This window comes from Canis lupus, chromosome 25 (genome assembly GCF_003254725.2).
Source record: "Canis lupus dingo isolate Sandy chromosome 25, ASM325472v2, whole genome shotgun sequence".
Classification (NCBI taxonomy): Eukaryota; Metazoa; Chordata; class Mammalia; order Carnivora; family Canidae; genus Canis; species Canis lupus.
In genome coordinates this window covers 16,382,595-16,454,683 of record NC_064267.1, presented here as the reverse complement: position 1 = coordinate 16,454,683, position 72,089 = coordinate 16,382,595, and the positions used below count along the sequence as shown (strand labels likewise).

The 72,089-nt window shown below is 42.5% G+C and overlaps 1 long non-coding RNA gene across 1 annotated transcript; it reads left to right on the top strand.

Annotated features, from left to right (window-relative positions):
• The first annotated feature begins 36,451 nt into the window (after positions 1-36,451).
• Positions 36,452-54,127, top strand: LOC118355687 (uncharacterized). The gene is made up of 3 exons (XR_004818666.2): positions 36,452-36,567; positions 44,004-44,208; positions 53,507-54,127. It is a non-coding gene; the product is annotated as an uncharacterized LOC118355687 (long non-coding RNA).
• The last annotated feature ends 17,962 nt before the right edge of the window (positions 54,128-72,089 follow it).

Here is a 72,089-nt window from a genome sequence, read left to right as displayed (position 1 = left end):
AAATCCCATAGTCGGTAGTTGCTGTGTTAAGTGGGTTTGCCCTAGGGAAATCATTTTTCTTCTTTTTAATTTTTTGGCTTTTACAACTCTCAAAATGAATGAAAAAATTCCCTAATGTTCTAGACAAAGCAAAAAATTGTAATTATTTTTTAAATCACTACTTAAATCTCCAGAGCATTTTAAGTATGTTAATGGCCAGTTAAATAGTTGCTATTACTTCTTATTCCTATTTGATAAAAATGTAGATAAATAACCTAAGTTTAAATAACAGCAATCCCTGAAAATATGAATATCTATCAATCATCTTTATTCACCAATAAAGGATATACATATTACACAGGTTTAAGGGAAGAATGAAATAAGTGCTATCTTAGTTGATTAGCTACAAAATCCATAAAAGTCTAGGGCAAATCAGAATCAAATTTTAAGGAATTTATTTCATTTTTCCAATTACATAAAAATTCAAAGCAGACCTATCTAGTTTGTGGATTCAATTTTCATACAGTTGCAATGCAGTTAGTATTTTGAGTGAAGGCTAAGGAAATCTTGAAGCAATCTGATGAGATTTCCTGAGTAGGATACACCCCAGGCTGCCCACCTCAAGGCACTTTTGGCATTTCCATTAAGGACACAGACTGTCTGGAACAAATGACTTTACCACGAGTATTTGTCTCTGAGCTGTGTGGCAGCGCTGGTGACTTGGCAAGTGCTGGGTCCCTTGCAGGTGCCTGTGGGTTTCAGTAAGAGCTAGATTAAAGTATGTCAATGTGGATGTGGGTGTGATGAGGCAGGAACATGTACTCTGTGTCTTCAAAGTACACACACACACACACACACCTCCATATGTGACATGCGCACGTACACATACCCATACAGCCACACATATACACACATGCAGACATACAGACACACACATACACGCATGCCCCCTCCACATGCATGCATACCCACCTGTCTTGATTCTCATATTATCTGCCAGCCTGCAACACAGTCATTTCTTTTGGTTACGCCATTTGAAGACGTCCTAGAGAATCCCCATCCTTGTTGGTGATAATAGCTTCCGTACCACTCTGGCCTAGAGCAGGGTTTTAGCCCCATGGATAGTCCTTTGATTTTTGATGGACAGAGAAACTCCTGGTGGTGCCAATATGAAGAGGTTTGCTACCATAGGAAGAAGGAGGGCAGAGCCCCACATACGTATCTGTCTCTGATTAAGCACATGACCTCACGGAGTTATGTCAGAGTTCTTAGCCTGCCTTTGCCCTAGTCTCCTTTTCTTTTTCATTAGCTTGTTAAGCCTTGAACATATATTAGCTGTACTTACAAGTTTATTGTTTCTCTCTTCCTATAGTCCTACCTTCTCTTTTCTGTGTTTGGCTCATGATATTTCAATGTCACTTACCTTTTATTAGAGAACGGCTCATAAGTGGGAGCCTTCTTCCTGTTTTTTTCTTTTCTTTCTCAGCTTACAGTGAGCACCTCAGCGGTCCTTCCCAGCCCAGGTGGTCTGTTGGTAGAAGGAGGAACAGGCACCAACTTGGCCTGCCTCAATTGTAGTTGGCCCCTAGGGAGTCTGGGGTTACCTCTATCTGTGAGTCCAGATTCTCTGTATTCCATTGTTCCTGAGATGACATCAGAGTCCGAGGGCACCTGCTCCTCAGAGCCCCAAGAGAAGGGAGACAGGGTTTAGAGAATACAAGAGCCTGAGGGGGAGGTGGGAGGGGGAGAGGGAAAGAGAGAAATGGGGGGAGCAGGAGGAGGATGAGGAAGGGTATATGCAGAGGGAAGAGGGACAAGGGGAGCGTGGATAAGGGTCAGCATCCACTGGCACATCCCTGCCCTTGGGTGTGAGGCTAACACTTATTCTCACTAGACATTAATTTCTTGCGTGATTCAGCCCCAGCATATTTGGGGGATTGGCTTCCCCACAAAGCCTTACTAACTTGTTGCTGCTATGCAGACCATCTGTCTTCTTGTGGCCGAACCTGTTGAAGCTTTAGGTCCAGGCTCTCGGAACACAGGAAAGTTAGGAAATCAATAGGAGCACCATGTTCCGCATTCAGGACCCAGCATGGGTGTTGGGCGTCTGGGTTGGGGTGAGAGGGTCTACTCCGCTCCATCCTCATTTGCCTCATTGCCGGAGTGTTGTCTCACTCAACAACCACCTTTCTGCATGGTGTGGACAAAGCAAAGGGCTAAGTGGAAAAAGCAAGTGGGTCTGCTCTCAAGACTCCTGATACACACAGGGTGTGACTGAGGGGAAGGTTAATGGGAAGTCTGCACTGGGCTGTGGGGAGGCCTCAGGGCAGGGCTACCGGAGAGGAGAGGTGGGGGCTGAGAAATTCCAGCCCTTCAACACATGAGTTTCTGGAAAGTGCCCATTGGAAGGGAGCAGGATTCCTGGTACAGCCACCTTCTGGGCTTATGAGCAGCCTCTGGTTGCAGAGTTGGGACCGGTTTACATCGGAGAAAATTAGAGACCAGATATTTAGCTGTGACTTCTTCGAGAATGTGCTGGTGGCATGGCTGGGACCCAGCGCTGGAACGCTGGGACCCACCCTGTGGTGTCACATCTCAGATCTTACAAGGTGGAAGGCGGGACTTGGGCGAAGGGAAAAACCAGATGTTGGTGGCGGTTCTTACTCTTTTTCATGCCTTAAGTCCTGTTCTTGAGCTCTGCAGGGTGGTCTGTGTGGATGCAGGAACTCAAGGGCCGCCGTCCCTTCTGCATGGGGAGCACTGAACGTTCAGTGCTGACCTGAAGTGCTTCTGGTGGCTGTTAGGGCCCCGTCGTCAAACTCAGGGGCCCTCACCTCGCCGCTCCTAACCGGCCCTTCTGCTCTCGGGACCCAAAGCACTCCGGTCCTACCTCCTGCACCGTATTTTCCTTCTGCAGTTCTCAATTTGTCCAGGTCCCCCTGGCACATGTCCTACGAAACCAGAATGAGGCAAAATCCCCTCTGCTACTGGTGGCGGACTCCGAGGCCTGTCGTCCCGGGCGTTCTAGTGTTTCCTCAACATTGCTGGCGATGTTAAATGCTGCAATCCAGGGCATGTTTCTGGGGGGCCCCAGAAGTGGAAGGGGTTTGCTCACATGCTTCCTATAGCTCGAGAGGAGCACTGGTGCGAGCCGAAGGGACCGGGACAGCTGCCTGCATTTTCCTGTGTGCACCGGTTTCCATGAAACCCAAACAGCCTTAACAAAGAAGGGGGAGGCACGATATAATAAGCATCTCCCTGACGCGCTGTGCCTTTCACGAGATCTAGGACACCTCGCCAGGTGCTCATTTACAGGGCTGCTTGAGACTAATTGCTGAGGCTTTGAGCCAATACATGGGATTATGAACTTTCAGAAATGCGCGTGGCGTGGGGGTGGCTGGCTATAACCCTCCAGGAAGGGCAGGGAACACCACGTAGGACCTGAACAGACATGGTGGAGTCCTCATCATTTGCATTGCTGTATGGTGGTGTTCAGAGGGGCTTGGAATTGCAATCACAGATGCCAGCTGTGTATTTCTGTGGGAAACAGAGAACAGGCGAAAAGACTGCCAGCTGCCACAGGCAAAGAGGCCGTCATGAACTTAGCTCGAGTGCTGATCATATGTTAGGTGGGTGGTCACATGGGGGCTTGGTGTCAAGAAGGACCCTGAAGCTCATGGTGGGACTGGCCAGAAACTCAAGGGACTTTCTAGAAATCAGAATGTTAAGAAACATCAAAAGCCAAACTTGGGGTTTTCACATGGAGTTGTATGGACAATTCTGGGATCCCAGATTAGTAAGGTCTAATATTTAGCAAATGGCAGTTTTTCAATGAGAGAAAGAAGTCAGGAACTCTTTTCTTATTGTTAAGATTTTATTTATTTATTTATTTATTTGGGGGAGAGAGAGAGAGAGAGAGAGAGAGAGAGAGCATGAATGGGGGTGGGGGCAGAGGGAGAGGGAGAAGAAGGATCCCCGCTGAACTGGGAGCCCGATGTGCAGCTCAGTCCCAGGGCCCTGAGATCATGACCTGAGCCAGAGGCAGATGCTTAACCAACTGAACCACCCAGGGCCCCCAAGAAGTCAGGAATTCTTTGATAGTCCTTTTGGATAGGATGTATTCTGTTCTTCCTGCTAGCAGATTCTTCCCAAGTAGAGAAGGAGACAGATTTAGAGGTGATGTGGATTATAGATAGATTGGTGATGTGGATTATGGATAAATATGCAAAGTCTGCCCCAGTAGGCTGTAAAGTGAAGGATGGAAAGAGATAGCAAATGCATCATTATCACAGTTTTTGGCAGGCAAGAGATGGGGAAGGAATGCCAATCTGAGTTCTATGATTGTGCAAGTTTTTCGAGAAGCCTGCGTCACAGGAGGAAGGAAGAGGTTCCAAGAAGCAATGGGTGGAAACAGGTGTTTGAACATCAGGTGGAACTTGGGTCGACACAGGACTTTCCATGTCCATGGCCATTTGTCTAGGGCAGGGCAGGGTGTGTCCCAAAGGAATTCTGGAGTTATTTTTAGCTACAATGATATTTAGATGCTGTTTGATACACTTATTGCAAGTGTACCTGTAACATTAATACAGGGGAGGCACTCAGATAAACATGTTTTTAAGATAGAACGACAATGTAAAAAGTGTGATCTGAGCAGGTACATCTTCTAAACATACACTGGAACTGGACCCTCCTGTCAGTCCCAATCAACAGCCATACCAGCTACCTCCTCCCGTTGTGGGAGTGAGTAGGCATTCCTGTCTTGCTCCAGCCCTTCTTTGACTTTCACCATGCCATGGTTCTCCCCCACATCTTTATCCAAATCACACAGCTGATGGGCATGGTGAAACCAGAATCTGCACTTTGATGGGCATTGGGCCCAAAGCTTATGGAGGTGGCCGGCAAGGCCAATGGATGGCCAAGGACAAGAAGAAGGAAAATCAAAAATTGTATTTGTGATCAGTAATTATATTTAGTGTAAACATGCAGGAATGATATAATGATGAGGTTATAGGGTTTTATATCAAGAATGCTGAGTAAAAGCAGAAAGAAAAAAGAAAGTGTATTTACTTTTTTTTTTTTTTGTTTTTTTGAAAGTGTATTTACTTTTTGAGTAAAAGCTAAGAAGCACTGTTTGAAGCTTTAAATAGATGGGCACCTGCACATTTCAATGATTGTTCACTCTGACACTTTGGAATGACAAAGCTGTCCTTCTGCTTCTAATCCTTAAGGAACCTTAAGAAAATTTTCAGAAATTCAATCAGTTCATTATTTCTTTTTGGAAAATGTTCTTTTTGTCCTTGATATTCTTAAGTTTCCTGCTGATGTGATACGGTGTAATCCACCCCCATTATTCCGAGACATGCACATAGAATCTCATGTTGGGGACAAGCACCACGACATTCTGGAAAAATCCCCGAGGTGATTCTGATACAGTTCAACTGAGAACACTTTAGGTTACTTTTTTTTTTTTTTTTTTTTAATCTCTAGCCACAGAATTAAGTCAGGCTTCGTGGTGTTAGGGTGCTATGGAGGGTGCTCTGGATCAGTAGTTCTCAAAGTGTGGTCCCTGGAAAGTTGTGAGGAGTGCAAGCTCTTGGGTCCAGACACTCCAAGTCAAAAACCTGGGGGCTGGAACCTACCCATCTGGCTTAACAATCTCTCCAGGTGATTCCAATGTACACCGACATTTGAGATCTACTCTTCTAGATCATTGTTTCTCAAAATTCTATGTGCATAAGCATTGCTTGTGAATCTTGTTGAGCTGCAGTTTTTATTCAGTAGGTCTGGGGTAGAGCTTAGGTGTCTGCTTTTCTAATGAGATCCAGGTGCTGCTGATGCTATGGCTCCATGGACCACCTTAGAATAGCCAGGATCTGAGATCTTGTGGTCACTTTAAATATCTTGTATTTAAATGGATAAAGTGACATTCTAAGTTAAGTGTCATTCTCCTGTCTTGATAGTGAATGAAGATTTAAAATAAATTGTCTTCCGGAGTAAACCTAATAACATTGTGAGTTTCTGAATGTAAAAGCCTTAGGATGTAACTTTGGTTGTGGTCTGATTTCTCTGACATATAGTAGGCATTTAATAAACACTACAGAAAAAATGAATGGGGACCTCACCAAGGTTCTCCAAGGGGGACCTATGCCTGAGCAGTCAGGCAGCATCATTCTGTCAAATCTTATTTAGCTACAAGAAGGTATTGGGGCAGGGAAGAGGCATGCACACCCAGATGACCCCAGGGCCCTGAGGAAAGAGCTAGAAGTTCTCAGCACTGGATCCCTCTGAGGATGCTTTTGCTGCTGTCAACACTTGACTCACTGTTTCCTCTGGCTCAAATTCACCCTTTTAATCAAATCTCATTGATTAGATGCTTCTGTGCACTCAGCACTAGGCATTTTTGCCAAGTCTCATTTTTTCCTCCATCACTTTCTTTAACTGCAACTGAGGCAGAAATGCATTTTTTGCTGCTGGGCAGGAAACCTGTGGGCAGGCGCTGGCAGCCTTGGTAAGAAGAGCAGTAAGGACACACCCTCCACGTCCCTCCCACCGATAGCTTCTTTCCCCGTCTTCTCTACCTCCACCTCTTTGCATTTCTAGTGCTTAATATGATATGCTGGACATATTGATCATTTCCTCTGCAAAAAGTCTGCCAACCAACCCATTTGTTCACTTGTTCACTCTTTCCCATTCTTGTTGGTTAGCAGTAGATTCCTCTCCTTGTCCATGAAAGGCTTACAACCTATTGGTTCTTTCTAGTGGCCTCTCTTCTGGTTGGGAAGATCTAGGCTTTGGTCCTGGACCTTTTGTAAATCTTGGGAAAGAAAGGGTGTGGATGAATCAACTAAATGGGAGGTTTACAAGTGCCCTTATTTCCCACCGTGAGGATACTCAGGGGCTTGCAAAAATCAGGTGTGATTTGAGCTAAATCCAGGAACTTGGGGGATTGCCTGGGTCACTCAGGGAGTTAGTTCCTCTCCTGGTTAGTTCCAGCCTTTGCTGAAGTGATTGATGTTGGGAGGTGCTGCTGACATCTCTGCGCCACACCCCCCATGCCCTCTGCCTCCGTACGAATTCAGTTTGTGCAATAGCTCCATAACATGGGATTACAAGCCTCTAGAACTTTTGTCCTATCAGTTTATTTTCCTATACCTGTAGCCTGGTACTGTAAGCATCGGCACTAAGGTACTAAGACTTTCTAAAAAATGAAAGGAGAACACGTAAAAGTTTCATCCTTCTATTTTTTAGGGCAACAGATGTTTGATTCCACAAGATGGCCAGTAGACTCATAGGAGGAAATCAAGAAAATAGATTTTGTTCCCTCCCCCTCCCAGAAACAAAAGTGAAGTTGGCACTACATTCTTTGAGAAGCTAAGCGCACCAGAATCAGGTCTTTTAAAGTTAACCCTCAGTGTTCTGCTGTGAGTGCATTACAGCCTGGTGTTAAATTGCATGACTACTCCCATTGTGTAACATTAGTAATACGCCGCGCGGTTACAGAATGCAGCAGGCAGGATTTGTCAGCCCATTCAACTCACGGAAAATCTGACCTCTGTAAAGACAATGGCTCAGGGCCCCTCTGACAGCCCCTCACCTGTTCCACATATTTTCTATAATGCGTCTATAAAGCCTCCACATCAATGCTCCAGTGAGGAAGAGAATTTAATTTCACAAGTAGAAAAATATTCGGAGGAATGTCCAGCAGTCAAATTAATCTCCTTTCAGATTTGCGGAATTGTTTTTGAAAATGTGATATGTGGACTTCCATTACTTTGTAAATACATGCTATTAAATTTATGGCTTGATTCAGGCATGTAATGTGGTTAAATTATGGTTACTTTGTGGATCATAACTTTCCCGCATGGGTTCTAAATCTTTATCTTGCATGAATGTATGTTTTTCCTCCTTTTGTCCTGAATCATTCTCATTTTTACAGAGTGAGAAGTGCTGGAGCATCTCTGTGGCCACGTTGGGCCCTCCCACCTGGCTTCAGAGCTCTTTGCAGAGAAACAAATTGATCCTCTGGCTTCAACATCCCCCGCAGTGCAGACTGACCGAGGCAGAGTACAGCCTCATGAAGGAGGCAGCATCTCAGTTTGCTTGCCGCACAGAGTCAAGGACAGTCAGTCCTGGGACAAAGGCACGGTGACTTTTGCATGGCTCCTGCTGTGGGGGCCGCCCTGCTGCCCAGTCTCAGAGAGCCTTTGGTAAGGCCTCTGTTGGAAATGCAAGGAGCTCACCCCAAGACCTTTTGGAGTGCAGGCAGAGCTTGGCCCCTTCTACTGGGCTGGCTCAACAGCTGCCCCCCTCCATCGGAGACCCTTCTCCAAGGCCTGTTCACACCCTACCCACTAGATCTGAATTTAAAGATAGAAGAAAAAAAAAGGTAGGAAAAATTTACCTGTTCTCCACCCCGTGCCCCGCCGCGCCCCACCACAAAGACTCTAAAATCGATGTGAGATTAACCTCTCATTCCTCCTTCCCAGACTCCCATCATTCTTGGACCTCAGCACAAGCAGAGGAGGTGTCAGTGACTTCATAAGTCAAAGATAGGACTTCCAGAAAGGAAACTGACCATGCTCTCTGTAGGGCTTCTCCATCCTAACTAAGTTCAGATAATAATAACTCATGACTTGCCATATTTTAATTTGCTTCCTTAGCCTGCCCAAGTCTTGACTTAAGGTGAACTCCCAAACCGGCCAGTGCCAAATGTGAAGAAGCCTCTGTCACGTGGCCCTGTGTCCACTCAGAGGACCTTTGAGGGTCTTTGACCACTCCCCACTATGTCCAGACCCTTTCGCGGACGCCTGTTATTAATCCACCTCTTATTTTAAACATAGGCTGGATCTTGTCTTGAGCAGTTGCTTTAATATCCATCGTCTCCTTTGCTGTCTGATGCAGCAGAACTTTGCAAGTCTAAGCCGTATCCTGTATTCCCCTTTGCAGAGACTTTGGACAGTGTCACATGGAAGTAGTGGTTTCCATTTTTCTTCTGAGGATGCTTGAATTTAAGTGGTAAGCCAATCTTTTTTTTTTTTTTTAAAGAAATGCCTTAAAGGGTATGATATTTCTGCATCTGTTCACACAAGATGACAATCTTTTGGTAATTTTTTGGGTTAGTCTATACCTAAGTCAGAGTGGCTGAGAAACAGATTTATAACAACCAAGAAGATCTAGTGCTCTATTCTTGCAACGGTGATTTCCTCTGCCCAGTTCACAAACAATTTTCGTGGAGTCATTCCCTGGAAATAACAGACTGGAAATTCATCTGCTGCATCTGGCCACCGCTCCTCTTGCTCTGCACTCCCCAGTCTGTGGCCGCCAGGGGTTATTCTCGGGGAGAGAATCACACTGCTCCAAACCTGGTGACAAGGCCTTAGGAGGAGAAGCCAACAGGCTGCCTCTCTCTCTCTCTCTCTCTCTCTCTCTCTCTCTCTCTCTCTCTCTCGAGGAAGCAGGGTCCTGTGAATGCGGAAATGCCATGTTATCAAGTGAATGGGTCAGGGAAGCAACTCTTCAAGAGTGCAGCCTCAGTGGGAGATTGTTCTTGAATCTGGGTAGAAGCAGTGTGCTGATCTTGGGTCTTTACTGTGTTTTCTCAGAGTTCCCAATGGCTGTCAGCCTCTCTTCAGCCCCACTCTGGGGTTATTCTTGGAGATCTGTCCCCCAGCCCCTGTGTCTCATGAATAGATTACAGAACGACTGGAAAAGAATCCTCTATAATCCAGAGAGTGTATCTTCCTCCAAACACAAGGTTGGCATTTCTTAAACCCAGCCTTGACTGCACAAGGAAAGTGGCCCATGTCAGCTGCCCAGGTGGCCTTGGCTGGGCCTCAGGCGCTGGTGTGACCTCTGTACCTGCCCCCACTCCCCGTTCGGTTGTACATTTCAGAGGCCCTCACGGTCGCACATGTGGTCACTTGACAGCTGCAGGGCTCAGAGGCCAGATGCCGGAATGTGTTTTTCCAACAGCAGCAGCAGCAGTGGCGGTGTGGGGGCCTGTGGAACTCACTCCCTGACTGGCTCCTTCTCCAGCTTCTTTGCCGTTCTTCTGCAAAACTCTCACTTAAGAGGACAGACTGACAATCTGTTGGCTGCTTTGCTGGATACCATTGTGTTTTGACTTGCTTTTGATGGCACAGACTTTATTGGCTCTGGGTGTCAAGTTTCTGTGCAAACCTCTGGTATGGGTGTGCCAAGTCAGTGGAGTCAATGTCCATAAGAAGACCTTGCCATATCTCTAAATCCTCTAGGCTTTTCAGTGGTGTGGGCAAGCTAGTCAGAAATCATTTGGACCTGGCAGGACATGATGAGTCAAATTCTCCTCCTGGGCAAGGAGAGCTGGGCCAATCTAAAAGCAAAGAGGGAATTCTTGTGTATATTTAGATGTTCATCTGCAGGGAGTGAGACAGGGAAGGGGATAAGTTTATCTCCTCACATTATGTGCACAAACAGTGCATGTGTTTCCCGGGTTCCAGAGCACTGAAAATGGGGAGGGAAAGGGACAGAAATTCCATTCACAATGTCAGCAATCAGGGGGCATTGATTGCCAGGCAGAGAGATTCCCTTCGAGCAGTGCATCTCTTGGATGGTTTGCAGTCTGTGATTATGGGTTCCATGAAGCTGATGGGAAGGTAGGAGGGGAGAGAAGAATGTCTTTCTGGCATCATAGAGCACCATAATACCACAGGATTCAGCCCCTGCTTCCTGTAAGCTAGCTTTGTGGCAAGTTATTGAATGACTGTGCATGAAGCTAGACTCTTCTGTCTTCTGTGTTCCACGGGGCTTTGTTTCAAGTTATCCCTTGTAGACAAGGAGAAGAAACTGAGCCCAAGAAGTTCCATTTGCTGGGAAGACTATTTAGGTGCTCCTTGGGTATGACCAGATTTCTTTTTATGCCTCCTGCCCTGTGTCCTGCCACCTCCCCCTTACCACCTCTGTTCTGGCCATTGAGGTTGTCTATGTGCTCCATGCTCCTCTTTCCCTGGGGGCCTTCTCACAGGCTGTCCCTCTGCCATGAGCATGGGTTTTCTCTTCTTTTTACCTGACTATACCTGACTTATCTCACGGATCTCCATCTCCACATCACCCTCCCCAGGGTGCCTTCCCAGATGCCCAGGTTTGGGGAAAGTGGCTCCGCTAAGGTTCCCATGGCAACCTGTGCTTCCGCTGAGTAGAGTCTGCCTCTGGTTACATCTCTGACATCTCTTCAGCTTGATAAACTTTGCTCAGGAAGGGACTTTTAGATAGTGATGGGTAAATGATAGGTTTCTAAACAAATATTTGTTGGATGATTGATTGAATGTGGGTCGAGGTTCTGCTGACCCTTCCTCTCCATACTCACATCATGCCCAAAAATGTCTAGAAGGAGAGGGTTCTTGTGGCTAGAATTAAATTAACAATTACTACATTTTCTGAGCATAAAATACAAGCTTTTATATACGTTATATGTAAATGCAATGGCGTTGTAAAGGAGGGATCCATATTTCTGTTTTTCACCCCATGTCATGCTGGTGACAACACTTCTCTCCTAGCAAAACAGAGAAGTGCAGAGGCTTGGTGGCACTGTCATTTGGTGTTCTTTGGCCCTAACCTAGTTTGTTAGCTCTGCCAGTAATTTAGTGTATCAGAGAGAATAAACTAGATTATGCTGTAATAACAACAAGCCAAGAAACCCCCACAACTCAGTGACAAAACAAAAAAATCTTTCTCATCCACACCATGTTTCATGTAGGTGAGTTATTCTACTTATTATAGCTCCACAGGGGCCCATACTGGAGCAGCCACCACTTCAAATGTGAATGTCTCCTTGCTAGAAGCCAAAGGAGCGACTGAGCACCTTGCACAGGAAATTCAATGCTTCGATCACTTTTTTATCACAGCTCTTTGGCTCTTTCTAGTCTCTTGGTTGTACCTCAAAACAAAGGGCTGGACAGGCTAGTCCTCTCCACCTAGAATTAGTATTACATGGGACGCCTGGGTGGCTCACCAGTTGAGCCTCTGCCTTTGGCTCAGGGCCTGATCCTGGGACCTGGGATCGAGTCCCATGTCGGGCTCCCTGCATGGAGCCTGCTTCTCCCTCTGTGTCTCTGCCTCTCTCTCTGTGTCTCTCATGGATAAATAAATAAATTAAAAAAAAAAGAATTAGTATCACACTTGGCATTATCCACTTATGCATGTTGCTGTGAAAGCTGATTCTGAGCGTGTGACTCTATTTCTCTGACCCTAATCATCCTTGGGATCCCATCAGGTGTAACAGTTTCTTAGCTTGGATCAGTGATCAGTATGACTCTTAAAGGCATCTCAGCCAGATGAAAGTTATGGATCTGTATTAGAAGGAAAAAAATCTCCTCTCTACCATCCTGTCAATTCATTTCCATCCCTTTAGGCCACTCAAGTGAACTTATAACAGCAAATCTCCTGGCTATAAGAATGAGCGGCCTCTACAAGAATAATGGGAAAGTCTGGCTGACCTGCAGCTCTGCTTGTTTAGCTCCAGCCTGGGACTGGTATGTTAGTGCCAGGACGGATGGCTTATGTTGTCATCATCCGTATTATTTAGAAAAATTTGAAAGCTATCGCGAGATGAAGGGATTCTTGAAATTCCTGTACTTTAGTACCAGCGAGCCCAACGTTGGAAGCTCTTCTGCCCTCCCATGGAACATATCTTTTAGGAGTGGGGTTGGGGGAGGATAGGGGAACTTGATTTATTTCTTGGCACATCCTATCTGTTTTTATTCAGATATTTTGAATGTTGAAAATTTTTATATTGGTTTACTTAGTAAGTCGGTCAGACTGTTGACAATAAATGCCTGCCATGTGCCGGGAGGTAGGGATGCAGAAACCAATGAGCCGTGGTTTCTGCCCCCAAGGATTTCATACTCTAGCGAAGACTTAGAAAACAAACAGATAAGAAGGGAAGGATTGAGAGACTGCTATTATTTTCTTTCCTGAGCAAGCAGTATATACTTAGGTTACATGCAAAGTAAAAAAAAAATTCTTGGACTCGTCTACTAACCCTTATCCGTTCGGCCTTAAATATCTGAGAGTACTCTTATGAATTCATCTGTAAGATCAAAATATTTAGTTCAGTGGATGGTGTGCTCTTGGAAGGATCTTGGTATCCTGATGCCTCCTAGAGTAATTGGAACACAGTCGGTGCTCAATAGATAGATTAAATTAATAAGTTCAGAAATCGAGCATTATAGTTGGAACCAAAACTACATGGTACGTATTAGCTGAATATCCCTGCAAGGAATATAAAGATGAGAAATATCAGTCTCCATGTTCTCTGGGGAATAGTTTCATTACATATGTACTATTGGTGGGTGTATTTTAGATACACCTGTATAAATAAATATATGGACTATGTGTTTGTGAATGTGTATGTGGTTGTGTGTGTGCACTTGCATATACACCTAGGCCACAGAAATGAAACTCCATTTTGATACCATTCACTTAATGAGAAACGTCTAGCATGATGGCCTCCCTAAGGATTCCAGAGTCCTCACAGGAGGAAACAGGCACATGTGGAACCACACCAAATTGCTGGTTTGCTTTGGTATCTGGTGTCTCCTGAGCCTCACGGGCAGGTGGCATGGCACGGATGCCCCACAGCTCTGTGGACCAATCATAGAGAGGGTAGCTCTAAGTTTAGCTTGAAAAAACAAATGAATAATCTGGAGTTACATCTAAAAGTTGTACTTAAAATTCAATCTAACAGCAATTTAAATTTTTCTACTCATGAGGCATGCAAAACCTACCTGGATATTAGGCCTTATTAAAGAAATATCTTCTGAGTAAGTCTGGCATGTCTGGTTATCCTGAAGGACTTCTACCCCCAGCCAAGCCAAGTGAAAGGGAAGAAGGCCAGCCTTCCCTTCTCGTTTTCAGGGTTACTTGGGGAGCACAAGAAAGTGGGAAGTGCCATGCCCTGAGGAAGGCTGGGTTGTCACGTTTTCCAGATTTTCCTTAGAAGGCAGATACATGTGGTCCTGAACGTCAGTTACTGACAGGAGACAAATACATCCTGAAGCCGAAGCCAACGTGAAGTCATCGTTATTTTGGCCAGGGCCAAACTGATAAGGAGGGCTCTTTTCTCAGAAGAATGCCTTACTGTTTGGAAGTTCACAATCCACTCTATGGGATTAAACAGAAGAATAATAAATTATCCTTCCTTTATCCTTTGAGTATCTGCTGAAAAGATCAGCACTGAGTGGATATTGGATCCTCTTTACTTAGTTTAGACAGGTGAGGAAAAGCAACCCTGTGTCAGGGGAAATGTCACCCAAGACAAGAGCTTAGAGATGATTTCTTTCTGCTCAGGGCAGGGCTTAATGGAAGAAAAAAATCCCTGCCTCTCCTCTCTCTCGCCAGGAACCCAGGGCGTGTTTCTGCATTCCCTGACCCTCTCTGCTCTGTTTCTCACAGAGGCATATGGAGAATGTCTGGGGAGACACGGGCAAAACAAAGGTTCAGGAAAACATATGTCCTAGACTCCCCCCAAACGGCAGCCAATAAATCCCCAGCGTACGTGAGCTTGTGGCCTGGGCTCCCTCCGTTTCCCATGACTGATCCCACTGGTGAAACTGAGGCAGTAAAAGCTCGCTGCGCGACCTGCGACCCAGACAGGGGCCTTGCCTCTGGAGCGCCGGTCTGCCCAGGAATGTGAAGAACTGCCTCTGCGTGAGCCACTGTCCACCCTACAGCACCGCCCGGGCCGAGGTAGCATTCACGCGGAGTGATGGGTGTCCAGGTGCTCTCGAGAAGGTGTGGGCCTTGCACGGGGGCACCTATTTCTATTGCCGCCTCGGCCTCCGCGGCGTGGGTCCCCATCTGCCACCCTCACGGCCCTTCAACCCTACCCTGTCCCAAGGAGGGCCAGACAGGCTCATGTATTGGAGTTTGGGAGAACATATTAAAAATACATGAAGTTTTGATCACAAAAGCAAGCATTTCTACAGAAAATACAGAGCGGAGCTGGACAAAGCAGCATTTTAGGGCTTGGCAAGTCTGAAAAGCCAGACTGTGGCAGAATGGCCCCGTGCACTTTTGATTGAATTCCCTCTTCCCGGCCTTTGTCTTCCCTTTAAAATTTCGTGGGTGATTTCATAACCTTTGAAGGTAAAGACTTCTCGTGACAATATCTTGAATGAGACCCCAGGTGTGTCCTGAGATTGTTAGTGTGAAAATGCTACAATAGATTGTTCTATCCGCCCTTTCAGAGAGTAGCTCATAATCTCTTGAAATGGCCCACGCAGGTAATCGGCCGGTGCGGCTCACATTTTCCTCAAAGGAGGAGCACAGCGCATTGTAGTGAAGGAGAAAAGAGCTCGGCCCGCAGACCCTATTGATAAGGCTCGGTGGATCTTTCATCTGTGGCAGGCTGGTAAAATTCAAAGCTTTTGAACACTTTCCACTTCAAAACATGCAGACAGACTGAAATACATATGGGAAAGCCTAAATTATACTTTAGATGGTACATATCAGTGGTACTAACCTTTTGGTGTGCGTTGACAAAAAATAGAAGAACTTGGGAAATAAGGGAGATTCTATGGGAAATATGGGAGTTTCTGAGGTCTTGTGTCTATAGGGGTCCTGGCTTCGTAGGGCTCAAGGGGAGCCTAGGAATCTGCATGTGATGCCGAGTGTACAGCCAGGATTACACTTTGGGGATTGATGGTTCATATCTTGAGGGTGAAAAAGGGACAGATTATTAAAGTAGGAGACAAATTTACATGGAATAAATGCTCAGTGGAATCGCTGTTCATTTGGCACACTTGTTTCTAATTGTGCAGTGGCAGTTTCCAAGGGTATTGGGGGTGACCGGTGAATGTTATTTGATGGGCTTCTCCTTTGGCTCTGTCAGTGCTGTGTCGCTGACTGTCACAACTGATACGATCCCTGCATGGTTCACACGGCCTCAGAGCATCTGAAGCGAGTCTGTTGCTTGGTTATCACAAACAGCATTAAGTCCCAGTTTTATACCACGGTGAGGAGCATTGACTTTTCAGAGTAGGTGACGTGAAGCCATCAAAGGCTTGCCACGCAGGAGGAGACCTGCTTGCATTTGTCCTTTAGATGGACCACTCAGGATGTAGTGTGGGGGGTGGCATTTTGGAGAGTGAAGGCCAGAGCCAAGAAGACTGGTAGCAAGCTTCTGTCGGACTCTACGAGAGCGAGAGGAGTCTGTCACAGAGCAGTGATAGTGACAACGAGGTGGAGGGTGAGGAGGAAAAGTTCAGGAATGCCTGCCTGGATGTGGGAGTGGGAAGGAGGAGAGGACTGCTGAATGGTGAGCTAGAGAGCACTGTAGTGGGTGAGGTGACCGAGTGGTTTGTTCTGGATAGGGCGCCTTCACTGTTTGTGGGGCATCATGACGAAGCTACTCCACCTTGCCTCTGACCCGCAAAAGGTTTGATTTCACCTTAACCTCCTTATCAGAGCCTTCTTTTCTCAGGCAGGTCACGATGTCACTCCTTTGCTGTGGCCACCCCAGTTCACGTGGCACATGAGGCTAGAGCGTGTTTTCCTTCCCCTTTCTGGGGTGGCTGTGGTACATGGTGATCACCAGTGAGCCTTCCTAGTACAGCAAAGACCCTTCCCTCACTGTCAAGGAAAGGGGTTCCCACCTTTCCAGTCTTTAGGGGACAAGATAATTTTTGGTTACCCAGAAGACGCTTTTTCCAAATGTACTCGTTCTTGGGTCCCTTGAGGGGTCAATCTTCTTGGCTTAGGGTAGTTTCTTATTCTGGTCACTGTGGAGAACAGGCATGAAGAGCCTGTGTAGAGCTGTACACAAATTGCCAGCCCAAAAGACATTCCTCTGTCATTGTAGTCATGGTTCTGGCACTTTGAACATCATTTGACAAAACTTGTCAAGATTTACAGTAACAAAACCTAAAGGCGAAGACGCTACTGATTCTGAGGAAATATCAAGTTATGTGTTATCATTAGTTTGTTTGCTTACCAGGGAGAAATCTGATGGGCACATTTCATTTCGATTCAATATGATAATGTCATGCAGAGCATGTGTGCTGTGAATTTTGGCAACTTTGCATGGAGAGCTTCCAACAGACAGTTTTCAGCAGCTTCCCCTTGGGCTTCGGAATCTTTTATCTTCTTTGATAGACTCGGGGGAGGGGTCCCCTTTGGTGACCTTTGCATATTGATGTATCTCCATGGAAGGTGTGAGTGGGCTTCCTATTTTAATTACTGGTGTTCTTGCGTGTGGGTCTGTGTGGGTTGTAGTTTCAGCTAACAAAAAAGATAAGACAAATCAAGAGATGTTTTTCTGTTCTTGAAACTCAAGGGCACTTTAACTGGAGGTCGTTATTTTTATTGATTGAAAATATAAATTTATGGATAGCATTTGGAGTTGGTTTTCCCTAAGAGGACAAGAGAAGCTTTATTGCTGAGACTTAACAACGCATGACTCATTGAGGATTCTGTTTTCTTGGGCTCTTCATGCCCCAGGTTTTGGGGTTTTTAAGGCAGGTACAGACCCCAATCATGCTCACTCTTGGCAAGACCAGTCTCAGAGTTCATCCTCCCATCCATCTCCACCTGTGCCATGGAGCCATCTTATAGGACTTGGCTCAGTTATTACCTCTCCCCTGAAACCTTCTCCAATAACTCTAGCTAGAAAGGATTCCTCCCTCCACCTGAGGCAGTTCTTTCACAGTCTTTTTGCTCCTTCCTCTTCCTCTCCCTCTTTTTCCTCCTCCTTTCTTTTTTCTGGCAAATTTTACTCTAATTTTGTCACAGTTAATTTTTAATCTTCTGGTCCTGGTGTAAGCCCCTTGAAATCAGGAACCATTTACTCTACATATTCCCTAAATGTTCAGCTTAATGACTGAAGGGAATGATGAATAAGAATTGTTGAGTGACTCATCAATGCATTCTCCATTCATTTGTTAACTCAGCAGTTCTTTGGAGAGAGGGTGAAGGATTGGAGGACCTGTTTGCTTAATAAGCCAGAAGGGCTCCTTGGAAGCTCCTATGATGCCATTGTTCATAAAACCACTCCCACTGCCCTACCTAGACCCCTTGCTTAATTTTGGCCACACTTTGATCCCATACTTCTGGTTCCATCTCATTTGGTCTTTCTCCATATTTCCGGGGCATCGGTTCTGGATAATTCTGACATTTCCCAGCCTTGAATGACCAGAATAAGCATGATTCATACTGGGAACATGGAACCTTTACCATGATAGGTTTGAGTTTTGCCACTAAGTACGGTACATAAGAATTATAGTTTTGTGTGGTGAGAATTACTGATAAAACACTATACATTACATAAAGTCATCAATACTTAAAAGCCAGTATTGGAAACCATTTTTTGATGACACACCAAAGTCTGGGTTTGATACTATGAACACGGCAAAATGATGTAACATAGGGGTGTAGGATTGTCAAATCAGTTACCTGAATAACAACATCTTGAATATTTTTTCCATCAATGTTTTTTCTTTAATTCCATCTTCCTTCCTTCCTCTCTTTTTTCTTCTCTCTTTTACTTAAATAAAGATTTCTTTTTGGAGGAGACTTCATATCATACTGCAAGAGGAAAAGTAGTATCACTTTACCATAATTAATTAAAACATAAACATGTGACTCCCAGAAGGATAGGCATTTGCCACGGAACATACCAAGTTACCCCCTCCAGTGCCCCTGCTCTGCTGTGAACCACGGTGGTGTGCAAACAACACATTGAGAAATGCTCACTTGCACGGGGGAATGCCCAGGATCCCTGGGTACAGAGAGGCCTTTCTACCCACAAAGCTGTGTTGTTTGGGAAACGTTAGTTAGTCTCTTTGAATTTCCATTTCCTCATCAAAGAAAAGGGAATAATAAAGACTCCCTTTCAGAGTTGATGTATCATAACAACATAACGTATGCAAAGTAATATTTAGTCCAATGCCTGGCAACAAAGGTAGAGGAGGATGAATAATTTGAAGACTTCTTTATTTTTTCCAGTGAGCGAATGTGATGACAATTTTTGTCAGAGAAGGCATACATCAAGTACTGAAAGTGTTGTCATAGATCTGGAATTACTCTGCATTATACTTGAGTCATTTCACATTTGAAGGTGTTTAGTGGGAAGCAGCTAAGGATGTGAATGTGTTCCTCCCATGGCCCAGATCATAGTATCAGGACCCCGAGAATAAGCTCTTCTAACCAATCATAGTCTTGATTCCTTAGGGTCCCTTCATTCCTCACCATTCTGCTTATCCTACCACTTGGGGGTGCTCCATCTACCCTGTCTCCAATAGTGTCCCTCTCTCTGGGTTCCTCTTGAGCATCAGGGATTGCTGCTGTTTCCTGGGTCAGGTGAGGAGAGGGAGTGTGGGACAATGGCTAGGAGGAAGGGGCAGGATGTGCTGGTGCCTGGCCAGGTAACAGAACACTTGCTGGGTCTCTCTGGCACTGGGCTGGTGGTGCCGCCTATGACCCTGGGCACCTCTGTGCTCTTGTGGTTTGGCATCTGGGGAGACAGCTCTTCAGCCAGCCCCTGCCTCCCACTCCATTCCTGTTGTAAGCCATTCCTCTGCCCCATGGTAACCTTCAGGAGCTGGGAAGCAGCCCACTCAGCAGGACTCCCTGCTCTACGCCCACCCTGTTGCCTTTCTGTTGGTTGTGGTATTATCACCAGAGCAACCAAGGGAAAGAGGGCAGCTCACATTTATCAAGTGTTAGGGAACATCACGTACCAGGAACGGGAGTGCTGATGTCTCACATTCACTGGGGGGCAGTTAAGTCCACAGGAGCCAGACTGCTTTCTAATGGGTGGTTAGAAACATTAACACAGAAACTTCAGAAAGCAAATCATTTCCCAAAGTCCGTCCATTTTACTGATAAGTAAATGAAGTCACAAAAAATGGAGAAACTTCTGCAAGGCCAGTTACTAAGCAGAGTTACCAGCAGTTCCTGATTCAAGTACCAAGAGCAAATTGTAAATCAGTTCAGTGGAACTCACAGCTCATTCATCTTGTACCTTTTTATTGTTTATAACTTTTGTAATTATTTTATAACTGTTATGATGAGGGTCAGACGCCCAGACCAGGCTACAAAAGTGCTATCACTCATATTGTAACTTACATTGCAATGGAAAGTAAACAAGATACAATATTTGCAGGCTTTGTAATCAAATTATTTTAAAAAAATCATAAATGAAAAGGGTTTAAGGTTTTAAAATTGATATCTAGTGCTTCTAGAAGTTCATACTTCTGGCTGACTATGGAGCAAGGTGGAATCCACTATTTCGATTCTTCAGAGGATTGCTGTTTTCTGGGCAAAGTCATTTTTTTTCTCTTCTTCCTTTTTCCCCCACCCTCTGCCCCTGCCATCTTCCTCATACTATCTTACATACTTGGGGTACAAGCACAGAAGGACATAGGTCCTGACCCAATAGTAAAAACCGAATGCGACAAAAATTCAATGTGGTGAGCTTACATTCTAATTATACCCGGGATCTATCCACACTCTTCAGCGTCTCCCACTGGACTCAGCTCAGTGCTCTTCCCATTGGCCTCCCCAGATCCACCCTGGCACTTTCCACTATGTTCTCAGCTATCTTTGTCTCTTCAAAATATCATGCCACCCACCTCAAACTCCAAACTCCCACTGGCCCGTGAAGCTCTGCAGAGAGTTGTCTTTCTAATATTTCCCTTCACCAGCCATCCCACACTTGCTGGTTTCTGCTGTACGATGTGTTTTCAGTTCCCCTGACCCCCTGAATGACCATGCTTCCTTCCCTCAGTTACTCTTACTCATCCTTTTGAATGCAACCTTAGGGAAGCCCAATCTGCTAGGGGCCCCTGTTACAGACTCTCTTAATGGACACTGTAATTTTTCTTCAGAGCACTTTTTACAGTTGTGATTTTCTATCTGTGGGATTACTTGAGTAATATCTATCTTCATCTCAACCTTGCTCCTATACACACACGAAGTGGGTTCTCAGTTCCCTGTGGGCAGGGAACAATGTTGTGGGCCCTCTGGTGTAGAGTTCCAGGAGGAAGTCCAGTGAAACCCCTGAGCACGGGGACTAAAATTTTGTACCCACGGCACACAGTGCAAGTCCTGGCCTACAAACATGTGCTCAGGAGATGCATGTTGAATTTGTTTTAATTTAGTAACCACCAGAAAGAAAAATGCAGTCTTGTTATACATCTTTGGGGGTCAGTGGATAAGAGCCCTTGGTTCAAGGCTTCCATCTGTCAGTTTGTTCAGTTGAATTAATGTTGCATAGGCATTTTTCCAGAAAGTACAGGTAAGCTGTACTCTGGTGCAGCAGGATATCTGAGTCCAGTCAAGTCAGAAAAGTTGACTTGAACATTTGTTTTCCTTTGCATCAGAAATGTATTGCCCTCTTGGCATGGATGTAAGCTCTTAACTCCTCAGCCCATTCTTCTTTAAAGGATTCATCACCTGTTCTCTCTCTTAGAGACTCATCTCTTCACCAGCTGAGGTTAGTTGCCATTAGGACATTTCCACAATCACTTCAGCTCTTCCATTCCTTGATGCTCCTGAGGAAAGAAAGCATTGGTCATTTGGTTTGAAACAGACTAGTAAGAATATATTAGCTTAGAGAAGTTTTAAGAAGTTGTACCAATTTCCCTGCAGTAAAAGTTCTGGTCTAAACTTGTCCTATAGTGTTACATGTTATTTTCCAATGCCGCTGTGGTTTAGTCGAGGAGTCCTCTTGGAATCAGGAAGAAAGGTCTGGAGCTCTTGTCCTGACTCTGCCCCTCATTAGTCATGGGACTGTCTGCTCTTTGGCTTCCTTACTTGTGAAAACAGGGTTTGTAGGCCTATTTCTCAGGGTCATAATGGAGATTACGTTAGATAGCACATGAGTAAGTGCCTGACATAGAACTAGGCAGACATAGAATTTCATAAATGTGAATTTACTACTAGTTGTCAGTTTTCTTCACTAGCAGAGAAGTTTGGGAAGAATGCAAAAGTTATACTACAGACAGAATTCCAGAAAGAATTTGGGTTAAGTTGGCTGACAAAAGTGTTGATTACAAAGGTGGTAGCTACTACACTAATCTACCTACCTACTGTCCATCATCTCTCTATCCATCCATTCATCCATCCATCCTTTCATCCATCCACCATCTATCTATCATCATCATCATCTATCTTTAGTTATCTACCTACCTATGTGTCTATCCACACACATGTACATACACATAAACATGAATATAAATACAAATAATTAAACTTGGGGTAGCAACTTTTGTCCCAGTTAAAAGGGACTGTTTTAAATTTAAAGAGTTTTCATTCAAGTAATTAAAAACATATGACTGCCAAGGACCCTTGACCTCCAGATCTGTCTTTCTAATTGCTTCCTGCACATCTGCTTCCTGCACATCTGCATGTGATGTCACAAAATCCACTTACAAGCTTTACCTTCATATCTGCTTCACTTCTTGATATTTTCCATCTTGGTTAATAGGATCATTATCTGTCTGGGAAGTCACCTAAGCCAGAAACCAAAGACATCTGTATTTAGTTTTCTTCTTTCTTAGATCCAGTTCCCTCTATGGGTACTCTGCTGTCTAAACATGCCTTGGTTTTGTCCCCTGGTTGGCATCCCCTCTTCCAAGGCCGCATCTGTAGAAGTGAAAGTGAAGATTATCATTCCTTAGAAGAGAAAATGGATTCTGTATTTCTTAAAACAAATTTTTATAACCAATCTCAAGGTAAATTTGGCAATTAAATAGTTGGAGGGGAGCTCTGAAAACAGGTGCTAAATTTTCCTAAGGAAAAGGTAAATCCTGTCCACCTCTCTTTCATGTCTCCCTGTGCTCAGAACTTGGGCCTCACTTGCCCCTTCAAAGCTGTGAAAACTGTAACTTAAAATCAATGATCTAATTGCTCTTACACATTTTGAGTTCTCTTCAAGAAAATAAATATTTATATTTATTAATAACTATATTTATTTCCAATTCCCAGTTTATTATAAATGCTATTTACTTTTATTTTTTATTTATTTAATACTATTTATTTTTAAAAATAGATCCATGGTCTCTATTTTTGGTCTTCCCTTCTTGTTTTCTTCACATAGTCCTTAAAATCTAATGATGTTAATTGAATTTATTTTTCATTGATTGAAATGTAATATTCCTACTGAATTGCTATTTTCTTCTCTTAAGTTTGGCTTAAGTGCTCCATGCATTTAAATAAACCTTTCCTGGATTAAAGAGGTTCTTAATGTTTGTGCTGTGTCCTCAGTATCTTCAGTCCCCTAACTATTCATAATATCCAATGAACTATTGAATGATAAGGAATCTGTCTGGTCTTCATCCCAGATTCCTGGGACAGAGCCTTGAAACCTCTGGAATTTGTTAATAGGAGCAACTTTGTTATTCATAGTGGATCCCTCAGGTACATGTGAGTGTATGCTAATAAGATGACTTGTGATAGATCCCTAAATAGTTTTAGAATGAAGGCTGGCCATGTCATAAAGACCAAACTTGTGATTAGAGGGTTGAAGTTTTGAGCCAGGTGACACCAGCCTGACCTCTTGACCTCCGGGGAGGGGATGGGGGCTATAGACTGAGTTCATGTGGTCAATGATTCAGTCAATTATGCTGATATAATGAAATCCTCCAAAAAACTTTGAACTCCGGAAGCTTGTGTGAGCTTCCTGGTTGGTGATATACATTGATGTACCAGGAGGATAAAACATCCTGAGGACATATTTGGGACCCTCTCAAATCTTGCTCTGTGTGTGTCTCTTCATTTGGCTAGTCTTGATCTGGAACTTTCATAATACTGTGATTTAAGTATGGAGCTTTCCTGAGGTGGTCTTGGGAACTCTTAAATTCTCAGTTAGTTGGTCAGAAGTGTGAGTGACCCAGTACTCCCAAGCTTTTGGCTTGTGTCTGAAGTGAGACTGTCTTGTGGAGGACTGAGCCCTAAATCCCTGAAGTTCGACCTACCTTTGGGTAGTAGTATCAGAAATGCACTGCAACTATTGCTTGCCTTCTGTGTTATCAGAGTTCTCCAGAGAAACAGAACTAAAAGGAAGGTATAAATATATAAAAGAGATTTATTATTCAAATTGGCCCACATGGTTATGGAGGCCAAGAAGCCTTCTGAGAGCTGAAGAACCAGGAAAGCCACTGTGTTATTTAGAGTTTGAAGGTCTGGGAATGGCAGGAGATGATAGAGGGCAGTGCTGCTGGTGGTGAAGGACCTGGTACCTGAAAGCCCAAGAACTAGGAGTGCCAAAGTCTAAAGGCAGGAGAAGATAGATGGCTCAGCTCAAGCAGAGAGCAACTTCACCCTCCCTCCACCTTTTTGCTCCAGCCTGTCTTTCCGTGGGTTGGATGAGGTCCACACAATTGGTGAAAATGCTTTTCTTTCCCCGTCTGTACTGATTCAAAGCAAATGCTAATCTCTCCCAGATACCCCCTCACAAACACACCCAGGAATAATGTTTTACCAGCTATGGGGCGTCCTTTAGCCCAGTCAGTCTGACACAGAAAATTAACCATCAGACCTTCTACCCTGCTTTCAATCTATTATATTGCCCCCTTCCAGCAGAATCTTCTGCTTTAGTGGGGCTGACCAGCTCTTTACTCATCTCAAGTACTGTGCTTCTTTCAGCCTCTGATGGAGATGCCTTTTCCCTCCGTGACACCATTGCTACACCCATTGAGGTTGGCTCCTGCCCCACATCTTCCTTAGGACATTGCCTCTTACACTGCATTCTTTCTTCTCTGAACTACAACACAGGAAATTAATGTTTATTTTGAGAATATATTGTTTTCCTAACAGCATAGGAGGAGACACACTGAAGCTCTTACACTAGGCTTCCTATTAAGAAAAAAATGTTGTTCTCTGCTCAGCATAGTGATAAAAACTTACAACTTAACATATATTGAATAATTGAATAGTGACAGATTAAATGACACTTATACTTACATTGATAGAGACTGCAGACTGCACTGACACATTGTAAAGCTTTAGGTTTGGAAGGGACTTTGAAGGTCATCTGGTGAGATGGCTTTGTTTTGCTACTAAGCCACTCCATAAATATTGGTGGAATGAATAAAGATAAGGAAAGATGAATCCCTGAGAATTGGCTTGCCTAAGTCCCAAAGCTATTAATATTTATTAAACAAATGAATCTAGACCAATCCAATGTAACAGTAGGATGGCTCTTTCCCCTTTCCTTCTGACCCCCTTTAGCTACCATATTATCCTCCCTCATTTGGTTATTGGATGTGAATCTCTTTTATGGTGCTAATAAGGCTCAAATGATCATAAACATCTTAGAGAGTCAATAGTTTTTTACTGATTCTTTTTGAAATATAAAGGCTTTACCTCAGATCAACATTTAGGTGCTTAATGAACATTTCTTCTTAAAAGGCTTACCTTAGATAGAATGAAATAAATTCAAATCTCTAAGCCTAGTATCTAGGACGAAAGGGAAGTAAAACAGGCATTGTGCCCCAAATTTGGGTCTAGTTACCACATATATGTAAATCCTAATTATTTCTTTTAGAATGCCTGCTAACTCACTTCCAAATAATAGCAGAAAGGCACTTGTTTTCTAAATAGTGATATTTTATTGCCTAGAAAGATGTTTTGGGTATTTCAAGATATAATATTTATAGCAATTTTGCTAGTTTTCCAGATGAACAATGCTGCTGGTGATGAACTGCTAATCCACCAAGGGAAGACTGTGAAGGACCTTCTCCTCCCTTTAGGACTTTAAGCAAAACTATTTACTTGGTATCTTTTAACTACAATCCACCAGGGTTGGCTTGGAAGAACTCCAAAAATCATTTCCCAATTGATGTTTGTAGAGCATATAAGAAGCAAGGGGAAAAGAAAATAGTATGCAACAGGGTTTTGTCTTTGTTTGCTTAAGAATAAAGTAGAAATCTGGGGATTGCCTCCAAGTACCCATAGCCATGGGAATCTTGTCTAGAATGTAACGTCTAGAGCCTTTGCTTCTCTGCATGCAATTGTCCCATCATTCCAGAGGAAAATGATCTCAAGCCTCCATAGCATCAGCAAGTGTGCCTGAATGCTTTTTGACAGGGTGGAGGTCACAGTAAGATCTTGAATCAGATTTTTCCTGAGGAAGGACAGAATTGGCTGTGTTAAGGTTGATGAGGATTCTTAGGAGAAGGGAGAACATGGTCTCCCATGCTCGGACTCCTGTAATAAAACCACTGCAGGAGCAGCACTGGACTGAAATGGGTGGCTCTAGCTGGTTCTTGACCCCGCACACATCCTTTTTCTTCATTTATAAGATGGCAACTGCGATCCTTATCCACTCAGGCTTTTGGTAGGTAGTGAATGAGACGAAGTCTGTAAAGACTGAGAGTGGTGCCAGCACTTAGAAAGTGCTCAGTAAGTTTTGTGAGTTAACTCATGCCAAACAGTAACAGTTGCTAACTATACCATATATCCTGTATGAGGCAGGATGCACTGTACATCAGTGCTCTCATAGGAGTAGAACAATTGAACAATTGAAATTCTCAGGCCCAGATCTTTACTTGAATACCCAGCTATTTGTTTTACTCAAAAGGTATCATAATTCCCTTTAGTGCATTCCTTACCTTAGGTGCTTATTTACTTCCTAGAGAAGCCTTATGGATTTGTTTAAAGATGATTCCTGAATATTTGGGTTCTTTGAAAGAATGCTTTCTGTTGTGTTTTAGAGGAAAATAAAATTGTGTAACTCAAAGCACTTGTTAGATTTTAGTGAATATTAATGGGTTAAAAAGACAAATGGGTTATAATGGGTTATAAAGATCAAAGACATTCAGTTTATAGTTCAGTTAGTGATCAGCACATCTAATGGTGACATTCTGCAGTTAACTGACAATAGCAATTCTAGAAATTGAAGGCAAAAGGAGCTACCTGGAATCTAGGAATGGCAAACAAAGCTGGCTTCCTCAACTACCTCTCTTTTGGTTATGAGGGCATGGACCTCCCTTTTGTCCCCTGTTGTTAGGATGGCAGATCAGCATCATCTTTAGCTATATCATTGTGACACATGAATCTGTGAAATTTTACATGTTCTATTCAAAAGCCAACAGATTCTGGTAAATAGTGTGATAGCTTCATCTGGGGTGCATGATATCCCTTTGCATCATCTATGGTGACAGGATTCATTTCAAAAAATGCCAAGACTTCAGATTGGGTGTTTCCAATGCAAACATTCAGCAGCACCTGCAAGCTAAGTGCCAATGGTGTGCACGCTACAGATATATTCAATACAGAGTATTTGCTGAACAATGGCTGTGTGGTTGCATTTTGTCCTTGTAACCCTTCAAGGTAGGTCCTATTATGATCTCCAAGGTAGGTCCTATTATGATCTCCATTTAATATATAAGGGACTGAGGTTCAGAGTGATTCGGTCACTCTTTTAAGATCTTACACCATTTTGAGGCAAAGCCACATCATATCCTGAATAACTAAGTTGGAGTCTCAAGAATCATGTGTGTCTCACTTGTAAATGCAGGTAAGTCAATTCAAGTAAAAGTGCATCTGGCCAAGAGTCCTGCCACATCTGGGCTTTATTTTGCTTCCTTAATGAGGAGTCCAGAGATAAGTATTTTCTGGGGTTTATTCAGCTGTCTGACGATGTCTGGGCTCTGAGCTGGTGTTTCTGTGATTCTTGTGGCAGCTTTAAGCATCATTTCCTCCTATGATAATGTGGAGAAGCAGGAAGGAAGGCTGGCAAAGACCATGTTCTTCATGTATATCTTTTTTAACCTGAAAGAAATGCCTTCTCTGGAAGCTTTCCTGGGAAGACTTTGCCTAATCTGGGCTAGTCACATGCCTGGGCTCAGCTGTGGTGGCATTGGGGAAGCAAATGTCAGGGTGGGTGGTGGGTTCAGTTATGGGAGGGGGTTCTGCTGTCAGAGGAAGTGTGGGAGAATTACCCCCTTCTGCCCTGCCCCTGCCCAAGAACTGTGAGGTCTGTTTCCAGTAAGATGTCCAAATCCTCTGCTTTGATAATTGCTACAGCTCAAAGACTGCAGATCTAGTACAAGCTGTAAACAGACTGGCCTTTTGTGCCCTTTTGGTGACTATATTTGATAATTAAAACTATCGCTTTTTAAGTGAGGTAATTATTGGTGAGTGAACTGTTGGAATATTGAACCAAGTGATGAAAAAATTCGAAATAATCTTCTAACTAGTAGGGACATGCAAGTTAAGAATAGCTTGTAGTAACCATGGCTAGGATTGACTAAACACTGTCCTAAGAGCTTTGCCTAGAGTACTCAGAGCAGTCTTCACAATAATGGAGACAATCCCTCCTCTTTTGTAGCTGACTTTTCCACAGGGTAGGGTTTCCACAGGTGAAGTAATTTGCCCATGATCACCCAGCTCATCCACAGCAGAGGTGATGCAGGAGCACAGCACTTCACTACTGCACTTTTGAACTGCCTCTGCATTAGTGGCACCTTAGGTTAGTGGCACCCTGATTGCTCTGAAGAGAGAGACCCTTTATCTGGGTACTATAAACCAATTACTGTACCTCATGTCCCTTCAGTATTCCTAGGGGGACTTCTGTCCTTCTTGGCTCTTGCCTAACCATGGCTCTTGGGTCCGGTGGTGGTCACTTTCTCTTGAGCTCTCTGTTGTTCCCATTGGTCACTACCCAGCTTCACCACCCCCATAGTGAGGTCCCACAGTGCTGGTGTGGGCAGCAACATGCTCTGAAGGTCTAGATGCTGGAGGGGCATCTAAAGTTCATTTTTCTTCCTGACTGCATCTCTACTGTGGCTCCAACATTTTTACCATTTACTTGTGATTCCTATCTTTCTTTACACTTAAACTTTATTTTACACTTGTTAATAAGATAAAATGTCCATAACAGTTTGGAATTAGTTTTGTCTTTGATAGTCTCAGATTCTTAGGCATTTTCTTCCCCAATGAACCTTTAAAATTGGAAATATAGCTGCAGAGGATTTATTCTTCTATTGTCCAAAGCCATTCTCCAGGATGATGGGCAGTTCTTGTTTTTCTATTAGGGCCCACACCTCATGTAGGAAGGGAACAGCCCAAAAACTCAGCCATAAAGTGATCATGTATCCTTGAAACTTACCCCCACTCTGTACTGCCTGGGACACTTTCTTTACTGGCATGCAGACCTAATATTTATTTCTTGTCTCATTATTCAATATTCTGTGTGAAGTAGAAGTCCCAGCTTGAGCTAAAGCCAAAGTTACAGACCTATCTGGGCATCTGATGATGAACTGTTTAATGCAAGCTCAGAAGCAATGTGGATTTAATTTAGGAAAAGATAACTGATAGAACATGAAATGGTAAGACCAGAATAAAGTGTTTTGTTGTGAGACCAACCCTGGCCCTGTACTTGCCTTGTGCTGGAGTCCAGGGTTTTGGGCAGAAGCTGAAGGAATAAGACTCTGGACATCTTGGGGGTGTAAGAAACCCTTGGGGGTGATCAAATGGGACCCAAGGTTACCATTTCTGCATGGAGAACAGCATGGCTTGGGTCATGCAATGCACAGAGCAGGCACTCAGTGATTGTTGAGTTAAAGAAGGAAGAAGTGAATGTTTGGAGACAATAGAGAACTGAAGATCACCTCAAGAGTATGCAGCTTGGAAAGCCCCAGAGAACAGTGTCTGAGCTGCAGGCTTCTGAGCTGCCATGCTGAATCCTAGATCCAGACCATGAAGGCCCCCAAGAAGCTCCGAGGGGCAGTGTTCATATCAAGCAAAGTCTGAGGAGGAATGATGTGGAGAATACCAGATAGAGAAAACTAATTTCATGGAAACCTCCAGGACTCCTGGAAAGAACATAGGCTTTGAGAGGCTCCAGATAGGGGTGTGGGGAGTGAGGGGTTGTGAATAGCCCAAAAGTATCTCTAAGGGGTGACTAGATGGAAATCTACCTTGCTCTCTGCTTTCAAAGATCTCAAAGGGATACCTTATGCTGATTGCACATGGTGCCCTGTGGCCTAGTAGTGGCTTCTGTAGGAGCAGTAATTATTACCCTGTTTGTACCTAAGGCTGAGAAGGGGGTCCCTGAGAAGACAGACTTTCCTGATCCAGGTACTAAGGAAGATTCAACTTCCTCACCCTTGTTTACTTCCTCACTGAATCTTTCATATGGAAACTTTTCAATAATTATTTACTGATTAATTCATCACCACTGTTGACTTTGGTCTTAACAAACTGATATATACATGATTGTATTTCTATCTCTATATACAGTTGACTGTAAACTATGTATGTATATATATATATACACACACACATAAACATATATATATATATAGTTGACTGTATCTATGTATGTGTGCATCTATGTATCTATTATCTATCTATCTATCTATCTATCTATCTATCTATCTATCTATCTATCATCTATGTATTATCTAATTGGTGTATAGTTGACTCACACATGTCCTCAAAGACACAGAGGTCTGAGACTAAGAGGCAGGGGCTAGATGGCTTGAGTTGAATCACATCTCTGTCTTTTGGGGACAACATTATTGAACCTTTCTGTGCCTTAGCTTCTTGCCTTGCAGGGTTCTCATGAGGGAACCTATGCGCTATTCTCCATAAAGCTCCTAGAGCATTGCTTGGTGCATGAAAAGAGGTCAGCTGTGGCTATGCTTGTATTAAATGGCTTCTGGTAGCCAAACCTGCCTGTCCTTTCTGCTCCTCCCACTGCCACTGCACAAGGCCTGTTTGGAGATTTCAGATAATATTTACTTTCAGACATGGAAAAAGGAAATGTGTGTGTAAGGCAGGGACTATTCGAAGGAGTGTAGTGGAGCATGCAGTGTTGACCTTGCTCAATACAGACTTACAGACATTCATTGCATTTTAGAAGTGTGTTTGGTTCTAGGGATGCAAAGGTGAGTATTTCATGGTCCCTGGGCTGATGCATTCCTGGCTGAATCCCCCTCAATTGTATTTCCCTCAATTTCTCCCCTATAGATTCACATAAATTTTCAGATGATCTTTAAAATAGAAATACTTCTGAATAATTTGTTGGCATTAGATGAATTAGCTCAACCCATTTCTTTCCTTATAACACAGTGTCATGAAGGAATGAGGGAATTTTGGCCAGGAAGAGAGTGTAAGAACTAATTTTGAAAGGGGGGTACATCTGAAGATCTGAATAGAAATAAATGACCCTAGAATAGAGAAGTTCAGAAAAAGGTACAGAGAATCGGCAAAATCAAAATTCATCTATTTTCCAAAGTTTTCAAGGGCTCAATCTTGAACAGTGCATAGGATAAGGATACTGTTTCCTATTTGGTTTCACTTTCTAGTCCCGACTCATGCCCTCATCCTCATCTTGAGACCTAGAACTTTTAATACAATTCACCTACTTTTTGTTAAATGAGCTTTTGCTGTGTAGCTAAGAAAATAATCTCAGTGATTTACTCCATCCTCCTGAGATAGCTCTAGGCTTCACATGTGTCCCCCACTTGGCTCCTGCTCTTCACTTCTCCCATCTATAATGTCCTTTGTCAAAACCAAGGAGCCTGTTGGCTGGAGTTCTGGTAACCCATGACATATTCTTGTTGACATCATCCTCTCTTAGAAGAGAGGAACAGAGTCTGTGGGTATCTTTTTCATCTCTTCACCTTTTTACAGATATTTTCACTCCCACATAGGTGGTATGAACAGGCCTGGGTCTTCCTCTCATTTTGGAAGGGCTCCTTACCCACCCTGAGAAGTCCTAGGCTTGGGTATCTTAAGCCAGTTCTGCTATAGGTAGGTCTTGGAGACCTACCTATTTGCTCCTTCGTTCTGAAGAGGAATGAGCACTGAGATGCACAGAATTGTGACTGCCCCCCCCCACCCAATTCATGGGTTGAAGTCCTTATCTCTGGTACCTCAGGACATGACCTTATTTGGAGATGGGGCTTTTAACAGTTATTTAACATAAAATGAGGTCTTTAAGGTGGGCGTTAATCCAATATGACTGCTGTCCCTGTAAGAAGAGGAAATTTGTATATATACTCAAAGGGAAGACAAAGTTTGGACAAAGGAAGAAGATGACCATCCACAAGCCAAGGGGAGAGGCTTCAGGAGGAAGCAACCCTGCTGACACCTTGACCTTGAACTTCCAGCCTCCAGTTCTATGAAATGGTAAGTTTCTGTTGTTTAAGCCTTGCAGTGTGTGTGCTTTGTTTTGCAGCCCGAGGAAACTAATACAACTGAGCAAACTAATACACCATCCCTGCTCACTCTACAGAAAACCAGGATCAGTGCAGCCTCTAAAGGGGTGGTCAGAAAAGAAAGAGGCTCCTGTCTAGCCTTGGGCCTCAGGTCTCATTCATTCGAGAGAATCCTTGTGGCCCACATATTGTCTGATTCATGTCAGTAGACCCAGAAGAATGGCTTATAAATAACAAATAGGGTGTCTTTGTCCTGCCACCTTTCTTTGCCTTCTGCCCCAGCAGGAAGAACCTAAGATCACTCAGGTGAGTGACTCATCAGTGACTGGGATTCTGGCCAAATACCTTTCTAACTCATCACACAGCTAACCCTACCTGTCGTTTAGAACTTTGCATTCATAGGAAAATATATTCTACATTCCCAACAACAATTTATAAGTGCATTTTGGATTGCAACTTGTTTAAATTGAGGACTGCCAATATTCATAGATTTCTTTTTGAACTTTTGAACTTTATATACTTTTTTATTGACACACTATAAACTTCAACCTTTTCACTGATGTAGAGCAATTTTTCCAAAGTTAGTACTACTTACTGTAGTTTTTTGTCACATTGAGTAAATAGTTTCAAAGGATTTTGCGGATATGAAAAATAAGCCTGAAGAAATCCTTATTTTTTAAAAAATATTTATTTATTTGAGAGAGAGAATGCAAATGGGGGGAGGGGCAGAGGAAGAGGGAGAAAGAATCCTCAAGCAGACTCCCTGCTAAGCATGGAGCCCAACTTGGAGCTTGAATCTAGGACCCTGAGATCATGACCCAAGCCAAAATCAAGAGTCAGACGCTAAAATTGACTGAGCCACCCAGGGGCCGTGAGAAGTCCTTTTTATGGTACTTAGCATCCCCAACAATCAGAAAATATGGGAAATTTTAGTTTTCAGTATTTGAGATGCTGTGTCCTATTGACATGAACATATTCACTTCGAAATGTTGAATACTTGTTCAATGAGGAGAAGACAATGTCTTTCTTAGTGACTTGGCATGGAGTATTGTTCTCTTGTAGCATTCTCTAGCATCATATAAAGGAAGGTGAAATACTACCCACTTCTTTAAAAGTATATTAAATGAGTTCAAACAACATTGGTTAAAGGCTGAAAAGTAGGTTAAAATTTTTAATCAGCTCATAACTATCAAATCCTGCTTCAGGCTTGACAAAAGTGATCAGACAAGCATTTGCTGAATACTCACTCTGCTCCTAGCACTGGGCCTGGATAAATGCAATATCATGCCTGCCCTCAAGGAGCTGATGATTTAGTAGGTCTGACCCATAGTCACTGAAGAAATTTCCTTTAACGTTTATTAGTGCTAGAAATGAAAGGAGATAATCAAATAAAGTGCTTAGCTGAATACTGGGCATATGATCCAGCGTTTCATAAATGCTAGCTATAATAGTCACTATTATAAAAAATAACAAAAGATATACAATGATCTACTTTGCTGTCTTTTGATTTGCTTTATCCTGTAGCCAGCTTTGGGGCAATGCCTGGAGAGTAACATTAATGATTATAGAAGTTTATAAACGCCTTCACAAGTGTTTTGTGACTGCAGCATCACTTTTCCTACCTATGGATAAAAATAAACAGTCACTCCCCCTGGGTAACAACATTGCATTTTGCAATTCAGATTTTATATTTGACTGACTTCTTAACAGCTCTGCCAATGTTTATCTTATCTGGGTCTTAAGACTCAGCCTTGAAGCTTCTGAGCACCCCTTCCCTCAGCTTTTTGCCAGCGTTAGCTAAATTATCCACTGCCTTTTTTTTAAAAAGATTTTATTTATTTATTCATGAGATACACACAGACACACAGACACACACACACACACACACACACACAGAGGCAGAGACATAGGCAGAGGGAGAAGCAGTCTTCATGCAGGAAGCCAGATGTAGGTCTCGATCCTGGGACTCCAGGACAATGCCCTGAGCCAAAGGCAGACGCTTAACCACTGAGCCACCCAAGTGTCCCTATCTACTGCCTTTTTAAATGAATCATGACCTCAAGATTCAGGACTTTTGGGTGTTGTTTCACTTACCTCTTTGAAGCTTAGGGACATGTGTTTACTGCAAAGAGTGTACAACCACACCTTAATGCTGAGGCCCAAAAGAAGGCCGAGAAGCAACAGGCTTGCTGACAGGAATACCCATGCTCCGTTATTTCGTGGCCTCCTGTGCCATTACAGCTGGAGAAAGGGCTGAAGGCAGACATCTGAGGGATGGCTTTCTTTTAAGAATTAATTCTATCCTATCTGAAAATGGCCTTGCAGTAGCTCCCTCCGACCCTGCCAGCTGACTGACCCTCCAATGGACAGGGCGTGACCTCGGCCATGGCCTTCTACTGCGACCACACTCTAATCCCAGCTCCCACACTGTCATGCCACATGGGACATCCACATGCAGCTCCCGCCTCTGTCCTCATCAGCAGAGATTTCTCCCACAGCTGGACACCATCAGGGCCTCCTGGATGCCCACATGGGATGCATTTTCCACTATCAACTCCTGTTATTGAGGACAGATGTGCATCTTAAAATTTAGGGCAATCTTGACTGCAATGGTCATGGGACACTTGATAAACTCTGCACTTCAGTGGCAGAAAAAACAAAAACAAAAACAAAAAAACCCTCACTTTCCAAGCTTATTTTCTGGGCAAGCCTGATCATGGAATGAAAGACCCTGCTTGCTTTTTTCTTTAGCATAGAGACTCTTTAATTAAATAACGGATTTGTTTTTCACTCCATAGGAGAATAGAACATTTTAATCTTTTATGCATGCTGAAGAACGTGTTTATTGAACAAAGGAAACAGACTGAAATCTCATTGGATAGGCTCACAAGGTGGTGAAGATGGACCTACAGAAGGACAGTACTTCACAGGGAGAATCTTTACGAGAAAGCCCAAGAACAAGAAAGACAAAGCTGGAGGATTTCAGGTCTTATCACACTTAAATGGGCAGGCAGGGCTAGTTGTGGGTCAGTCTGTGTAGGAAGTGAAGGTACCTTCAGTAGGAAACCCTCCAGGTCGGATCCTAGTCTATGGACATGGAGTCAGGAGGACCCTGGGGAGATCCCCTGGTCCCTCCTGCTCCTCATCCTCTTCTCACTAAAATACAAAGTGGTTGGTTGAGATCTTTATTTTGTCAGGAGGGCCTCCTGCTGTTGCTGCCTGGGTGGATGCCCTTCTCCGTGGATGCATGCATCACACATGCATGACCTTCTTTACAGCTATCACGCTGGGCACTAAGTGTGATCGTTTCCACCCTCATCACTGCATCTGCCAGGGTGGCCCTGTGACCTCCTGTTTTACTCTCAGAAAGCAGAGCTGTGTTAGCATATGGCACACACCCAATTTGGGAAAGCAATGGAGAGAGGAAGGAGGAAGGAAGGAAACAGAAAGAAAAGAGGGAAGGCAGGGAAGGGGGAAAGAGGACTTGCTATTCTCTCCTTTAAAACTCTTTCCTCAGCAGCTTGGGGACTGTGGTCCCCAGATTTTTTTTCTTCCAACTTCTCAATCCAGTTTCCTCTTTGCAGTATTTAGGTCTTAGTATCCCTTGGTATAGAAGACTGATTGGTTCTAATGGGAGTAATTGTGTTGACCCTTTCAGGAAACATGTTCGTTTTAACTGGACTTCCTGGGGATAAGGCCTGCAAGCGAGAATCCAGGGCTATAAGGCAGCCAAATGCAGGGTTCCTCAGTTGAGATGGCGCAAGTAACTTCCCGGGGCGAATGCTCGCAGTGTCTATGTTACAAAAGAGATTTGCTGTTGCCCATTTGGGCAGAGGCAATATGGACTCACCAAATAGTGCCTGTTTTTCTTCGTGAGGTGAGGAGTGCCAATGGCTATGAGCAGAAGGCGTGGGGGCCCTTTCAGGTAAAGGCAGTGAAGAGCAGAGGTGCCTGCCCTACCTCTGCTCCCCTCCTCAGTGGTCTGGAGGCCAAGTGTTCCACAGAGAGGGGTTTTGAGATGCAGGAGGCTGGCTTTGCCTCAGTGACAAATAAGCATTTACTGTGTCAGGCCAGTGAGATTTGGAGATTTGCCTTGTTGGAGGTTAGCATTAATTTCACAGACTAATACACACATTCTGCTATAAACCAAACTAAACTATATATATATATTCAATTAGTCATCAGAGTACATCATTAGTTTCAGATGTAGTGTTCAATAATTTATTAGTTGCGTAGACAAGCCAGTATCAACCAACCAAACAAAATATCAAGAACACTTCCACGGCAAGATTTCCTTAAGTTTTGATTGATGAATTCCTGCTCAGAAGGTAGATGTAAATTTGCATCTTTTTTTCCCAGGGAGAGCAATGTTTCTTCACTGTGAAATGAATATCAAAGTTGGAGAAATCAGTCATTTGTGAACTAATACATTTGTAAAATGGTAAGATGATGCAGAGTCTGCAAGTATGATTTTGTATCAAGTTGGAGAAGATTGCAATAACTCCTGTGAGCCCAGGGAAGTCACTTCATTACCTACATAATAGCTCATGCTTAAAAAATGAGGGTGACAAAACATGAGACACCCCTAACTCTGGGAACGAACAAGAGGTAGTGGAAAGGGAGGTGGGCAGGGGGTTGGGGAGACTGGGTGACGGTCACTGAGGGGGGCACTTGGCGGGATGAGCACTGGGTGTTATGCTATATGTTGGCAAATGGAACTTCACACACAAAAATGCTATATGTGTTCTTATTTCACCTTAATGCCGTATTTATACTTGTCTGTCCACAAAAGGTTGGGGGGGGGGCGTGAGTGGCATACTAGTAGAATGTGTTAGAGCAAGTCTTGATTTTGAGGGTTCCAATTCTGACTTGGGGGACAGGTAGGAAAGGGAAGGCATGAGAGAGCTCATATTACGTCTTTTATCCTTACCTGCTCTCTCCCCATTCCTACCCTGCTGTACCTTACCACGTGGAGGAGGAAGTGTTCTGTACTTGGATTTGAGGGCCCTGATACCCAGTAACAAGGAGGGTTAGGGCCTACTGATGCATCCAGCTGAGCTCAGGACACTCACGTGAGACCATGTAACACAGGACACAACATATGTGCAGTCACATGCAAGCACAGTGCAGCTTCTTCCGAGGACTTGAATTGTATGCAAAGATGTGGGAACGAAGTTAAGGAATTTAACAGGTGGAAAATTCAAAACATTCACATTATATCAAAGCATACCTAGGGAATATTAGGGATTAAAAACACAACATTTATTAGGAGTGCTGAAATTAAAGCACTGACTTCAGTGACAATTATTATTGTTATTTTTGCCTGCCATCAGCCCCCTTATATTTCTTTCTGCAGATTTCTAGGACTCTACGTTCATTGTTCTTTGCTGTTAGGGGTACTTTGATGGAAGTATTTGGGAAGCTCAGAGTGTCAGAAGAGTTTCAGATGGCTCTCCTTAGATGTTTATCTGGGCAACATTTGTCTCTGTACTGTTTAGAGCTTTAAGAAAAACTTGATATTCTACAGAATTGCTTGTAAGAGCTCTCCAAATACCCACTGAACATTTAAAAATAAGCAGTGGTTCTCCATGATACTGAGAATTAGAGAATGATCATTGTGATCGGTCAAATGTGTTACTAACTCTGAGGAAGGTCCAGTTCTTTGGAGTAAAGACACCGTATGTGAACCCACTTTAGCCAGAGGAGATCTGTTTTCAGTGATGGGTTTTCTGCAAGTAACTTTGCGATGTAAGGGCTTTGAAGTCTGGGCTATGTACATGAGGGGTCACTGAAGTGCAGCTTGCTTTCCTGGGAAGCCCTTTTCATGAAATTCCAGGAAACCAGCATCTTTACTGAAGGTGTGTGTTTCGTGTTTCTCTTTTTCCACTTTGGGCCCTCTGATGATCTGAGTGGCAGGAGCAGTGTGGTCTATAGGGATGGGGCAGAATGAGAGGGTGCGGTGCCTCTGGTCCCATTTCAGGGCACTCATATCACGCTTTTGGACTATTGCACAATTTGACTGACAGTGCCTTTTGTTTATGTAATAATTACCAGTTTACAGAGCAGTGCACATTAGAATCAGGAGTTAAAAAAAAAAAAAAAGAATCAGGAGTTTAGACCAGGAAGGAATATTAAGAATCCTCTGAAAGTAAGGATGTTAGGATACCAAAGATCCTCATTGCTTCACTTTGCAGTTGAAGGCAATGAGGTCCAGAGGAGAGTGGGGTGACTTGTCCAAGATTACACAGCAGCACAGTATGGCTGAGATTAGAACTGGGATCTTCTGAGTCCAGCCAGGCAGTGCTCCTGCTCCCTGTGGGACCTCACCGCACCCCATGGGGAACTGGGTCTTTGCCTCAGCAGTGGTGGGCACAGAGGCAAGCACACCCCACTGGTTACCTTGCTGGCAACTACCTTTCAAGGTAGGAAGGGCAGGTCATGTATATAATTAAGAGCATCTCTAAGTGATAGGAAAACAAACTGAGCCTCAGAAACCATGAGTATCCTGTTTAAGGCATACACCTGGTAAGTGACAAAACCAGAATAGAATACAGTTACCCCAGCCTTGAGATCTTTCTACGCACATGCTGCCTCGGTACCCAGAACCCAGCCATGGTCCTGGAGGCCCAAAGCCTGCTGAGCACCTGGAGGGCAGCTGGAAGCCTTTCATGCAAACAGAGGAAAATCTAATCACAGACAACTGGATGAAAGATTTAAAAAAAGAGAAATAATTATTGGGATCTCTTATTCATACAACAAAAGAGCAATTTCCTTGCGTCGCCTAGGCAGGGATAGTGGATTGTGCAACAGGCTTTGCAGGAAGGAAAGAACATTTTGTCAGTTGTCACCTTTGGCCCACTATCTTGCCACCTGCTGACTTTAAGAAAAATTTGTCTGAAGATGAGGATTAATGTAATGGCTCATTCCATTACTTCTGTACTTTTTGGATGAAATTTGATCATTCCGCTTCACATTCCTTCTCCTCACCTGCTCTGGAAAGCAAATTGAATTCTTTGAAAGAAAATTCAGTCCAGACCAGAACACACACAGAACCAGCATCTACCCCTCCTCTTAAAACCTAAGGGGCTCCTCTTAGCCACAAATGCTTCTCTTCTGGTGTGTTTACACTGCACGGTTTATTCCATTAAGGTCCAATTTCAGGTGCTCAGTGAAACCCAGATGGCTCGAGCCTGGCTGTCCTGAAGAACATAAGCACCCACAAGTAAACAATTTCTTAGACTAACTTCCTCAGGGATTCGTTTGAAAGTTCACTGGAAACTCTGCTCATGGAGAGCTTACCCACCTTTAAAGGAGCTGGAGGTTGTTTTCTGGCCTAGCCCATCAGAGCCAGGCATCTTAGTGTGAATCTCGCTCCCCAGCCATTGTGGGCTCTGTGCACACCCGGGGAAGCTCACCCTGCTGCAGGGCCTCTTCCCAGTGCTTCTCCCAATGCGAAGTTCCCGGCTCAGCCTGCAGCTGCTTGGGAACTCAACAAATAAAATATCATCCAAATAGCTGCTCCCCACCCTCCCCACCACCATTTTTTAATAGTGCCTTTTAATGTATATAAAGCACATAATTGATGCTCTTTGCCTTATAAACATCTAGTTACAGGATTTTGAAATACAGGAGGCTAATATGTTTCATTTCCCAGTTGAGTAAACTGAGGCCCAGGGAGGTTAAGTAACATGTCTCAGGACCCCAAGCCGGTGAATGCTAGAGCAGAGGGCGGAATCCCAGGGAGGTTGAGTCCAGAACAACCTCCAACTACAGTCTTACCTGTGGCCCACCTACACGCCAGGGTGCGTGCCTCCAGCCCTCCTTCCTTCAAGACAGATTCATTTGTTCCTCTCTGTGATGCAGAGCTACCAGCATCCTTTCTTTTTTTTTAAGATTTTATTTATTTATTCATGAGACACACACACACACACACACACACACACACACACACATACACACACACAGAGAGGCAGAGACACAGGCAGAGGGAGAAGCAGGCTCCATGCAGGGAGCCCGACGTGGGACTCCATCCCAGGTCTCCAAGATCTCGCCCTGGGCTGAAGGCAGCGCTAAACCACTGAGCCACCCGGGCTGCCCCATCCTTTTGTTTTTGAATAATTTTTGCATTTATCATCTGTGTCGCAAATGCTAATACTGAATGATTCTTGTGCTGTTCAGGGCTGTCAGTTTCCTCCTCACTAACCCAAAAGAACTCTAGGGAGGGGTCTCATCAAGTGCTCCATGTTCAGGGTAAAGCAGGGATGGCACCTACCACTGATATGGGTTGAGTGCTTTGTCCCACTGTTAAGTCCAATGAGGTTGTGCTGTATTACGTTGGTCATGGTGGATCTGGGTTCTTCTATGGTTGATTGTAGGCAACCCTGTCTGTCTGTTTGGGCCCTCCTCAGGCATGCTCGGCTCCCTCTCTCCCACTGCTCGCCCAAGCCCAGGGCTGAGTCCTCTCCACTACTCACGATCCACCGCGCTCTTCATGTGTACCCGCTCCTTGCTTCATTCTGCCTCTGATGCTCTTCTCATTTACTTCGCCTTTAAAGGTCTGCTCAACCTCACCTCCTCTGTAGGAAAAATAATTTGTAATTTCCTCTGTGCCCATACATGCTCACAGCCCCCGGCTATCCTGCGAGTCTAGAACTTGCCTCCTTGCTTTATGGTCATTTATTTGCTCATCTTCCTCCCTTGCCAAGCCTGGGTGCTCCCAGAGCCCCAGGACCTGTTGTATGCGTCTTTATACCCCTCCTGCCCTGGGTCCCGGCACAGCCCTCGGAACTGTGGGGCCTCAAAATCGTTTGGGAATGAGCAGGTAATTTAACTTGCCTCGTGAGATGCGCCAGCAGGAAGAGAGTTCACAGAGGGGGCGAGGGAGGAGCTGCTGGCGCGGCCTCGGCCCATGCGGAGGGCCCACGGCAGACCATAGAACCCCCTCGAGCTTGTGGCCAGTTCCCCCACACCAAAAGACCCACATCCTTAGTGAAATTCTCGTTGATTTGGAAAAATTAAGCCCAGAGGTGGATTCACCGCAATGAAACGATAGGAAATTCGCCCGCCCACGCCCTTTCTAAGGGCCTTCTTCACCTGGACTTGCAAGTTTGTCTTTCCTTCCTATAAAGATGAGCCTTTATATATTTATATAAAGAGAGCCTATAAAGATGTAGGACTTTGTGTCTGCGTGAGTGGGACTTGCTTCTGGATTATGGGTGTCCCTTGGGTCTGCCCGCAGAAGAGGTTGCAGCATCACTTTCTAGAGCCTCGGGGATGGCTGCACCTGCTTGTGGGGGGCGGGGGGGGGGGGTTCATGTGAGGCTCTTCCCGAGGACCTGCAGATTCTTCAGCGGATGAGAGACTGGGTCCTGCCAGGCCCTGATTCCCCTTTTCACAGGTAAACCAAGGGACATTTTATTTAGGAGGAAGTATAGAATTTACCCTCCATGACATCTGCCTCAAAAAAGATAGAGGACGCCTGGGTGGCTCAGCGGTTGAGGGTCTGCCTTTGGCTCTGGGCGTGATCCAGGAGTGGCGGGATCAACTCCCATATCAGGATCCCCATGGGGAGCCTGCTTCTCCCTCTGCCTGCCTCTCTGCCCCTCTCTCTCTCTCTCTGTGTCTCTCATGAATAAATAAATAAAATCTTTAGAAAAAAGATTAGAAATAAACTCTGCACAACATGTTTTAACTGTGTTATATATTTTTCAATTTTTTTTTTGTGTTTATTATGCCATTAAATCCTTCCACATGCTCTGGAAGGTAGGTTGAGGAAAGTGTCATATCTCTTACCAGGTGAGGAAGGTGAGTTCAGGGTCACTCTTGTGAGGTCCCAGGGCAACCACTGTCAGGGTTGAGGTCGAATTTGAGTCCCTTGTTGACTTATACTCTGTCTCCTTCGTGGTTTTCAGAGAGGAAAAGTATCAGAAGTCAGGTGGAGTGGAGAAGGGACATTTTTCCCCCAAAAGGGTTGTGAACATGGGAGCTGGTCTTCCAAGGTTGGGGGAGGTGATCAGACAAGAAGTGTTCAAGACCCGAAAAAACTGTGTAATGCATGTGTGGTGTGTGTGTTTGAGGTGTGGTGTGTGTGCATGCATGTATGGTCGGTGGTACATGTGGTTTGTGTGTGTGCGTGTGCGTGCACACGTGTGGCGTGTGATGTATGTGTGTATATAGTTTGTGGTGTCTGTGTGCATACATGTAGTGGGTGTGCATGCTTGTGTGGTTCGTGGTGTGTGTGTACATGCATATGTGGCAAATGGTGTGTGTGTGTGTGGTTCGTGGGGGTGTGTGGTTTATGTGTGTGCATACATGTGTGATGTGTATGTGTGTATTTTGTGATGTCTGTGTGCATTCATGTGGGGTATGCGTGTGTGTGCATATGTGTGTGCAGGTTTGGGGAGTGTGTTTTACCCTGGAAGATCTATTTAGGCAAGAAGGTCGGAGACTAACTGATGTCAAATCCACAGATGGAAATTTGGGGGAAAGAGAGAACCAAAGGAATTTAAGAGTGGCAGTGATTTGATTCGTTGGCAGGTTTGGTGGATTATTCTGAATTTAGGATTGAAAGAGGCAGCTGGAGTTTAGATATTTTTAGTAATTAACACCTTATTAATACTTTGTTTCCCAGTATAATGTCCCCTCCCCAAGGAAACGAAAACACTACCTCCCCCTTCGTGCCAAGTTTCCTGTGTAAAAACAAAAGAGGCCATGAGCCATCACCCTTCCTAGGGGCCAGTGTGATTAGGCCTGTGGCTTATTAGAAATTCCTACCTGCATTTTCCTGGCGAATACAAAGCACTTTAGAAACACTTTCTTATTTTTTTTAAAGATTTTATTTATTTGAGAGGGAGATAGAGTGAGAGAGCGAGAGGGAGAGAGAGAGAGAGCACAAGTTGTGGGGAGAGGCAGAGGTAGAGGAAGAAGCAGGCTCCCCACTGAGCAGGGAGCCTGATGTGGGGCCTGATCCCAGGACCCTGGGATCATGACCTGAGCCAAAGGCAGACACTTCACTGATTGAACCATCTGGGTGCCCAAAATATTTTCTAATAAATCTTCGTAATCTGTTCAACAATATTCAGGATCTGTAAGAGGTGAGGAGCAGGCCTCACAGTAGCAGTACTGGATTGGTCTAACTCTGGACTATACATTTGTGATGTGTGTAACATATCCACACTGAAGGTAGAACCAAGCCTGTATCTGTGAACCACAAACACCAGCTCCCTCTTTCCTAGGGCCATTTTACATTGTGGATGTCATATCGCAATGATTTCTTTGACTTGGTTCTATTTAATTAATTGTTGTTTTAAAAAAAAAAGATAATGAAATCCCACAAGTTCTCCTACACTTCTGATGTTTTTTGACAAAGACATAGGCCTGCAAGTCAAGCAAGTGAGGCATGTTTTTGCATGGAATGATGAACAGAGTCCCCAGTGAGCTTCCTGATCACAGTGCCTGGTGTATAAGCTGGTAGCCTAACGCATTCTTTGACTGTCGAGCGTCTGGTTTAATACATAGCTGTGTGTACACACGTTTTCATAAATAGATACACATCTTTGAATTCCAGTGCCAGACGAAGCTTAGCAGGCGTAGTTGGGGAGTAGTTCAGCTGCAGGGGAAGAGGGGAGGATGTGGCCTGGCTGCTCTGGGTCCCTTTTTAGGCCACAATGTGGGTGGGGGTGGAACCAAAGGCCCGGAGCCACGGAAGGTGAGTGTGGAGACAGTGGTTGAAATCGGGTGGATTAGGGAGATGAAAAAGGGAGAAAGATGAGAGGTAGGGGATTAGCAGAAAAGAAGTGTCAACTCCAGAAGAGAAGCCTTGGGTTTTATGGAATGTGCTCCGTGTAAAAAATAACTGCATTTTGATGTCTCTTCCAGGCTTTTCATAGCTAGACAGCTGCAGAGGCAGAGAAAAATGCAGAGGCTGAAGTGGGAGGAGTGTGTTCAGGAGATGCCTGATCTTCGAGAAAGGTCCCCGGCGGTGACCTGCACACGGTGCTCTCCCTTACCTCACACACACCTCGAATACTTGGCCATGCTGCTCAGGGGATCGTGTCGTTCGTGTGGCACACTGTTTGTGAAGGTATTATTACACTGTTAAACATGTAGTTAGACAATGTAAGTGTGGCTTTTGATTTTCAGGTACGGCTAAGCATGCATATGCCTGCAGCACACTGCGCACGCCCAGGCACACGGGCACGTGCACACACTCGCTACACACACACACATGCACTGCGTACGCACGCACGTTCTGAGATGGTTTAACTTGAGACTTTACCTTTGTTCTCGGGTCCTGTCAAAGTATTTAATATGAGGCAGTGCACATTGACAAACAAAAGCGCTGTCACTTTGATGCCTATGCCTGGAAAGATGTGCTTGTTGGCCACCAAAAGCTCCATTTCCGTACAGTTAATCTTAGGGGCTTCTGTTCATGCTCAATTCTGATTTCCACTTTGTAGAGACTTGCCTCTGCTGTTTGGACAGGTGAGAGCATCAAACACACGATTCTGTTAAAATACTAGCTTGTTTGTGTGAGGACAGAAGCATTTTAGCATGTATCAGATACTCCTACTGTCTATTCTGATGGCTTTTTATTTATGGAATATTGGCATATTGTTATCTGTGAGTCTTTTCAGTTGTTTTTGGAAGAGAGATTTGGAAAAACATGAATGATGGGCGCAGCCACGGACAGCCAACTCTAAATTAAATATTCACTGCTTGGTCTTGCCAATTTATTTTTAAAAAGAGAAATTAGCACGAGTTCATTTAATGTCTTGCAAGGTCCAAGCCAGAAATAATTCCATAATCCTAAAAGATCGCTCCTCTTTAACGCTCCTGTTTAAGTCCTAAAACAGGTCTTTAAATACATGTGCCTTTATCTTAGCATTTTGCTCTCTCTTGAATGTTTCTCTAGGCATGGGGCTTTGGGCTCTGTCGAGTGCACAACCCCTTTCTTCTAATTCTCCTGAAAACTAATCTATTTTTGGGGAGCCTTTCCAGGGCTTTGCGTTTCAGCTTTCATATTTTTATCATGGGTACAGAGGGAATTTGTCTTCCTTATTGGATTCTGCACAAGGAGGGCCCTGGATGAAAGTGGGTGTGTCTCTTATTCAAAATGTAAAATACACTTTTGCAAAACACCCGATTAAAACCAACCGCAATGCTGAGAGGACACCTTGGGACAAGAAATCATTTACATGTCAGGGTTCTTTCATTCTTTATGATAACTTGCTGCTGGAAATGCTGCGGCTCCTGGATCAGCCCTACCTTAAACTGATATCCAGCAGTGAAATTTGAGTTTTGATGTATGTTGTATAATGAGACCCACTTACAGTGCTCTGAGCCTAAAATCTCATGAAAACTATTTCTGTAGGATCCCTTCCATATTTCCTGTTTCTAGGGATGTAATTAGATTTATGTATGACTTCACAGGCTGTTGTAGCTTCGGTTATGGTTACAACCAGGGTGGGCTGTCAGAACTGTAACATTGCCAAGGGCCCTATTGGTGTGCTTTTCCCGGGTACCCATTTGACTTCCCTGGGACCCCATGGCAGGGTCCAGTGGGTCAGATACGGTCCTGAGCTGAGGCCTGGCTTTATCCCATGGTTCCCACCCCCTTCTTATCTGTTTGTCTGTTTGTCCTTTCATTCTTTCATATAACAAATATTCATTGAGAACCAGGTGTTCTTTTCTGCCCAGAATACAGATGAGGACGGGGTCCCCACTCTTTGAACAATTAGGTCTGTGTGTAAGTTACAGAAGTAATTGGTTCCTACTGCCCAGCAGATTGGAAAAGTGTGGAAGTGTGTGTGGGGAGAGCAAGGAGTAGGAGCAGAGTGTGAAGGACAGGTGGGAGAGGTAGGAACCCTCTAACTGGGAGTCTCCAGGAGGAGGCAAGGAGCCCACTCTTCCAGAATCCATCAGGGAAACCTGCATGCTGGAGAAGGAAGGGCAGGTGGGTGTACACGGGATGGCTCTCTATAGCTTTTGAAGCTATCATAGAAATTGTACTTGACTAGTTTGTTTTTAGCATACCATTTAAAAAGATTTATCAATTGCTAATAATTCTAAGGTAATGTAGACCTCTTGGGAATATACCTAATATTTAGAAAAGCACATTTTATTGTTAGTAATCAAGATTCCAACATTCCAAAAAAAATGTTCAACATTTCACATGGGATTTTTCAGGTATAAACGATTTCCTTTGAATCCATGTTTATGTCATTTCCTATTTTGTCAACATTTTAGAGTTTTCACAGTTCTCTTGCGAATTTCTCAAGCAGCATGGTCACCTCTGGTTTGCTAGTTCTAGTATGAGTATCTAAATTACTTTGTAATGGTTTTGGCTTTGGTTTTCTCTCTAGGTCATTTCTTACTTTTCTCCCTCTTAGCATTCAGCATGTTAGTCATTTCAGTGGTGTTCTGTGAATTGTCCTGCTTTTTCTAAATTCATTTTTGTTATGATTTGATTTTAAATTATCTTATTTCATTGTGGTTAGCTCTTGAGAAACTTTCACTGTACTCCAAAGTTTGCATGGATATAAACTTCAAGTAAATATATTTATCCTTTCTTATTGATGTCTGCTATCTTTTCCTTAGCACATTTTCATTCAAGGCTTATTCTGTGCCTAACATAATGATAGGCTTTGGGAATATACAGATTAAATAGAGTCTATAGCATGTTAGCATAAGGAGTCTAAATAATGGAACTTTATCTGTAGTCTCTTGTTGCTTTTAGGTAGCATTTTACTTTAATAAATGTAGTTTATTATACTATAGAGATGGATAACACACCCTCTATTCTTCCATAATGATCTGGTTGTAGGATGTGATACTACCTTTTTGTTTTCCTTCCAGTGACACATAAGGCTTCACCAAGCTTCAGTATGAAATTATGTTTCTACTAACTGACTTTTTTTTTAGATTTATTTATTTTAGGTGGGGGAGTGAGTGGCAGAGGGAAAGTGAGAGAGAGTCTTAAGCAGACCCTCAGGAGGCTCGATCATGACCTGGACCTGAGGCTTAACTGACTGTGCCACCCCGGTGTCCCTCTACTAACTGACTTTTAAGGCAAATATTGATAGTACTCGACTTTTTGTATGTCTGATTTTTGAAAACTCAAAAGTTATACCTTATTAAAATTTACTAGCTAATTCCTGATTTCTTTTTCTCTCTCTATCTCAAAAAAACAATAGACAAAAAGCAACTTCTCACACCTTGATTAGCTCTAAAGTACTTGTGGTCCCTTGAACTATTTAGGTCAGGTGACTTCTACGTGAGACCCATTCAGGTTCTTTGCTGAATGCATAAGTGTCACTTTTCCCCCAGTAGATACAATAGCCAATAAAGCCAACTTTAGTGTTGTCACTTGGTGGTTGTTTTCCAAGATGGTAACTGAGATTTCAACGTATGTCAAGCTATGGGATAGTAACTGAAAAATTCTGCTAATTTGGATAGAACTGTGCAATGTGCAATAGATACGAGCTTGATGTTCCATTAACTATTTGTCAAACAGCCGATAAAATATTACAGATGTGAAATTTTTAAACCTTATTTGCTTTTCCAATCAAGCTTTAGCTTAAAACACAGAATCCACTTTAGATATTTTAAGCAGAAATGACTGTGCTTTAGGGAGTTTTAATGCTCACACAATTATCAGAAGGACTAGGGAAGTAGCTACCAGGCTAAGGCTCCAGAAATAATGCCTAGAACAAAACTTCTGGCCAAGTCCAGGATGAGGGAGTCTGAAGCTAGGGATGGAAAGTTAAAAGCAAGATCTACTCCCTGTCTCACCTGTGACTGCCTCTTAATACACAGAGGGGAAGAAAGCCAAAAGGAATCAATCTCTTCTACCTCACTTCCATCCTTAAAATTTTAATAATACTTAATATCATCAGGACCTCTAGCTGAAAGGGAGACTGAGAAATGTAGTTTTTAGCCTCTCAGATTCTAGTCTAGTACTTCTACAGAAGTACTCTGGAAAGGGATGAGAATGAATGCCTAGTGCCAGTTCATTACATCCAGCAGAATGACAGAAGGAGAAAGTAGTGCATATGCAGATAGATGCCATGGGAGGAGAAGGCTTCTTGTAGTGTCTGTTACTGGAAGCTTCTATTATCAGGACAATCAACCTTCCTCACATTTGCCATACTTGAATAATGATTGTCAGGAAAGTTTTGGTCAAGTCTAGGTCTGTTCAAGAAGGAAAGGGAAAGTGAGACATGCAGGTGGCTGAAGGAGTATTAATGGAATCGGGTTCATGCTAATGCACCCTAACCTCTACCTCCACTGCAGACTGATGCAGAGGTAGCAGGAAGGAATCCAGAAGCATCTTTGATTAATGCAAAATTCACATGGTATGAGGCCACCTGGATCTGAACTATTCTGTGAACTGGGAAGCATTTGTAATCTAGGTATTGAGAAACATAGTCATGTTAAGTTGGGTCATCTATCATAAGCAGAGTCAACAAACATGTTAGGCCACAGCCATGTCGAACACCTTGTGTGGTTGGTCTCGGAGGTGATGCCAAAGCATAATAGTGTGTCTTTGGATGAGGCAGATAAACTCTGGCTAAGTTAGGTGAGCATTGTACCTATTACCTATTGGTTAAGAGGGTGGCATGGAGCCAGGTCTTGAAGGATGCCTATGGTATCATTGGGAGAAGGTGTTCACTCTAGGCAGAGGCATTAGGATGGGTAGAGGAGCAGTGGCCTTTTGATTCAAAAACTTCAACACCCAAAAAACAAATAATCTGATTTAAATGGTCAGAAGAGGGACACCTGGGTGGCTTAGCAGTTTAGCGTCTGCCTTGGGCTAAGGATATGATCCCGGGGCTCGGGATTGAGTCCTTCATCGGGCTTCCTGTGAAGAGCCTTCCCCCTCTGCCTATGTCTCTGCTTCTCTCTCTGTGTGTCTGTCTCTCATAAATAAATAAATAAATCTTTAAAAAAAGTAAAATGGTCAGGATACATGAACAGACATCTCTCACAAGAAGATAAACAGATGGCCAACTGACACATGAAACGATGCTCAACATCACTCATCATCACTCAACATTACTCAACATCAAAATTGCAATGAGTTATCACCCCACACCTATCAGAGTGGCTAGAATCAAAAACTCAAGAAGCAATAAGTATTGATGAGGATGTGGAGAAAAAGGAACACTTTCACACTGTTCACACTGTTGGTGGGCATGCAAACTGGTGTTGCCACTCTGGAAGACAGTATGGAGGTTCTGAAAAAAGTTAAAAATAAAACTACCATATGACCCAAAATTGCACTACTGGGTATTTACCCCCAAAATACAAAATTGCACTACTGGGTATTTACCCCCAAAATACAAAAAATAATTCAAAGGGATACATGCACCCCTATGTTTATGGCATAATTATTTACAATAGTTAAATTATGGAAGCAGCTCAAGTGTCCAATTATAGATGAATGGATAAAGAAGATGTGATGCATGTCATATCTATCTATCTATCATCTATCTATCTATCATCTATCTATCTACGATGGAATATTACTCAGTAATAAAAAATAAAGTCTTGCCATTTGCTAAGACATGGATGGAGCTAGAGAATATAATACTAAATGAAATAAGCGAGTCAGAGAAAGACAAATATCCTAGGATTTTACTCCTGTGTAGAACTTAAGAAACAAAATAAATGAACAAAGGGAAAAAGAGACAAACCAAAAAACCGTCTCAACTCTAGAGAACAAACTGGTGGTCACCAGAGGGGAGATGAATGGGGAATGGAGGAAATAGGTGATGGGGATTAAGGAGTGTACTTATCATAATGAGCTCTGAGTAATGTATAGAGTTGATGAGTCACTATATTGTACACCTGAAACTAAGATAACACTGGATGTTAACTATACTGGAGTTAAAATTTAAAAAAACTTAATAAAGGAAGAAAAAACCCCAAAGAGTGTAATTTTCCTCTTGCTGTTTTGGCACTGGATAGAGAATGGTTGAAATTTACCAATCACCATAACAATTTTTGGTACAATTTTATAAGGAAACTCTTGCTTTGGCTTCTAATCGAGACCCTGTGGCCTTAAGAATCTGAAGAGATTTTGTGGTTTGGTTTTATTTTCATAGAAAGACCAAAAAAAAAAAACGTCTGGAACACAAATTGATTCTGTGTTTTAGGTTTGCTGTATAGCTTCTGACGACCACAAAGCTCTCAAGCTTTCAAACTTATATTAACTGAAATGAACAAGAATATCTTCAAATTCAGAGAAGCCCATGAGCACTGCAGGAAGTTCACAGCTTTCTGTTTGCCTATGATTGGCCAAATGCCTCTTTTTAGCCCTAAGAGTTGGAAGTAGGAGTCACCTATAATTTTATGTTTCTTGAAAGTTTTCCTTAGAAGTCATTTTTAAGTATCTCATTTTTAATTCTGTATCATATTTTTATTGCCTTTATATTTTAGGTTAAACATGCCTATAAATAGCTTAGCCAACTGGAATGAATTCTTTACCCAAACTGGCTTTACTGTCTGATGAAAATTGCATTTTCTCAGGGAAAGAAAGAGAAGATGAATTTTTTTTTTTCTGGGTACTTCCTCAGAGCTTTGTTTCTGCAGTCTGTACCAGCGTTTGGGCATGAAATTTTTTTGAGGGTTTTTTTTTTAAAGGCTTTAGTTACCATTTACCCACACGACTTCTTTCATCCCCTCTCATATAATTATTCTATTTGTTGGAACCAAGACATGCTGAAACATTACAGGGAATGCTTCTCTCACAGGCAGACTGGAAGTGGGATATAATAGTGACCTAAAATACAGTGTGCTGGTACAATTCTAAGCCTAGAATTTATGAATGTGGGAACTGGGAAGCGGTATTCTAAGGAATATTGAAGGAAGTGGTATCTAAGGAATAATTTGGCAACCTGAAATTTTTTTCCCTAGGCAAAGTAGCATGATTAGTTAGAATATAGTTTCTGTTGACTCTCTTTGGATTTGAAGTTGCCTTGAGCCCCCATGTAACTATGGGTGGTTTCCTTAACCCTCTGCACCCCTGGCTCCTGAAAGAGGGTATATTATTAAGCAGCTAGCTCACAGGGTTAGTAAGAGCATTACATGAAATTAAATTGCATTCATAAAACTTTACAAGACTCATCACAGTTCCTGGAATAGTGAGGGTACTAAATTAATGTCATTATTGCAATTAATGCTATTAATGACTTTTGTCCAGCTTGGGCCTATGTACATAGCTGGTTCTTTATCTGTTAAATTTAAGTAAATGCTGAGCAACTTGGTGAGTTATTGTTATTTATTGTTAAATGGAGCTATTTACCAGCTCAGGAATGTGATGTTTCTAACAAGTGCTACCCATGGCCATGGGGAGATTTATCTGGTACAGGGTAGAGACAAAATCCGAAGGTGGTTGTAATAAAATGGTGAGCTACAATATTATGTGAGATGGCCTCTTTACACACATTACTGAAATAAACTTTTATGAAAAGAACATCAGTCAGAAGGAATGTGGATGTGCCTCTAGCAAGAGCAGACAGGGCGCTGATCTCTGGCAGCTTCGCCAAAGTGCTCTCACTCCCTCCTAGGTACGGCCTTCATTTCAAGGGGCTCTCTGAGTCTCCTTTCCTTTACTAGTAAAACAAGACTGATGCCTGGGCTTGAGGTGGTTTGATAAGCTCTTTTGTAAAATTGTTTTTAGTAGTTATTAAGTATTGAGTAGTTAATGAAATTAATTAGAACTAATGCAGTGAGTGGCATATGATTGGTCCCCAATAAGTGAAGGCCAAAAGAGACCAAAGATGTCCCAGAAGTCATGATGAGAAATGCAGGGACATGTGTACTTAAAGAAAAATCTTCAAAGCACAATTAGTAATAAATTTGAACTAAGTGACTGATCACATTTGGTTTCTTCCAAGGGTACAGAACATAGACTTCTTTTAGGAAGGCAGTTTTATTTTTCTTAATTTCTGCCTCTGGTACTTTATGACTTTAGGCAGGTTACTTAACTTCTCTAAGCAATGTGGGCAAAGCACATTTTCAGAAATGCAAAAATATTGTCTGTAAAACATTTTATGTGCTGTGATGTGCTTGGGTAGATATTTATGATGCTGTTATCATTATTTTTCCCAAAGATCAAGCCTGAGATCTGGTTTCTGGGGCTCCTGTGGAATTATCTACATAATCAATGGGCTCCATCATTTTCATACCTTACAGCACCTGGTTATCATGATACAAGGGTCACCGAGTTTATATGGGCAGCTCACTTCATTCTGCTCCACAGCTGCCAAACAAGACCTTACCCTTGACCAATCGCTTTGAAAATATATGCTGCAGGTTGTGACAAATTGTGGCGGGGTGAGCACAGACACATCCTGGCTCCTGGAGACACAGTTGGCAGGGTCCACCCTTCAAAGGATGAAGGATCAGCTTTATCTTAGGAGCTAAAAGTGGACCAGGAATGGGTGTCACCCACTGGTCCCTGAGTGTCCCATGGAGTAGTGGCCTCTACTGCAAGCTAACATTCTCAGGAGCTCAACCTGAGCTTGCAGTGTGGGTTTGACTCACTTTGCTGGTTTATAGTTTTGGAGTAGAACTTGTCCTACTAGTTAAAACAGTCAATCTCCTGGTGGCTCAGCTGCAATTCTGTGGTTGTCAGTATCTGGCAAATTCCAAAGCAGTCTTTGGGGAATGCTTCTGGGTCACTCAAGTGTCTGTGTGGAATTTGGGGTAACCAGAACAGGGATTGCTTCAACCCCTGCCCCAATAAGACACACATATCTGTTCAGTCTCGCAAATTTAGAGGGGAATCTTCAGGGCACTAACCCAATGGCTGTATGTCAGAATTGGCACTGGAATTTTTTGAAAAGTTCTATTTCCTGACCTTGATTCTGGAGATTCTGATTGGCTGGGGCAGCACAGACAGCAGCATGAGAAACCTTCATTTCAATCCTGCAGTGAGAAACCATCTGCATTCATTGATTGTAGGACTTACAGACACACCCCAATTTTTCTATATATTTATTTATTTATGGCTAAATTCTAACTGAGCATAAGAGAAAGGAAAGCATTTTCTTTGATAAGCTGTTGCTGGTTCAGTGGGTCTAGTGTGGGGCCTGTCTTGGTGTATTTGTTATTTTCAGGCTCCTCTGATGATTCTAGACAGGGTTTGGAATAACGTGACTGAGAGAATTTTAAAATGTGAGCCTCTCAAGTAAACTCTGGAATTCCTAACTCCTCAGACTATGCCAGTCATGACCTGGGGCCTTCGGAGGACCCAAAATTCCTCTCTGGTCTCAGTGAGGCATTCACCAGTTCTCTGGATAGCAGAATGCAAATGTTGAGCCCCATGGCATGTTTTGATCATCTAAGAAATACCATTTTGTGTGTGTTGGCAGGAGGAGGCCTCCTTGAGCTGAGATGAACCACCTTTCCTGATTCCTGCGTAATACCCCCAACTCTGCTCATTTGGTCTCTGGGTAAATCCTCCTAATGGTGGTGAGTGCTGGGTGGGGACTGCCCTCAGAGGGCCTGCGATGAAAGGACAATAGGAGGAGGGAAGGACTTATGTGTATTGTGATTTCCTTCTTGAAAGCAAAATTCTGCACCTTATGTGATCCAACCTCATACTCTGAGTATACTGTGTATAATAGCGGACACTAGAGGATTTCCCAACCCTGCCTGGCTCCGTCCCATGGAGGCAAGAAGGGACCCAAGGCTGCCCACCGCCTCCTGCTAGTGAATACCGTGGCCAGCAGTGACTTCTTCCATTACAAAGGAAGGTGACTATTGATGGGACAGCCAAGGTCTTAGTCTAGCAAAGTGATACTGTGGATTGAAAAGGAATCCTGACCCTGTCAAGCCCTCGGCGTATGGTCTGCTATTCCATGACACAGTTTTGAACTGGAAAGCAGTTTTGCGGGCTGCGATCAATGGGTAGGACGATGCCTTCCTATTGCTCAGAGGAATATGATCACATAAGTGGTATAAAGTCAGCAGCTGGGGGGCAGATGTATACTTATAGGAGGAAAGGGAGAAGTACTGAGGTTGGCTGAAAAGTCAAGCCCTCTGAAGTGATACATTATTAAAAAACCACAACATTTCTCTGACAATGTGATTCTTCACGGGAAGAATGTACAAGCTTTTTTTTTTTTTTTTAAACAGAATTTTTATTAAGCAGGTTATTTTTAAGATAAAAAGGTCAGCTCTAGGCAGAAAAGGTAACTTATAATTACTACCATTATTTTTTAGCAAATGGATTACTGTGAAAATATCATCCCTGTGTCAAAATCAATGTTTAAAATAGGCAGTTGATTTCACAAACTTCTCTTCGCAGATTTTCTCCATCCCCTGATGCCCTCCTACCCCCCAGGGAAGTTCCATGTCCTGCCCCTCAGCCCAGGATTCCTCTTTGTCACCTTCTCCATCTGATCATCTGCAATGCATCCTTCAGCCACCAACTTCTATGTCCCTGATTCAGGGACAGTTTCTCCTCCTCCCTCTAGACAAAACTGATTGCTCAAACATCAGTGCTCTCTACCTCTAGCACATTTGTCACACCTCTGTTATAAGAGATTTTCACATCGCATGGTAATTTATTCTGTAAATGTCTAGCTGCCTTACTATGCTGGAAAATCTAAGAGAGCAGACAGTGTTGGGTGTCTCTGTATTTCTAGGCTCTGGCAAGGTGTCCAAGGCAGAACAGGCACTCTGAGAATGTGTGCTGCTCAGTGGATGAAGGCATTAGTGCGGGATTACACGGTCTACAGGAAACTGGGAACTGCATCACCTTCCTTCTTATCCAGGGAGATGCTAACACATGGCAGGTTTTGACTGTAAAGTACGATGACTAGAAGGAAGTCCCCAGAATAACTCCCACCTTGGAAAGACATAGGCATCTTACACTCGCAGGCTACCTAGTAAATACTAAGTGCTCATGATGTTGGTTGGACACAAAAACCTTAAAATATGCATTATAGGCATTATTAGCTCTTGGTGGAGGAGACGACCGGCACCTAAAGGGAGCAGTGACTTCTTACCAGGCATCACCTAGCAGGCCTGGGCCAGTGTGAGGCTCCTTCTCTGGTTCCCAGCCCTGAGCTCAGTTCTCAAGCCCATGGCAGAGCTTTGGTAGAGCACAGACTTCAGAAAACCAGAGCCCCAGCCTTCTCTGTTTCTAGGTTTACCTCTTCAGGAAAGTCAGTGATCTGGATATGCACTGCAAATGCAAGCCCCGGCAGTCCTGGCAGCCGTGTGGGTGGGGGCACGTGGGAACTTGTCTTCCGAGTTGCCTGTGTCCCAAATGGCATGCAGAACTCCTGAGGACCTCAGGTCCTGTAAAGCAGTGAGGGCGGCTGTGTGAGGCTTCCATCTGTCATTGTCAGCTCCAGAATTCACATCGATTTTGCTGTTTCTAACATAAACTGTGACTATTGCTGAGGCTTGAGGGTTTGTAACGAGCAATAAAATACAAGTGGACGTTCAATTTACTTAAAGCTTATACATGTCAGCACCTAACTAAATAAAAAAGAGGAGGAAAAATAAACTGACAATGATTAATATCAGTAATGATTTGTTTTGCTTATTTTCTAAAGTAGTAACTTGATCCTCTCTGTTTAAAATGGGCAGAGAAGTGATAGGAGGAAGCGCTAAGGCGATTGAGCTTCTGTCCTTTCCAGTTCCTTTGCCACTGTAGGAGAAACTTGGTTTCTCTGTGGAGTTAAATGTGCAGGTATTAATTTTCATTCAGCAAGAAACATAGAAATGAGGTTATGAGTGTGTTAGCAAAGATAAACTTGTCTAATTTAACAATGACTATTCGTATAAACTGGTTATCAGAGCAATGGTTGGTGAAATGCTGATTTCCTAGCATTTGTAGGTACAAACTGTGACATCATTCATTGAAATCATTAAGGCACGCTTAATATTGGCAACTTTTGCTTTCTGTATGAGCAAATCAAGATGATAATAGATTTGGAGGTTGACAAGAGCTTGGAGAATTGTTGAGACATTTAACCTTTGCTTTTAGTTGAGATGCTAGGAAAACCACCCTATCTCCATACGTTCCTTGGGAAGATAGTTAATGATAGTGGGTTCTCCTTAGGATCTCAGCATGCTAATCTCTACATAGTTTCCTTTCTTCTCACACTGCTTTGGAGGGCGAAGGGTTTCAGGCATTATTCTTCCTTTCTGAGTGTTCTCTGGTTTGATGACTTGGGCTAGTAGACTGTGTTTTGCAACTGGCCCCAGGAACTCCAGAATGTCCCTATAAAAAAGGCCCAGATACTGCCAGTTAAATAGTGTCAAGACACCCAAATGGAGCTTTGAATTACAGATTTGGGCTGTAAAGGAATTGGCAGTCAAGGTGTAAAGAGAGGCAGAGTGAGTGTTTCAAAATGGCACTCGCTCACAAATTACATCACTGGCTCTGGTTCAAAAGACGAACCTGGTATCTGAGCCTTTCCGTGAAATTTCCGGTAACACAGAGAGTGCCTGTGTGTACTCTGTCATCATGAGGAAGAGTGGTTGGTTAATTGCTTCTGAAGGGTGCCTTGAAATGAGAGATGGTGATGATGGTGAGAATGAGAGTCAGGCTCCCCAGGGACAAACATGGCCATGGTCCTCATTATTCGGACCTAAAAGGCTGTGACAGTTTGATTCTTCCATACTCAGAGGAAACTAAGATCTCCTTATCTCCTTCTTCTTTACCTATTGTTGGCTCATAAAAACTTCTCAATGAAAACAAATTGTTGACAAATAACCCCTTAACTTTAAAATGCTGGCTATGCTCTATAGATCAGATATCTGCAACCTTTGGTCCATGGGGTCTACCACCTGGTTTTGCAAATAAAGTTGTATAAGAACACAGAGCCTACCTCTGCTGACCCTGTTCAATAGAAATGTCACATGGGCCATGTATGTAATTAAGTCTAGTGACCACATTAAAAGAAGAAATATAAATGAGTAAAATTAATTTTAATAATATTTTTCATTTAATATAATGTAGCTGTCATTTCAGTAAGTAACAGTATACAAATTAATGAGATATTTACATTCTTTTTCTCATATAGACACTGAAATCCAGTGTTTATGTTACTCTTGGAGCACATCTCTATTTGTAGGAGCCACATTTCAAAGGATTAATGTCCACCTAACCAGATAGCACAGTTCTACAGAGCTGTGCTAGTACCTTGATCTTTCTTTCTCTGCCCAGACGATTCAATAGGTTGATACCCCACTGGCTCCCTCACCCTTCTCAATAATTGTAATCTCAATTCTGGGAAGATAGGAACTTCTTCGAGTTGAACTAGGTAATTCTAGCTTTATTTGGCTCTGGAATGGCGATACCTAAAAGTCCTAAAAGCAGAATAACTGAAGAACTTTCATATTGTACAATCTGCTTAAGATATTTAACTGAAGGCCCTGGGACTACTGAGAGGTAATTCCCTTCACTGGATCTTTACCTAAAAGGCCAGCTCACTTTTTTTTTTTCCTAATCAGTCTCTATTTATCAGGTTCTACAGTTTCTATTTTTTTTCTGTGGTAGCATAAGTGCTGTGCAAAAAAAGCTAAGCTGAAAACCTCAAAACTGAATAGAGAATTCAGCAAAGTCTTTGATGTCTGTTGAAGAATTCTCAAGGGATGCATTTGGTCAGACCCATAACTTCTCTTGCTCCTATGTTAAGTCAGATCATACTTTTGGCCGAATTGCTGAGAGGCTTCCTTCCAGATATATAGGAAGGAGAGAAAAGGCATTTATGTTTGCAGAAATTTTTATGTTTTTAAATTATGTTTTAAAGTGAGAAAGTTTTGTTATTTTATTTGGCTAAGATATATACTATAACATTAATATAAAACTCAAGATTGGTTAAACGAACAAAAAATAATAACCAAAACCAGAAAGATTTCTTTTTCATCAGAGTGATAAGGAGGAGAGAGAGAATGAGAATTAACTTATAAATGGTAGAGTATTTTGCTAAAGTCATCATATATATTTGAGTGTCATTAAAGCCATGGACAAGATTTTTTGTTTTTGAGTTTACAGCTATGTGTTCTCTGGGTTGCAAGGTTCAATCTTCCATTAGTTACCTACAGTCTAGAAGAACAAAGTTGTTTCAATTTAATGCTCATAATCTAATATTTAAAGCTGAGGGCTGAAATGAAGAACAAAATGAAATACCAGTCTGTGGGGTTCTAGTCTTTCTGTGGAGTTTTTATATATTTCACTCTAATTCCACTTGAATAGTTCATTAGATGCATTGATGAAATGGGCCAAATTGGATTAAGTGGAATTCTGAAGGAGGTGAAGTGGAGGGAGGGATGGGCAGTGGATACAATGGAACTAGAAGCTTTGATCCTTGGCCACCTGGGAGGTCTTGATTGATTTGTTTAGATTGTGAAGGTAGACAGGAGTCATCTTATTGTAAAGGAGTAGAGGACCTGGGTTTAAAGTGAGTTTCAGTGAGGTAACATGATAGTTCATTTCTGAGTCTTCCTTCTACTGTCAAATAGGATTGCTTATATATATTCTACTTATCCTACAGAATTGTTGTGGAAATCAACAAAATTAGTATGATAATACGTTGTAAGCAGAGAGGCCTAGAGAAATAAAGGTATCATAGTAACTTTCAAGAATGAATATCTATCTAGCTCATTAAAGGTTCAGCTCTGAGCTGCTTGGATTGTCCCAGAAAAACAAGCCTCATCATTTCAAAATGATGGGTTCAGAGAAAGTGCATAATGCCATTAGTCCTGGAGCATTGCAATCTGGGCTTGTATGAAAAATCTGTGTGTTTTTTTACGAGGACTAAAGATCTTATATAACCCTACGAGTGCACTTAGTTAGCTTTGGAAGAGCTAGGCAATTTGTATTTAGTGTGAAGTCTGATTACCTATTGAACAAGAAGAAAAGAAAATTTAGAAGTGATTGCTTTGGAAAATGCAGCAAATACCTATTTTCTTGCCAGAGTTTTATCTGAAAGGATGTCTTTTGTGGAGCAGGGAGACCTTTAGTTTGGAGATTTCTGATTTTTAAACATTTGTTCTGTTGGGCCTCACAGGTCTCCCGATGTTGGAAGGATCTTAGCAATAAAAATATTTTAACAGGTCCTGCTATTTAGCCATGAAATAGTAGAAGTTGCACACAGCATTCATTTAGAAATATATTTTTTTAAAATAGATCATGAGGAGACAACTTGAGGATTCATTTTAAGTCTGGAAGGTTTCAATTTGAGAAACCACTTCCCCAAGGAAGGTTCTTGAAATGGCTGCTGTGGTGGTTATGAAGGCACACAATGAGGCTCTCAGTTTGTCGAAGAGAATGTAAATATGGATTTGTTGGAAGGTGGGACAATCTCTCAATTTCTTTCTACACCTGCATTTTAAGCTGCTTAATAAAATAGAAGACACTCCCTTAGTTGCATTTATTGCATATGGTGTCCTGTCTCCCTTACTTCTTTTTCCTCCCTCTCTCTCATCCTTCCTCCTTCCACCTCCTCTCTTCAGGCTGGGGTAGGAGTCATTGTGCTTCAGATGTACCTACTCATGTCCCTCATAACATTCTCCTCATGAGTGTCTATTTTTATCCATGAAGAGCACTTCCTAGACTTGGAGGCATATTTCACCCGTAAGAGACACTTCAATTTGTTTTTATTCTTTGCAAAGAATTTCCCTAAATATTCTCCTTTTGGTTCCCTTTTCCTAGCTCTGACATACTCAATCTTCGTAATATTTAATACTTTCAGTACTGGCTTTCCCTTTGCCCTTGGAAGGCTTCTACCTTCCTATCTTCTGTTTTCACAGAGATAGGTTTTAAGATAGAACAGAGCTGTGCAATTTTGAAAGTCTTAACGTGCTTTGAGCCTCAATTGTTTTTTTCCAGTTTTATTGAGATGTAATTGACATATAACATTGTGTTAGTTTCAGGTGTGCAGCATAATGCTTCCATACATGTATATATTGTGAAATGATCACCATAGTAAGTTTACTTAACGTCCATTACTTCATATAGTTACAAATTTTGCTTTTTCCTGTGATGAGTGAACCTCAAATTCATCACTTGCAAAATGTGAAGAATCATTTGCACTTCATGGGGATTTGAGAAATAAAGTGACTGAGATGTAGTTGGCACCTAGTGCATTTATTGAATATATTTAAAAATGAACACATGGATGACCTGCAGTAAGCTTTTGACAAATTTCTTTAAACAGTTGGTTGATTGCCATATCAGACATGTTGGTCCTTGATTCAGGTGTTGTATTCTTGAAAAAGACCACATTGGGGTGTCTTGTGAACAAGGAATCAAGCTCCCTGCTAATGCCCTGTTTTGTTTTTCTCTCTAATCTTGTGTTACCATGACGTGGGTAAGCATGTAAATGATTCTCTTAGTCTTACTCTTTTCTCTGGAACAAGAGAAATAAACCAGAAATCATTTTTAATTTAAGTATTAAATCTCTGACATGAAATGCTAAGCGCCAAACGGTACCAGCCTAGCTTTGACAAACTATAAGAATAGATAAAATCTCTTAGAATCTAAAGGGGCCCTCTTGCTAACCATCCCCTCCCAGCTGTGAATGGCCTTTTCTTATGCAGTATGCATGAGGTTGGAAAGTGACACACCGTACTTCAGAAGCTTTTCAGCTAGAATAAGTATAGATTGCTTTCAGAATTATCATTCTCACCAACTAATATGTTCTAAGTGGCTGATGGGTTTAGACCTTGTGCTGCTTGTTCTTGCTGCTTGGTTGGGAGCAGAAATGGAGGCAATGTGGAGAGTTAGGGATATAATTCCCTGGTTTAGATTTTAATAGAACTGAAATTTCTTTTTTTTTTTTTAAAGATTATATTTATTTATTCATGAGAGACACAGAGAGAGGCAGAGACATAGGCAGAGGGAGAAGCAGACTCTCTGCAGGGAGCCTGATGAAGGATTCGATCCCAGGACCTGGGATCATGACCTGAGCCAAAGGCAGATGCTCAACCACTGAACCACCCAGGTGCCCCTAGAACTGAAATTTCTTAACTATTCCATTTACATTCCATTTCCTGACTGAACAGAGGCTAGGTATAAACCAAAGTGTCCAGCTCCATAATGTTCACTTAACCAATTTCTTGGGGAGACCATCATTAGCTGTGTGCATCCTGTACTGAACATCTTGGACTTTAAGTAGAAAGAAAATAAATGTATTTGGGTATATGTGGGGAACCTTCATGTAAAGCTCTTATCTTTAAAGTCATCAGAAAATAAATCATGAAGAAAGCTTTTTCTGACTAATTTGACAAACATTTGCTGAACTTCTATCATGTAGAAAGCACTGGTGAGTGCTAATGATAGGAAAAAAAGGCAAGGAGTCTCTGGCCTCAAGGAATCTTCAGACATTTGGGGAGACATACAATTATATTAATGTGGTAAAGAATCCAATAGAAAAAAACTTAGAATGTCCTAGAAACACATAGGAGAGACAGCCTAGAGGAGGCCTGAGGTCGGGGAAGTCTTCAATGCCAGTGATTGATACTGCAGCACATACTAAATGTCTAATGTCAATGAGAAAGACATCAGGCAGAGATTATATCTTGTTTTGCATCAGAGCATTCATAATGGGAAGATGCAGTGTATAAAAAGAAGTACATAAAGCTTTGTGCTACAGCATAGTCTTCATGGATCATTAAAAGAATCTAGCAAGAGAGAAACAATAAATGTGAAGAATACAAGACAAGATCCTTTAATTTGAACTTCTGTATTCAATCATCAAACAAATAGTGAGTTCATCTCCATGTCAGGCATTGTCAAGGATTAGGGATACAGGTGTGAGCAAGAGGATGTATCTGCCCTTAGGAGAACTTTCACTTTCTAATGGGAGAAGACATACAATAAATTCATACATGAATAAATGATGCAGTATAATTTTATTTTATTTTATTTTATTGAAGTTTACCTGACACACAATGTTACATTAGTTTCAGGTGTATGGCATGGTGGTTTCACCACTCTGTACAGCTCACAGGTGTAGCTCCCATTTGTCACCATACATCACTATTATGATACCATTGACTGTATTCCCTATGCTGTACCTTTAATCTCAGTGACTTACTTCTTTTAGATATTGAGAAGAGCTGTGGAGCTAGAGAGTGGCTAGGATGAGATGAACGGTGGTTGCTTTCTTCAGGGCAGTCAAAGAAGGTTGCCTGAGGGAGAATTAAAGGATAAGAAAAAGGCAGCATGTGCAAGGGTCCTGAGATGGGAATGAGGCTGAATGCTAAGTGACAGAGAAGATATTAGCGTTTGCTGGAGCTAAGTGACACAGGTTGGGGATAGCAGACAGTGAGGCCAGGGAGATAGATGGGGGCCAGGACATGGAGGTCAGCATCAGAAGCCCCAGCTCTGGCACAACAGGGGAGACCCCTAAATACAGGCACCTCTCATACCAAGTATCAGAAGAATCATTATTAAAACAAACAAACAAACAAAAAAACTCTATTTACGGAATGTGGGAAAACCTTAGTCATAACTTATGGTTCTGTAAACATCAGAAAATTCAAACTGTGTAAAGGAAAGTAATATGGAAGACCTTTGCTTGAGATCATCTCCCTTCTACATCAAGAGATTAGAGGAGAATCCTGTGATTGTAATATAATATGGAGAGTCTTCAGGTTTAGCTTAGCACCTCTACATCCTCAGACACTTTACACAGGAGAGTAGTCCTGGGAATGAATGAATGTACAGCAAGATGTTAAAAGCTGAGGTCTGTGGTTTTAATAAAGTCACGAATAGGAATTTATAGATGCCTTTTAGAGTTGCCATTTAAAAGAGTAGAAAGCAAACACAGTTACCTAAGGATAAAAAGTCCTGGGGCAAATGAACAGTTGTCCCATGAATATTTTTGAAATGTTCTTGTTGGACAGAATTTTCTGTCTTGGAAGATGAGAAGGTTATCAGTGCCACTGAACTGGGCCCATTAGAGGTGGTCCACTGAGATTCACTTAACGGTCATCTGTCTACCTGCCTATGTTCCTCATCAAACACACCAAATACATCAAATACACCATATACACTAACTACTGGCTAGAACCAACTACCAGTACATAGCACACAGTCTGCATAAATGGGACTTTGCCATTACATTATCTTCATTAGCCCAACGTTGCTATTCCTGGAAATGCCTAACCCAGGCAAATAACTTTATTGTTCATTTCAGGGACTTCCAGGAGGACCCATCAACTCTTCAATAGAAAGCATCAACTGACAGTTTACCTCCCACTTCAAAACCATTGTCTTGTTGCTTCCAACAATCTTAAACTACTGCATCATAATATTTATCCACTCTTTTTTTTTTTTTTTTTTTTGAGAGAGAGAGAGCAGGAGAGGCAGGGGGAAAAGGAGACAGAAAATCTTAAGCATGTTCCATGCCCAGTGTGGAGCCAAACAGGAGGTTCAATCTCACAAACTTGAGGTCATGACCTGAGCTGAGATCAAGAGTCAGATGCTCAATTGATTGAGCCACCCAGGTACCCTTATATTTATTCACTCTTAATCAAACCACCTATATTGGAAGAGTCACCTTAAATGACACTTCAAATTCCCAAAGTCCAACCTTGCTCTTTCCCTTCTGAGATGCTACCAAAGCCCTGGTGATGGGGAGGATGTCCTTTCCTACAGTGGTAAACAATGAAGTACATTGTCAACAGGTTGTGTTGATGGTATTTGGAGTTGGTACTGACATGCCAGAATTTGAGGGAGAAGAGATTTACCAAGATGAGACAAAGCTAGAAGTGTTCATTCTGGTGCTTGAGACAGGTTAAAATATAATGAAACTAAGAGACTGAAAAGACAAGCCACCGAATGGGAGAAAATATTTGCAGAATTCCTCTCTAATAAAGGACCCATATCCAAAATATGCAAAGAACTCTTTAAATTCAACAATAAGAAAAAAAAAACCCAAACCCAATTAAAAAAATGGGCAAAAGATCTGAAAAGACACCTCACTCGAGAAGATATACAAATCACAAACAAGGATATGAAAAAGTGCCCAATGATCATATGTCTGTAGGAAATTGCAAATTAAAACAACAATGAGATACTGCTACACATCTATTAGAATGGACAAAATCCAAAACACTGATAACACCAAACGCTGGTGAGAACGTGGGACAGCCGGGATACTCCCTCACTGCTGAAGGTAATGAAATGGTGTGGCCACTTTCAAAGGCAGTTTGACAAAAGCTAAACATGTTCTTATCGCACAACCCAGCAATTGCATTTCTTGGAATTTACTCAAGTGAGTTCAAAACTATGTCTACACAAAAGCCAGCACACAAACGTTTACAGCAGCTTTATTCCTAATTGCCAAAAATTGGAAGCAACCGAGGCATCCTTCATTAGGTGGATGGATAGACAAACTGGTCCATCCAGACTGTGGGCTGTTATTCAGGGCTAAAAAAGAAATGAGCTACGTGGAGTAAACGTAAATGCAGGATGCTAATCGTAGGGAAATGTGGTGCTGGGTGGGTGATACGGTGCACGAGGACCTTTTGTGCTTTCTGCTCAACTTTTTTATAGACCTGATACTGCTTGAAAAAAGTAAAATTTATTCATTAAAACATAACAAAACAGGGCAGCCCCGGTGGCGCAGTGGTTTAGCGCCACGTGCAGCCCAGGGCATGATCCTGGAGTCCCGGGATCGAGTCCCACGTCGGGCTCTCTGCATGGAGCCTGCTTCTCCCTCTGCCTGTGTCTCTGCCTCTCTCTCTCTCTGCATCTCTATGAATAAATAAATAAAATCTTAAAAAAAACACACACAAAAAAAACATAACAAAACAAAATTCCAACTATAATATAATGAGATAAATCATTTGTAGAAGTATGTATCAGGTACAACGAGTAATGTCAAAATCACCTCCTCACCTAGACCCACATGAGTGGAGAGAAGAAACAATGTAGTCAGGAAAGATTCTGATTGGGAGGTGACCCCTTGGGAAAGCCCTGAAGGGCAAGAATGGATTAGTTAGGTGAAGAGGGTACAAAAGCATTTCAGGAGAAGGCAGGAGTACTTATATACGCCCAGGGTGTAGGGGTAAGGGTCTTCAAGGTGCAAGGGAGGAGAGACGGGAGAGGTCCACATTATAAAGGAGCTCCGATGCCAAGCTAAGGAGGAAGGGATTGCCTTTAGGAGAAGGGGTGTGACATGGTCAGTTGCATTTGGAACAATCACTGTGGTCACAAAAGAGAGGAGGCTGAGAGGAAGCAGAGCTGGAGGCAGCAATGCCCATGAGGATGCTGCTGTGGCCACTTGAGGTGAGGGGTTTTGCTGGGCTCATCTTTGACCCTTTGTGGTGAGTGTGGGGCTGCACGCACAGCGCAGACTCAGGCAGCATTCGCTGAGGGCACAGGGTGCGGAGTAGGGCCTGGGCTTCCTGGGGTGGAATTTAGACATCTTCTGTCTGACTTACTCATCTGTCTCTCCTACAGCCTGTAGAACATGAAGAAACATCTCTTCTGAGCCCGATCTAGGAACATACGATCTGATAATTATATAAAACATTTGACCTTTTGGGTTAACCCTCCAAATCTGGGTTGTGGGGTCTGTTGGAAACAGAGGAATAAACATTTCTCTTTACCGTCGTTCAGAAATAGAGATATTTTATTCTGAGCTCTTACAGGAAAAGTAGGAAAAGAGTTTGAAAGAAAGAAAAGGTCTAAAACATGTTTCATTTATACAGTAAAAGATTCCCGGGCTGTATAACAGCATGACTTTTCATGGTGCATAATGACTCCCTTTATTAGTTTTTGCAACTTGGTGGAGTATTTTGGAGGTAGAATTTTCTATGAATAGGTGGAAGACACATAGAGAAGAGTGCGCTCCTCAGGCCCCCTCACTGCCAGCGTGATCACAGCTTTGCCCCCGGCGGTACAGAGCAGACGGGCACGAGTTACTTCAAAGTCATTTTGTATTCAGAGAAATTTACTGTAATTCCTCACAAAAAAGGACCTTTGAAAATTACACTTAACATATTGTATCCCTATAATCCTTCATATTTTTTGACTTCCTATAATTTGTGCTCAAGTCATTATCCGTTAAAAGCAAATTTTAAAATGTAAGATCAAGGTTTATTCTAGTTACGAAAAAAGACAATTTAGGCCAGCACACGTTTGGCACGCTCTCTCTCTCTCTTTCTCTCTCTCTCTCCCTCTTTCTCCCTCCCCCTTCCACCCAACACCTCTCCTTCCTTCTTTATTCATCATTTGTTTTCTTACAGGCTACTCCTTTCTTCAGAATACTTTGCCTCATGGTTAACAATATCATTATTGACATTTTTTTCTTTAGTGCTGGTGTCAGCGTGGAATGTTGCATTTGTAAGACTAAAGATGGCTTGTGGCTTTCAAATTTTGTTACAAAGAGCCTCAAAGATCTCACAGGGCTCCCAAAGCCTCAGGTTCCTCCAGTGAGCACAAGGCTTGGGCCTCTACTGAGCCCAAATCAGCTCTATATAGTCCAGTTTGACTTGATTGGAAGATAGGGCTCCTGGCTTAAATAAAACAAAAGGATGAAGAGCTTAAATAAAACAAGGGGATGATCTTGGTTAAACTGACAAGCAGGCACCAGGTCACACATGTGTACCCTTTGCTACAGTCTCTTACTTGCTCCAATTCTTGTGTCCTCACAGGCCAGGTAGGTTTGGGTACCATTTTGGGTAAATTTCTTGCTGCCCCAAACTCTCACTATATGGTCTTTGAAACTCTGGAATCAAATGCTTCAGATAGCATTGACCTCTAGCTATCTAAACCCAGGAACTGAATATTTTTTTAATATATCAAACAATACTCATCTTATGCAGTCACCGATACACAACCATAGATACTCACATATAAAATATAAATGACTTGTTCCTCTGACAGAAATCTGAACTGAGAAAATATATGGAAGAAAGTGAACTTTTTATTCCTCATTTGTTATATATATATTTTTATTGCCTCTGAGCATGTGTGTGTGTGTGTGTGTGTGTGTGTGTGTGTGTGTGTGTGTAGATTCCAGGGTAAAACACTGGAATAGAGATACCATGAAAAGTTAAAGGTCTAGAAAGTATTGTCTCCAAATATTTCAGATTTGGCAGATAAGAGAGCTGATCAATTTCCCATAGAATTTCTCTCAAATTTAAATTTTTTCTAAAGTTCAAAAGCATGGAGCTTCCAGTATTTGAGGTTGAGTAGAAGAGGAGATGGCCTAGGAAGGTAGTGTTCTAGAAAGGGCGTCGTGTCCTGATATAGTAAGATTCGAATCAGAATTCCTACACTTTCTATTCGGTCACCTTTAGGGAGACATTTAATCTCTCTACACCTCAGTTTTCCTCTCTATAAAGTGGGGATAATAAAACCTTACCCTTGTAGGATGTTGGGAGGGGAAAATCAGATAGTAAATTATGGTCAACCAGAGTGTTCTATGAGGTCAGGGAATCACTATTTATTCCATGGTGTCGAGGACACTACCAAGGACATGAGAAATACTCAAAAAATGTTGAATAAACAGTTTTTTCTCTGTGTGTAATACTAACAAAATGACTAACAAAAACGTGAGATTTGATTGAATTTTTCTACTCATCTTCTATTTCAATTCGTTCTATGGTATGCAGAATAAATATATCAGAATATATATATATATTTACATATATATATCAGTAATACTCTTGATAATGGTCTCCATCCTATATGGGGCAAAGCAGAGAAGTTGTGTACTGGGTCCCATTTTAATTAGCCTACATATCAGTCCTACTCTTTAAAAAAGAAGAGTTAATAGTAACAACTAGGAAAAGCACTTGTTGAAGTGCAGCCACACCTACACAACAGCATGTCGTTCAGCTCAAGGGGAATCTATAACCATAGGGTAGGTATTCTTGTAGTTTGTGGTCAGAGAATCATCCCCCACACAAGGGCCAGCATATAGTTTGCCAAGTGGAGCAGCAGAACATTCTGGACTTTGATAAAGGAAATCCAATGCAGGAAGCTGGTGCCCAAGCTTTGAGTCTGCCACTTGGTTACATTAAGTAAGTGCCAAAAATATGAAAGCCATAAAAAAAAATATGAAAGCCTTGTTTGGATCCTTCTGAAATCTTTCAGAAAGTCTTTATTGGTCTTTATTACTTCTAATGGCTATTCCAGTAGTTGTGGGAGGCTTCCTTGATTCGAAGAGTGATATGAGATCACCATAAGAAAGAATGATGTTCTCAACCAGGTGACATTTTCAGGGACAATGTCCCAACAGCAGTCAAGAGGCTGCAGAAGGGCCTGATGAATGAGTTCTATGAGTCTTTTAGAGGATCTGCCTTTTTGGAGAAGGGAAGTTTGTAAAAGTATGTAGAAAAGCTTGGCCATTCTTCCATTCCCAAGAGATTTCTCCAAATATTGGCAAATTTGTCAGAACAAAATGACTTGTAAAGATGATTGTCTGCCATTATGGGCTTCACAGATGAACTGTAACCTCTTCATTGTGGTCAGAGCCAAGGCAGAAGGTAAAATGAAATGGCAGGTTTCTGGAAGGGAGACGCTTGTTTCCAGAGGAAGTCTTGACTGCAACCCCACTCATCATCATCATCATCTCTCTCTCTCTCTCTCTTTTTCTTTCATAGAGGAGAGGGAAAGGGGTTGAGGGAGAGGGACAGAGAGAATCCCAGGTAGGCTCCATGTCCAGCATGGAGCCCCATGCGGGGCTCAATCTCACGACCCTGAGATCATGACCTAAGCTAAAATCAAGAGTTGGGAACTTGACCGACTGGGCCACCCAGGTGCCCCTCATCATCTCTTTTGATCTATCTTTGCTAAACTCTGAATAGCTTGTTTGGATGTCAACAAAATCAGATCATTTTCATTAAACAGTAACACCAACAACAAACCCTTAAAACTTTTCTCTGCTGGTGAAATTACTTTAGAAAATTAACAGTTTTCTTCAGTTCCCTGTGTAAAATAAGCCTCCTAATTTTGTCTCATGGGGCCCATTTCCCCTAGCCTGTGTCAGGAGGCAGATAAAGAAGAAGAATCCACTGGATTTCTCACTGCCCCCCCCCCCCCTTTGTCTCTCCTACCCCCACTTGGGTCCTTACTTTCAAAACATTTCTAGAGAGAAGAGACCTTCTAGTTTTGGGCATCTGAGAATATTGTAGAAAACTCTAGTCCTAGAGGAAACCTAGAGAGAAGCCATAGGACTCAGAGAGGGGGCTTTTAGTTCTGATAGTCATTCAGTTGTGATGTACCTTTTGGTTGATAAAAACCAGGGCTTGACTGTACTGACAAATTATTATGTGTCAGGTACTTTCCATTTTCTTATTTAATCACCATAAGATACCCATGAAGACAATAGTTTCAAACTTACTTTGCAGATAAAGAAACTAAGATTTAGAGTGAGTATGTGAATTATTCAAAGTTAACATCAGTAGAGTAAAGAAAAAGAAGGTATGCCTGGGTGGCTCAGCGGTTGAGTGCCTCCCTTCGGCCCAGAGTGTGATCCTGGAATCCTGGGATTGAGTCCCACATCAAGTCCCACATCAGGCTCTCTGCATGGAGCCTGCTTCTGCCTCTGCCTATGTCTCTGCCTCTCCCTCTCTGTGTGTGTGTCTTTCATGAATAAATAAAATCTTAAAAAAAAGAAAGATAGGAAATCAAATTGAATTTCAAGATGAAGACAATAGTTTAATTTATGAAACTCCATCACTTATCCTCCGGGTAAGAGGGCCAGGGGACACTTCCCTCCAGGGGCATGTGGTTTCAGAGAAAGTCCCTATGATTTAGCCTGGAACCTTCATGGTGGACTGTGTCCCCCAGGGGACTTTGGACAATTCATGCAGACATTTTTGATTATCATAAGTTGGGTAGACCTTAATGTCCTCTAGTGGGTGAAGGTCAGGAATGCCAGTAAACATCCCTCAATGCCAGCACAGCCCTCACACCAAAGAATCATCAGGTCTAAAATGTTAATAGTGCCAAGGTTGAAAAACCCTGCTTAGATAACCTTGCTTAATTAATGAAATTCCATAAATTAATTTATGAAAGTCAGGCAGTGGCAGATTAAAGGAATTTGAAAAATCGGGAATTTTGCTGATATTTGGGTCTATAGAAGGCAAGGGCTTTTCTCCATTGTGAACGGATGCCCTTTACTTTCCTTACTTCCAGTGCTTCTCACAGTTCTATGTACAGGAGGATGTGGACTGGACTAGACAGACAGACTGGAGGCCAGTTGGCTTTGATGCAAGAAGCTACTTAGTCAGAATAAGGTGGCGGAAATGAAAACCCGAGAAGAATGGTGAGATGCTGGTTTGGAACGTAAGATTCCAACTGGCCACCCATCATTTTGGAAGACCTGTCTTGAGGTCTTGGGATCAAGAGCAACATTCCATTTCATTTCTTGTTTCCCCATTATGCTAAAAGCACCTTCTAACTCAAGGAGTGTTTTTCTGTGCATGGAATGGGCTAAATTCATGACCACTTTAGGCTTTAGCGTTTACTGTTTGCTCTGCCTGGAATATTGTTTTCCCCCAGTGTTTTCATTGCTTGTTCTCTCATAGCATATGAGTTTCATTCTTAAAAGTCACCTTCTCAGAAAATCCTTCTCAATCTTAAAGTAGTCTTTATCCCCTCATACCTTTCATTCTTTCAAATTGTTGTGTTTTTATTTTTACAGCTTTGTGAGACTTAAAATTGTCATTTACTTGTTTACCTGTTTGTCTGCTAGAATTTAAGTTTCACTAGAATTTAAGTTTCATGAGAACAAAGGTTTGGCTTGTCTTCATCATTGCTTTATTCTGCATTGCTGTACCTTCAGTCTTTGACAACTTTCTTTTTTTCAAATGAAAGAATGAATGCGTGTGTATGTGTGTGTGTGTGTGTGTGTGTGTGTGTGTGTGACTGAGCACCGACCTGTAAGACCATTGAGTCGCACAATTCCAGAGCACAGCAGACCTGGGTATAGTGAACAAGATCTTGAAAGATTATTTGTTACCTGAAGTCATGGAACTCTTACGGGGATTACCCACATAAGGATCATAATTTTTCTCTAAAAGTTGAGAATAATGACCAAGTTACGAAGGCAACACAGAACCAGCAGTCTTTGTTTAATCTGTGAGCACTGGACTAGGCAGCATTTTATTTGGAGTTTAACAAAACTCTACTTGGACCATCTGTTTCAGGAACAATAAATAAACAGAAAATATAAATTTAAAAATAATGAGGAAGATAGCACATTGGGCAATCGGTTACCCATTTAGGAAAGACAGAGTGATAGCAATGTTATGCTCAAAGTATCTCAGTTATTCCTAATTGATCAAAATACCCTGATGTTTATAGCAAATGAGAGAGTGACTCAGAATGAAATGAAGTCAGAGAAATGCCAGAAGTTTTTACATCCAAAACAGAGACATGGCCCATATGTTCAGAAATACTTTTGTCCTTAGGAAATGTTTATGAAAAAATGGATAGGCAGTTCCTCAAAAAAGAGACTCAACTAATAGTAATACGGATTCAGATAACAGAAGCATTTTTTCCATTAAGAGCACCTTCCCTTCCCTTTTAATTGCTAATTTCTCCACCACTCTGCTTAAGAAACATTCAGATAGCAAATGCAAAAAGTGCAATAATAGCATACTCCTCTTACATGCAAAAAGATTTTCAGAAAGTTTTTCATGATATCATCAATATATTGTTTTTGTAAGTAAGCATGACGAATGATTAATAGTGCCATGGTCTCATAATATGCTAAATATATTCACAGATATTTATAAACAACTCTAAATCTAAAATCTGCACTCCACATAATCCCATACAATTATATTGGTACATATAATGATTTCATCATTTTTCAAAGTAAGAAAATTATCAAGTAGTGGAAAGCTGGTGTGGTTAAGACCAAGAAAGGCAGATGATTGGTGCTCTGTGGAGCTTTGGGTGACACAGGACAGGGACTGCTGGTTGGGAGAGCAAGCACAGGAGCCTTCCATTAGAAAGGG